General features: G+C 35.7%; 1 long non-coding RNA gene across 1 annotated transcript; it reads right to left on the bottom strand.

Moving 5' to 3' along the window:
- Positions 1-17,692: 17,692 nt before the first annotated feature.
- Positions 17,693-48,665, bottom strand: LOC129526140 (uncharacterized). The gene is made up of 3 exons (XR_010130585.1): positions 46,066-48,665; positions 20,258-20,381; positions 17,693-19,139 (listed from the first exon to the last, which is right to left on the bottom strand). It is a non-coding gene; the product is annotated as an uncharacterized lncRNA (long non-coding RNA).
- Between the last annotated feature and the right edge of the window lie 23,424 nt (positions 48,666-72,089).

Raw genomic sequence — 72,089 nt, forward strand, 5'->3', positions numbered from 1 at the left:
CAAGCTGTATTTTAATTTTAAATATTTATTTTTTAATACTCAACCTCAGTAGGGTATGATTGCCATAATGCCCCGTAGTTGGTAAAATAACGTGAGAACTAGGAAAGAAGGCTTACAATTTTTGCTCAATAATGAATGAAGCACAACAATTATTATTAAAGTAATTAAACATAAACACAAGATAGTTTCTAGTTAATATTTTTTCAGAATTTTATAATTATATAAAGTCAGAATTAGAAGCAACCTGCTGCTAAACCCTCTAGAGAAAAACTAAGGATACTATAAATGATCTCACTCTTTCTAAATATTTTTGTTTTTATATAATTTAAATATTTTGAATAAGCCTATTTTATTTCAATTTAAATTTCAACTGATCAAGAATAAAATAATGAAGGCCTGTTTACCAAAGAAGGTGAGGTAGAAATATATGACTGGTTTAGATACTTGCAGGCCGAAGTATTGCTTTCATGGATAAAATAACACAAATATTAGATCATTAAATTAAACTAACACAAAGCAAATATTTTAGTCAGTATCTTTCCTTTTAAGTAATTATCCCTTTGAAACCAAAAACCACCAAACAAAAAATAATAATTGTAAGTAATGACTAAAGACAATATGCATGAGAAGAAGGTGTGGGAATACCTTTCCATCCCTCCAGGTCTTTTCCTGCCTAATTAGGACGCACTATGCCAAGATTAATAAAATATTTAAAATCTAAGTTTTATATGCATCTCCGTTACTTAAATAAAGGAGTCAGTCTCGAAACAGCTCCACTTTATACTCAGATATTTACACAATTTATGGTATATTTCCACAAAGTATGCCTCGAAATTTTATGATTCCAAGTTTGTTTGCAACAGTTCTGTATAAAGTATATTCTGGTGAGAACTTTTAGATATACAAAAAAAAACTCCCCAAGTGGCAATTAGATATACAAAAAATATCTCCCCAAGTGGCATGCTGTTATTCTAAATAAAATAATAATTATTATCTATTCCAAAAAATGATTCTTCTCATTTATTGCTTAAAAGGTTCAAATCAGTCTGTCTAGAGCTCAAAAAGCTATGGGCTATGAGTACATTAGAAAGAAAACCATATTACTATTAGTTGAAATAATGAATATTTTATGACCAGGAAGAAATGTTCAGTGACTTGCAAAAATCAGACTTGGAAGCAGTCTCCGGTGGAGGCAAGTCAGAGCCTAAAGCCAATGAATAACACGATTAACATGATAAGCATGGATCTATCGCTTATGAGATATGAACCACAAAAGATATATAAACATAATATCAAGTACTCTACCTTCAGGGATCATTCTATAATTCATTATAAATATGATTTCATCCCATGTCCATCCTATCATGAGTGCACACAGAAGATGGTGGATCAGAAAAGCAAACAACATAATTGAGTTCTCTGCATTGAGAACTTGGTTGCTCAGAAAATGAGTCAAACAATTGAATAACTATGGGTATAGAGATAAAAATGGAACTTGAGCACCATTGATCAAAGGGTTTGAGAAGGACATTTATGTAAATCAAATTCTGTTGTTTTTCCTGTAAGTAACATGAGGTTCAGAAGACTCCTTCAGAAATAATCCTAACACTAAAATCCAAAATGTGGTAGAGAAATTAAAGCAGCAGTCAGGATTTCACTGAGGGTGACTCTTCATTTATCTTTGTTTGCTGCCAGTCCTGTCTCTGTGCCATATGTGTTCCTTAGAAAACTAGGGATAGAGTTTTCATTCTTTTTCTAAGTTTCCATTAGATTTCCTGGAGGAAGAAAAATACATTTACTTTAATGAAGAAAATTCTAGACTAGGTAACTAAATTTTATTTTCTTCTTTCAAGACACAGTAGGAAAATATGTGTTTTATTTTATTTATTATTGACACCAATGTTGTTGAAGGAATGATACCAATATCTTTATAATTGTTTTTATTAAAAATTAAGTAACAAAAAGGATAAGATTATTGTGCTTTACTTGCCCAGGTGGCCACAGCAAACATATAACATTAGCATTGAATAACACGTACATATGGCATCAAAATACAAGATACAAGTATGCCTCAGAAATATTTCAGGTTCAGTTCTGGACTACCACAATAAAGTTAACATAATAAAGTGAGTCACATTAATTTTTTTGGTTTCTCGGTGTACATAAAAGTTATGTTTATACTTACTCTAGTCTATTAAGTATGCAATAACATTTTGTATAATGGAAAATAGATACCTTAAATAAAAACATACTTTGTTGGTTAAAAAAAACCAAAACACGCTAATAAAATGAGCATATGCTGTTTGAAAAATGGCACTGATAGAGTTGCTCAATGCAGGGTTTCCATGAAACTTTAATTTGTAAAAGTAGACACTCTTCCAAGCACGATAAAATGAAGCACAATAAAACAAGGTATGCCTGTACTTAGACTAACTCATTGCCTCAGAAAATAATGTATTAAATGTAATTTGGAGAGAAGCACTTCCAGAATGGCAGAGGAAGGTTTTTCATGAACGCTCTCTCCAGTGAAACAACTACTAACTTCTGAAAATTAATAATACATTTCTGAAATTGTCCTATAAACAAACAACAAATGAAGAATATTTGTTCAATAATGAAACTTTGATGATAAAATATTCATTTGTTCTTACTAAATCTCGTAAAAACAATTAGAGTGTGTGAGTGTTGAGCCACTTCCTTCCTTCTCAGGCAGTGTGATGGAAGCTATACTTTGGGTAGGTATAAGTCTGAAGACAGGGCTTTCTGTCTCCAGCAGCTGCCAATATAATAGTTTATTTCTGGTGAAAGAAGAAAACAAGAATTTCTTATCTCCTTCCCCAGATTTGTGCTGCAGCTTTATTCCAGGCAAGCAGAGCAGGATACAGCAGAGCAGTCTGCTTTCATCTACCCAGACCCTACTCGTAGTGTGAAAGACTATACCAGCTGTGGCAGGTTGAGAATCCCAGAGATGAATCCCTATCGCAACTTGCTCATATGGCAGTTTTTCTGTGTTTGGAAGAGCAAGTCAAGTAACTGGGTTATCATCCATGTCAGTACCCTGCTTTCAGAGTATCAGCATCACTGAGACAAAGGGGCCACTGTCCATGCACCCAGTTCTGGGGCAGTACCACACTGGTTCTTCCCAAGTGGAGCATTAGGCCATAATTGCAAATAAATCTGCATTTTTTCATATAGTAATTAACTTCATTTGGAGCAGATCTTGGGAAACTCCAAGCCTAAGGACATAGTCAGAAAATGGAGATGTTGGTGGTAAGTAATTAAGAGGAGACTGACAGGTCCTTTAGAGCACCAAGAGAAATTATAGACTAGCCAGCTGTTTATCAGAGAAAATGAAAGGAAATGCAGTTAAAAAGAACCTTCCTAGCATTGGAGTAAGGCCCAAAGACTACCTCTGCAAAGGAGATTGACTTAATTGAACAGTTGTGTAACATTTTATGCACCAGGGCATTGTCAAAGACAACACAGCAATCAACTAATAATCATTAGAGAAAAATAACTGGCTGTAATACTACAAAAGTCTAACCAGGCAAAAAGTTATCCATAACGTATGGGGTATCAGGAAGGTGGTGCAACGTCTGAGGCGCAACATCATTGGCTTGATATTGCAAAGGATGGACACTGCACTGAAAGAATCTATTAAAATCATAAAGAAACAAAGAAGACATAACAAATAGTTTCTAATGAAAAATCAAGAGACATTGAAAAAGAACACAGGAAAGTGTGACTCATACACAGAAATATAAATCAAGCAACACACTATCTTTGAAGTGGTCAAAATGTTGTACTTAACAGAACAAAAGGGTTTGAAGTGCTATTCCTAATCCATTAAATAACTAAAGGCTGAAAACTTCCAAATTTCCTGAAAACTTTGATGTGTACAGTCAAGCTGCTCAAGTAACTCCAAGGGGGATATCATAAAGTGATCCACAAGGCACACTTTATAGTGAAAATATGAAAGACAAAGAGAAACAGAAAATCTTGAAAGCAGCAAATGACAAATGCCTTGTCACATACAACGAACTTTAAAGTAACAGCTGATTTCTCACAGAAACAATGGAGTCCAAAAGGCAGTGGTATGACAAATGCAAAAAGATGACAGACAAAATTCCTGTCAGAATAGAATCTTACATCTGATAACAGCAACTAAGAGTTTTCACTGCTACTGGGTATGTCATATTAAAAAATAATTATTTGAGCCCAAAGCAAGTGACACCAGATGATAATCTGAATCAACATAGAAATGCAAGTGATTCTAGATGATAATCCACATAGAATCCACATAGGTCAAAGAGTTACAGAAAAGATAGTTGTGTAGATAATTGTAGAAGACATTCTGATTGCATATTTCTTATTTTTCTTCTTAACTTATTTAAAAAGCAATTGTATATAACAATGTGCATATATTTGTATGCTAAGGCAATAACATATACAATATGTGTTTGACAACTTATATCCTAATGAAGACAAGTTAGACGAAGTTGTGTTGGTGGAAGAAAACTACACAAGTTAGTAAGAGGGAATACAAAGAAAAATATATAAACATTATATCTGTAAATGCCCACATTTAAAAGGTATCTAAAATATACAAAATAACATTCCAACTTAAGAGACTGGAAAATACAATGACAAACTAAACCTCAAGTCACCAGATATAATGAAATAATAAAGATGATAACAGGAGCAAGATGAATATTAAATGGAGATTAGGAAAAACTACTAGAGAATAGCTTTTAAAAATCAATAATTGGCTTCTTGAAAAAAATCAGCAAAATAGATAAACATAATCCAGAGAGAGAGAGAGAAATAAGACTCAAATTACTAAAATAATAAATAAAAGACATCCTTTATATTTAGGTGAGTTAATCACTACTGACTTTACCTAAAAGAAAAGAAGTATATGTGAATACTATAAGTAATTATAAAACAGAAAATTAGATGTTAATTGAAATGTATAAAAATCCATAGAAAGATGTACGTTACTAAAGCTTACTCAAGAAGAAATAGGCAATAATAACACAAATACAACAATAAAATTGAATTAATAGTTTTAATACTTTCCATATAAAAAGTCCAAACCAGGTAGTGTCGCTGCTGAATGCTACTAAACATTCAAAAAGTATTAATAACAAGTCTTCGTAAACTCATTCAAAAACTAGAAAAAAATGAGCTATTTTATAATTAATTCTGTGAGGCCAGCATTAGCCTGATAATAAAATCAAAGACATTCCAAGAAGTTAAAACTGCAGACCATGATCTCTTGTAAATATATACACAAACAGCCCTTAACAAAATACTAGCAAATCTAATCCAGCAGCATATCAAAAGAATTACATATCATGACCAAGTATGATTTATCCCAGCAATTCAAGTTTGATTTTACATACAGAAATCAATGTATCATATTGATATAATAAAGGTATTTATCAATCACATTATTATCTCACAGAAACATAATAAGCATTTGAGACTTAATACCCATTTTTAGACAAAACACTCAACTAATTTGGAATGTTCAACATCATAAAGGGCATCCATAAACAAAATCATCCATAACCTCATACTAAATGTGAAAGGCTAAAGGCTTTCCTCTAAGATAAGAAACAAGAAAAGGTTGTCCTCTTTTACCACTTGTATTTAACATTGCACTAGAGGTTTTAGCCAGAACAATTAGGCAAGTGAAAGAAATAGCAGGTATTTAGATTAGAAAGGATAAACTAAAACTAGCTTTATTTCAGATGATAAGTTTTCTTATAAAAAAATTCTAAGAAATCCAACAAAAATTTGGAACTAATATTCTCAACAAGGTTGAGTCTCCGTACTCCTTAGTTTGGCTAGGTCTGAGTTCTTGTTCCACAACCAAGAACAATAAGACACGCAGACACCGGAGAGTGAGTAAGGCAGCATAGGATTTATTAAGCAACAGAAAAGCTCTCAGCAGTGAGAGGGGACCCAAAGAGAGTTGCCAGAAGTGGGGCTGAATTCTGGGTCTTTTATGTGGCAAAGACAAGTAAGTCCTCTGTGGGTTCTATACTAAGAGGACAGGCAAAGTTCCCCCATAAGAGTGCTGCATTTGCACATGCCTGGGATTGGCTATAGCTACCCCATCTTGGTTATTACCCATGATTATGAGTACCTAAATGAAACCCACAGGGAACTAAAACCACAAAACTAATGTCATGTTAACGATATTATAATGAGGAATTATCTGGGTTAAGTTAAAGACCTTTCAGTTCATTTATTGTCCCTGCACCTAGGTTGGGACAGTCCCTTCCGAGCAAACATCCTAGCTAGAGAAAGTTCTTAGCTACATTTCTTTTCACTAACTACAAGGGTGGTGCAGGTGCGGTTCCACAGATGTATTTCCTCTCCTGAGACCCTCCCTCTCTAGCTGCCTAGCTGGCTTCTAACTGCCTCCTCTCTCAGTAGAATACACAATATACAAAAATCAATTGTATTTCCATACAAAAGCAGTAAACAATCAAAAAATAAAATTTAAAACATAATTTTATTTATAAGATAATCCAAAATAATACAATAGTGATAAATTTAGCTATAAGAGTGTAAAACACGCATTCTGAAAGCTACAAAACATTACTGAGAAAAATTAAAGAAGGCCTAAATAAATGCAAAGATATCCCTTATTCATTGATTAGAAGACTTAAGCTTAGGAGAAATCGTTGTGATTGTATGAAAACCTGAAAAATAATTGAAATAAGTATGAAGAAAGAAAGAATGGGAAGAGATAGAAAGAGCCATTAGATAGATTATCTCAATTGAGTTAAAACATTAAGTAGAACATTAACATAACTTCAAAGATAGAAGACTGAGAGAAGACTACATGTACAATTTAACAGCAAAAGCCTCAAATTGAGCTATGTATCTTAATTAACATTCTCTTGTAAACATAATGAATAAATTAGCTCTTTTTATTATAATGGAAAATTAATGAAAATTTTGCTCATCGTAACAAGGATTTGCTCTAGTGAAGAGACAGTGCTCAGTGTGGAACCTATTATTTTTCTTTTAATTTCTTCCTTGTAGTTAACTTTTTAAATCATATCTTTCAAGATACAAAGACAAAAAATTAGTTTTAAAATTAATACTTCAAAATTTTCTATTCAAATGATGATTATTATGAAAAAATATGGTGGTAAATGTTCAGGTTCTATGATTCTAACAACAAATATACTTTAACTGTATTGTCTATGATTAAAGAAACTGAATAATAATATCTTATTTTCTTTGAATCACCATAACAGATTATTATAGACTGGTGGATTCAAAGCAGTTCTGGAGTCTGGGAAGTCCAAGATCAAGGTCCTGGTAGATTTGGTGTATGGTTGAGGGCCCACTTCCTCATTGACAGCCTTCTCCTCGCTCTAACCTCACATGACAGAAGGTGCCAGGGGTCTCTCTCAAGCCTCTTTTATAAAAGTACTAATCTAATTCATGAAAGTTCTGCCGCATAACCTAACCAAAGGCTCCAGCTCCTAAAACCATTACCTTGGCGATGAAGATGAGGATTTCAATTTATGCACTTGAGGAGACTTAAACATTCAGACCACAGTAGTCAGATAAATATTTTAAAAACTCAAACATAGGTAGGTTAAAACCATTAGGTAGAACAAACCAGTTATTATATTAGTGGTTCTTTAGAATTCTCTTTTTTAGTTGTACTAGCTCACTTGACAGTGTCTTTTTATATATTAGTATTGCAACAGTGTCTGAGAAATTAAAATAGTGTAATTGTTATTTTAGTCATTCATTATCCTTGCATTTTAACATTGCTAACAAAGTGACTTTGTCTTAATTGGTCAATTAATAACCCCTTTGTATTATTAAGTAATATGTACCTACTGCAAAGGTTACAGAAAACACATATAAATAGAATTTTTAAAAGTACAAATAAATCACCCTACCTAGACTTAGTCAGTAATCATATTTTGCTTTATTTTCTTTCAGCATAATTTCTGTAGAGTCTTGCCTCATGTATTTTCCAGAACACCTGGATATATGTGTATGTCTGTGTCTGTACATTAGAAGGAAACTTTATTGCATAATTATTAATCAGTTTGATCTAAATTTAATTAGAATGTTATTGAGTCATATTTCAGCTTTTTCATACTCTTATATATTTTTCTAATAGTAAAAATCATAGCTTAAGTACACATTCCATCCCAACTCTCTTTTGTGCCAGCTTCCTAGAGTGACAGTGTGTTTGTAATTTTATACCTAACATCTACTTTAACTTTTGACAAATGTGTTTATAAAAATATTTGCTATTAAAGGCAATTATTAGACAAAGAAGATGTTAAAGGCAGTCAAACTGCAACAAAGAAGGAAAACAGATTACCACAAGGCAATCACATGAAAGAAAGTGCAGTATATTGGCTCATTCACTAAAATAAAAGATGGCTGAACCTGAACAGTACAGATTGAAAAAGTTTATTACAGAAAGGACATCACTAAACTTAATTGTTCTGAATTTATGTTTCTATTAAATCAGAAATCACTTAATAAGTATAATAGGACTTTAGCTAATAAATGAGAATGATAGTCTTCTTGATGGGATTCTGTAATTTTGTATAGTAGCAAACCTCTAAGGAAAACATTTTTTGAGTAATTAGAATTTTTCTAGGTTAAATGCTCTCAAGAGTGACAAAAGAAAGGATTCTGTTTATTAACTGGCAAGAGAGGGTGACATCTGATTGATATGTATCAGAATGGTGATCTAAACACACAGAAAAGCATACAAGTCTTCTCAAGTGATTTTTAAACAATATAATCTTACTGTATATCCCTAATGTCATATAAGGGTGAAGAAAAAAACTACAAAGAAATTCTAAAGTTTTCTCAGCAGTCTTTTATTATTGATATTTTAATTATAGTTTAATAAACACTTCATAAGTGATGTTGCATGACATGATAAGTAAATCTATTCATGTTATTAATGATCACATAAATTGGTATATGTTAAAAGGACTACAGATAATAAATTAAATAATTTCTACATACTCAATTTAATTTTAAATTGCTTTATTTATCTGTCTAATTGTCTTTGAATTTTAAAAGGTGTATTTTTTTCCAAACCTTTTTCATGGACGAGGTTTAGATGCAAAAATACCCCAATAGAAATAAATACATGTAGTTTACAGATTTTGTTTCATAGTATAATTTTCCCCTAATAAGATCTAACATTGCTAGGATAAATGGTTTATGCCAGTTCTGGGCCATAAGAGTTCCAGAAAAGCCTTTAGCACCTTGGCCTAGAGAACAAGGAAGGCTCAGATGAAAGAAGGTTTAAAAAGGATCCAGAGGCAAGCTTCTTGGTACTCAAAACACATATTTAAGCATTAGATAATTCTAATGTATTGTAAAATATTTAAAAATATAAACCAATGAGTCTATAGTAATATCCAAAAATGGGCTGATAAAGACTCATTTTAAACCATTTGATGCATCTATGACACCACATGTTTACTCAGAAGATCCATTGTTGGAGGAAATAAGCATGCATTCCGCATTTAAGAAAGATCATATTTGATGTAGGATATCACTTGCTTAAAAAAGATCGTCAGCTAATCATATAAAAGAAATGATTAGACTAGAAAGTTATGACTATAAAATTTCACACAAAATAGCCACTGGAATTAATATGGAAAAATCCAGAGAAAAACATAGTTCACATCCCTTCAATGTATGTTAGAGCAGAGATTGCTTTCTAAGTACAAAAAAAAGTCCATTTACATTAGAGACAACTTGAGCCACCATTTTAATCAAATGATCATACATTAGCATCATTAACATTGAGATTCTGATACTATGTAATATTTGAGGTGTTGCAACATAAGGTGACTTGTAACATGTATGGAGTTATTACCAAAAAATTATACCTGAATTTAATGAAATAGTTAGATGTATATTTCTCTTTATAAGAATACAGGGGGCCAGGTGTGATGGCTCACACCTGTAATTCCAGCACCTCTGGAGGCCAAGGCGGGCTGATCACCTGAGGTCAGGAGTTTGAGACCAGACTGGTCATCATAGTGAAACCCTGTTTCTACTAAAAATATAACAATTAGCCAGGTGTGGTAGCGGGTGCCTGTAGTCCCAGCTACTCGGGAGGCTGAGGCAGGAGAATTGCTTGAACCTGGGAGGCAGAGATTGCAGTGAGCCGAGATCATGCCATTGCACTCCAGCCTGGGCGACAGAGCAAGATTCAGTCTCAAAAGAAAAAAATAGGGATAAAAGAAAACAAATTAATTGAACTGAAGCAATCTATATGGTAGATTTTAATTGCTGACCTGTTTTGTCATCAATTACAAAATTAATTTTTTTATTTCAAGTGAAGCTGTCTCATTTAATAAACCCCAAAACAGTGATCTCTTCATGACTTTCTTTCATCTATTTATATTTTTATCATTATTATCTTAATTTATAATCACTCAAGATTATATGAGTTCAGAAATGGGAGGCCATAGTCTGGTATTCATCTAAAAAGAAGTAAAAGAAACGAAGAATAGAAGAAAGCAAGGAAGGAAGACAAAAAGACAAGGTGAAATCAATAAGTTTATACATCAATAAAGGTTTAGGAGAAATATGATAATTAAGATTAAGATGTAAAGAGAGAGAATGTAATTATGGTGCACGTTTTCTGTTTTCTCCTTGTACAAAACAGGCCATTGATTCAGATTTATATTCATATGTAGAAGTATTTTAATGACCATGATCATTATATAGAGTCATAAAATTGGTAAGTACTTATTTTTCAACTTAATGACAATTTAAAATACTGAGAAAAAGGAGAACATGGTAGGATTTTTTCCTTATGACTGAGAAAATCTTGTCTAAAAATCTGTTAAACTGATTTTTCTTCAAGACCTAAGAAAACAAACTAAAATATCCCTGTATTAGTTTGTTGTCACACTGTATTAAAGATAATATCCAAACTGCATAATTTATAAAGGAAAGAGGTTTAATTCACTCACAGTTCCACATGCCTGGGGAAGCCTCAGGAAACTTGCAATCATGGTGGAAAGTGGGAGGCGAAGGGGAAGCAAGGCATGTCTTATATGGCAGCAGGCAAGACAGAAGAGCACAGTGGGGAACTGCTGAGCACATTTTAAACACATCAGATCTTGTGAGTACTTGCTCCCTATCATGAGAACAGCATGGGGGAAACCACCCCCATGATCCAATCACCACCCATCAGATCTGTCAATTGACACATGGGGATTACAATTTGAGATGAGATTTGGGTAGGGACACAGAGCCAAACCATATCAATCATTATAAAATGTAATTGAATATTGCAAGTCAAATTTCTGTCTTTATAGGTAATTAATTTGTTATTATAGCACTAGGCTTTAAAATTCATAGCTATACATACACATTAACCTCCTGTTGATCTTGCCAATGATCATATTTCCTGACAGGAGGAGTAATTCTTTCCACTATAGGAAACACCCAAGCCAGGCAAGCCAAAGAGCAAAACCTAAAGTGAAAAATCACCATGACATTTTTCAATAGTAGGGTCTATTTGTGCCTGAACACAGTTCTATTTTGGGGATTTCCAGGTGATCGTAGCCAATTAAGTTATATATATATATTTTTTTCCTGCATGGAGCTGAATTTTGGTCACTAGTACTAGCAGAATCCTGACTACAAAAATCAAGCTGTACAGATTTTAGTAAAAATTTCTGGGAGAGTTCCAAAATATGGAAAGGCTAATATCAATTGGTCTGGGAGACTAACTAATTTAAAAAAAGAAGAAGAAGCATAAGAGGAAGATGAAATAGCCTGGTTATCAAAGAGTATTTTGGAGTATATGTAGGGAAGATAATGATTCAATGTAATATTTTAACTTCAATTTTGCAATATTGAGTGTGACATAACCCTATCTTCTGTAACCCTCACTGCAGTCCACAGTGGCAAAATTGATTCTGGGGAAGAAATAGTTCACCTTGAAAGAATAACTATTAATAAAAATTGTGATATATGACCTATTTTGGGAAACATGTTAGGACTGGTTGCAATACTGTTAAAAAAATTACTAAACAGAAATGGAGTCAGGGTGGTTAGAAAATGTTTCATGATTACCATTCTTATATTAAAACAAAAAAGGAAGCAGGAACAAACATATATTTAAATACCTCTGAAGGAAACTAATTGTAAAGCAGAGATATTCAGTGTTTGAAAAAGCCCATTATGATTAAACTCACAAAATGAGAACATTTGCTGTGAAGGTTAATGTACTATCTATTACTTATTCAAATGCATTTAGCCATTGTCACAGATTTTGGAATTGAGCTAGATATATCATACACAGGAGAATACTTTACTTTGAAATACCCCTACACTTCAGGAAAGATAAGGGTGAAATCCAAGGTAAGACTCCTTTTATGCTATTTGTTGTTCTGTACTAGGAGCAGGAGGAGTTTTGCATATTCATATCATTGTGTGCATGAATATTAAAAGAGACTTTTACATTGATATCTTATTTCCTCCAGCAAAGTCAAAAAGGAAAATTTGAAAATAGTTAGTATTTAGGTTCTATGTTGATCATTACCAGAGAAGGTTATTATTATCTGACATTGAACCAAGACATGCCTTTTTAACATTCTGTACCATTGTCATAGCCAGTTGAAAAGCATAAAAGAACAAAACCGTAAGGATAAACAATAAAAGAAAATAAATGCAGAAAAGGATAAAAGAACTGTTTCTTATGTTAGATTTTACTTCTAAAACATTGTCTCCTAACCTTTATTAAAGCAAATAATTAACATGAACCATATGCAGGGAGAACTCAGTAGTAGCACATGAAGTACAGTTTTATAAATCTAGTATGAAGGATATTGTACACTTAATATTTAAAGAGCTTCGCTTTTCAGTCTCAGAATATATCACTGTAGCAGAATATATTTCTTAAAAATCAGGCAACCTGGGTCTCCTTAATGTTGTTTTTTTTTATTTAAAAATTATTTTAATCATACTGAGAGAATTGCAGCTTACCTGTCTTTTACAATACCAGAAAAACAATTAGTTTCAGTAAAGCACTTTGAACAACTTTCTATTTGGAAAAATTTGTTGCACAGTCACTAAAAATGCTGATATATTGCAGCTTAGAAGGTGAAATTTATCTTAGATAGTAGTGATAAAGCAGCAGAAAATGACATTACCTTAAACTTGCTTCACTGGTTCCCATCAAAAGAGTCTTAAGGGGATTTAAGGTAACTCTCAATCTTACCATCCTTTCTAGGAGAAAATCTGTCAGAACTCTGTCGTGACTTAGATACATGTTCCCCTTCCTGAGGAAAGTTCCCTGACTGCTCAGTAATGCAAGTCCCAAGTGGAGTCATAAATCTTATTTGGACAGTAAAGTTGTAGTCTGAACCAAGAAGATTTGGAATGTGTGTTCCTTTGAGCTGGAGTATTCTATAGTTATGCACTTTATTTTATTTTGTATTATGGGAACTGTTGACACAAATGTGTTTACATATATACATATTTTATCCAAAAGAAAAAAATCTGAAAAAAGTAGGACTCCCAATATTTATAAAGAAGTGATGGGAAATTATTAGTAGTAATTACCCAACACCATTTGAAGCTCAAATTTTTAAGACAAAATGTTGATAACAAGAGACACTAAGGAAAAAATGGTTCTGTTAGAACAGGCCAGACACTTGAGGCTCATCTGAAGGGCATTGGATCTTGATCAACGGTTGTTAGAATAAGTTTCAGAAAATTTTAGTTGCCTTTAAATGACACAGGATTCTTGAACAACAACAAAAAAAAATCTTTTAGGAAGAGTTGGCCTTTGTAACTCCATTTTATTCTGTCTTGCACGAAGTATAGTGTGCATGGCACACTCAGCAGATCCCACAGAATTCCAAACCTAACCCTATTTATAATATTTCCGCACATTGAATGAGTTCAGGAATGTGTTTGTAGTGAAGAGAGATACTGGTGGTTAACAGATTTCTAGGGTATGTCGACCTAATGGAAAAGAGTGAGGCAAAATGAATACAGGTAGAGAGCTTATTTGGGCCAAGTTTGAGGACTGCAACCAGGAGCATAGATACAAGTTGCCCTGAATATAAACTCCAGTTAGCAGCAGTTAACAAATAGGTCTTTAAAGGGAAAGTTCCTAGGTTGTTTACCAGGAATTCACATCAAAATAACACAAGATGTTGATTGACTATAAATTATTCTTTGTATCACAAATTCAGAAGCATGAAGATAATGGTGAGTGAGGCAACTAGTCAAAAACAAAATGCCTTTAAACAGTTGCCCCCAGGCATGAGCGGTAGAAGGAGGGGTGAACAAATCCTCATACTCATGTCTCTCTGGGCCTGATGAATTTTCCATACTTCACATAGCTCAGACTGCTCTGAGCTATTTTTTCTTTTCTTAGTTGAATGACATAATTATCTAGCATAATTATCGTTAATGTAAAAAGAAAGATTATTTGGTCCTGCTGAATCCCTATGTGTTTCCACAGCCCAAGTTGGTGAAGGTGTAGCCATTGCATAGTGGGTTTGCCATCAGAAATTGGCTGACATGGATATTAGCACTGTATAGTGTTCAGTTACATAGGTAAAAGTTAATTGCCCTGCTGAGTTTCTAGTCTCCAGGGATTCACCAATTTTTCTGTCCAAAAATTAAATTTAAGAAACACCAAACAAATATGTACGTATATAGCACATCACAATGAGCTCAGAGACAAAATACAGAATGCAATTATCCACAACTGAGAAGTCATGTAATCTTTTAGTATTGCTGAGATATTTATCTATTGTAGCTGTTTTCTTCAAGGTTCTATGACTTTTGTCTAGTTTTCCTTTTTGTTATATATTGCAGTATTCTCTTAAGGTTAATACCTTTAACAAAATGAATTTTTAAATATTTTATTATTATAATTTATTTCCAAGCAGTATCCTTAGAAAATACTGATTAAAAACGTTTTGAAAGTGAGTTACAGTGTCATTCATGTCATATTTACCCAATCAAGAAGTCAGTAACTATATTTGAAAACCTGCAAGAACACAAATATCTGGAAACAATTATTCTCTGAGTGCTTTGAGTTTAACTAAAAAACAAAATAAAACAAAAATAAGCCCCCCCACACACACACTTTTAACATATTATCTTGCAATGAGATTTTTGTTGTCATAGAAGAAAAGGTATTGATATGGTTTGGCTCTGTGTCCTCACCCAACTCTCATGTGAAATTGTAACCCCTAAAGTTGTAGGAGAGGCCTGGTGGGAGGTGATTTGATCATGGGTGCAGACTTGTGCTTGTGATAGTAAGTTAGTTATCAAGAGATCTGGTTGTTTAACAGTGTGTAACACTTCCCTCTTCACGATCTCTCTCTCTCCTGCAAGCCATGTGCTTGCTTCCTATTCACCTTTTGTCATGATTGTAAGTTTCCTGAGGCCTCCCCAGAAGCAGAACCCTATAGAGACTGCAGAAGTATAAACTGATGCATCTTTTTCTTACAAATTACCCAGTCTCAGGTAGTTTTTTATAGCAGTTTGAGAATGAACTAACACAGAAAATTGGTACCAGAGAAATGGGGCATTGCTGTAAAGATACCTGAAAGTGTGGAAGTGACTTTGGAACTGGGTAACAGGCAGAGGTTGGAACAGTTTGAAGGGCTCAGAAGAAGACAGGAAGATGAGGGAAAGTTTGGAACTTCCTAGAGACTTGTTAAATTTTTCTGACTAAAATGTTGATAGTGATATGGACAGCAAAGTCCAGGCTGAAAAGATCTCAGATGGAGATGAGGAGCTTATTGGGAACTGGAGTAAAGGTCTCTCTTGCTATGCTTTAGCAAAGACACTCATGGCATTTTTGCCCCTGCCCTAGAGATCTGTGTGACTTTGAGCTTGAGAGAGATGATTTAGAATATCTGGTGAAAGAAATTCCTAAGCAGCAGAGCATTCAAGAGGTAGCCTGCCTGGTACTAACAGTATATGCTTACATTCGTGAGCATAAAAATTTGGAAAATTTGCAGCCTGGCCATGTGGTAGAAAAGAAAACCCATTTTGTGGTGAGGAATTCAAGCCAGCTGCAGAAATTTGCATAAGTGAGGAAGAGTCAAATCTTACTAGCCAAGACCATGGGGAAAATATCTCCAAGGCATTTTAGAGATCTTCACAGCAGGCATTCCTATTACAGGCCTGGAGGCCCAGGAGGGAAAAATGTTTTCATGAGCCAGGCCCAGTGTCCTGCTACTCTGTGCAGCCTCAGGACACAGCACCATGCATCCCAGACACTCCAGCTTCAGCTATAGCTACAAGGGCCCCAGATAAATCCCAGGCTGTTGCTTCAGAGGGTGCAAGACCCATGCCTAGGTGGCTTCCATGTAGAGTTAATCCTGAGAAGTACAGAGGGCAAGAGTTAAGGCTGAGGAGCCTCTGCTGAGATTTCAGAGGATGTATGGAAACACCTGGATGTCCAGGTATTCACCTGCTGCAGGGATGGATCCCTCATGAAGAACCCCTATTAGAGCAGTGCGGAGGGGAAATGTGGGGTTGGAGTCCTCTCACAGATTCCCCACTGGGGTACTGCCTAGTGGAGCTGTGAAAAGAGGACTACCATCCTCTAGACCCTGGAATCGTAGGTCCACTGACAGCTTGTACTGTGTACCTGGTAAAGCCACAGGTACTCAAAGCCAGCACATGAAAGCAGCCATGGGTGTTATACCTAGCAAAGCCACAGAGGCAGAGATGCCCAAGTGGGAGCCTTTGGGAGCCTACCCATTGTGTCTAAGAGGCCTGGATGTGAGACATGGAGTCAAAAGTGCTTATTTTGGAGCTTTAAGATTTAATAACTACCTTGCTGGGTTTCAGACATGCATGTGGCCTATATAGCTTTTTTGTTTTGACTGATTTCTCCCTCTTGGAATGGGTCTATTTACACAATGCCTTTACCCCTATTGCATCTTGGAAGTAACTAACTTATTTTTTATTTTACAGGCTCATAGGCAGAAGGGACTTGCCCTGTCTCAGATGAGACTTTGACTTGGACTTTTGAATTAATGTTAGAATAAGTTAAGACTTTGGGGTATTGTTAGGAAGACATAATTGTGTTTTGAAATGTGAGAAGGACATGAGATTTGGGAGGGGCCAGGGGTGAAATGATATGGTTTGGCTCTCTGTCCCCACCCAAAGCTCATGTCGAATTGTAAACCTCAATGTGGGAGGAGCAGTCTGTTGGCAGGTGATTGGATTATAGGGGCAGACTTCCCCCTTACTGTTCTTGTGATAGTGAGTCAGTTTTAAAGAGATCTGCTTGTTTAAAAGTGTGTAGCACTTCCCTCTTCATGATTTCTCTTTCCTGTCACCTACGTGAACATGTACTTTCTTCCCCTTTGCCTTCTGCCATGATTGTAAGTTTCCTGCGTCCTCCACAGAAACAGCAGCCTGTATAGCCCAGGGAACTGTGAGCTTATTAAACCTCTTTTCTTCATAAATTACCCAGTCTCAGGTAGTTCTTTATAGCAGTGCAAGAACAAATGAATACAGGTATTTTCAAAATAAACGTTAAAATATATCAGTATTGTATAGTTTAATAAGTGAATATATTATTTTTCAGCAGATAAGAGATACTTCTAAAACATTAAAGTGTCTTATAATAGATTCAATCTTTTCGTCAAGTGGTGCTAGATTAAATTATTATGAAATGAACCCTCAAATATGCAATTTACTTATTTGGATGCAGATAAGATTCAAAAGTAAAAGACATGTAACTTAATTTAAAATGCCAGTACAATAGATTGTCATCCATGAGTTTTCATAAAAGGATAATGAGGAGGCAACTCATTTTTATCAAAAGAAAGTAATTATATATTTGAGCCCTTTTCAAATCTTGGACAAAAATTTACTTATTGACATCTTGTACATAAAAGAGTGTTTAAATTTAATCTTATAACTTGATCCTTGTTTTTCTAAATTCTTAAGTGAAGGTACCCAGCCTTCATTCTCTTCCTTTGCCTTCCTATGAGGACACTGTTATCACATACTCCCAATTTTGTTTTTATAAATTCATCTTACTATGGAAAACAGTGCCTCCTTTTTCAACAGAATTGGAATCTCAGTGGAGATTTCCCTTACTGGATTCTTGTGTTTTCATCATTTGTTTACTAGGTACATCAGGGAAGGGATGTTCATGTCTGTGACTCTGCAATATGCTATTCATTAACATTCTCCTACTTGTTGGGAAGTCAGTACTTCTACGTAAGTACAATTTTTTTCTAGTAAACTATATCCATGGGTAACACATATCTCTTACAGTGTACATTTAACACCATGAAAGTGGTTTATCCTATCCTTGGACTGAGAACAATAGCATGCTATTCCTATGGTTATCTCTATCAAGGGTTCTGTCAACAGAAAATCAAACCTATGTCAAGTGCAGTTTAAAGCTTAGTGCTGTTTCATTAAGTAAAATACTACAAAGGAGAGAATGGCTTAAGGCAGTAAAAAAGGTTAGATTTGTCTTTTACTCTTTCTACAACCAACGTTATTAACTCAGCCATTTGAAGGCTACCAGATCAATCACAGTGATAATAATTCTGGGATTTTCTTCTGGCCTACAAATCTGTTGTGTTGTGCCATGAGAAACAGAAACACATGTGTTGTGCTTAGGAAGTATAGTTATTACTGATTAGGAATACTTATTTTTATATGATTTCACCCACTCATTTAATTTTGTCTACATAAATAATTTCCTTTGTGACAATAGGATAGTATAGTGGTTTGAGGCTCCCTAAAGCAGAATTTTAGATGGAGATTTATGTGTAGGTAATTTATAGACAGAGCGCTCTCTGGTGAAACTTGTGAAGACAAAGCAAGAGAAAAACCCAAGGAAATGCGTAGTTTTACCTAAAGTTAAAATCAGCCTGATTTCACAGGGAATTCAAGAGTATTAGTTACATCACAGAGTTGTCCTTCATTGAGATAAGATATTTTGCCACCTATTATCAATCGCTCATTGTCTGTGGATAGCTGAAGATAATAGGAGACATAAAACCATCTTGGCATTTCTCTCTTCCCAGGGCAATTCTCCAGAGAAAGATGCAGTGGGGGATGTTAGCAGCCAACCCTCTGAGAACCTGGGGCATGTGTAAACAGGTCTGTTAAAATAATTGGAGCACATTACCCATTTTTCCACTACACATGGAGTCCAGCATTTTATTTCATGTTTCTTTAATCTAGTGGAATCTTTATTTCTGGGACTGGCAGCAATCTGTGTAATGAAGGTCCAGAATTCAGGCACAAACACCATTACTGACACTGCTAAGCTGGCATCCACAGCGGGGATCAAACAAGAATACAATATAAGATTTTGGTCTTTGTGAAAACAACATGTGCTCATGTATATCAGTGCCCCAGCAGGAGATTTATTCTAGGGACCCAGAGCAGATGGTACAGTTGCCAATTGACCTTTATGGAACATTGTTCACTGCTTGACTTTACTAAAATAAAGAGAAAGAAAAAAAAAAAAAAAGACAGCTTTCCCAGGCTCAAGAATATATTTAATCTACCTACATATTTGTTCTGTATTCATATATGAACACCGAAATAACTTATATTTTACCTAAAATGAGACTTTATGACAATTAAATGTGGAGTAGACAATATCAGCGTTGCCAGATAAAATATAGGATTTCCCAGCTAAATTTAAATTTTAGATAAACAACAAATAATTTTTTAGTACAAGCTTTTCCATGCAATAAGTGGGACATACTTGTATTAAAAATGTATTCACTTTTATCTGAAATTCAGAATTACCTAGATGCCAGTAGTTTTATTTGTTAAAATCTAGCAATCCTAGACAATAGACCAGAGTACTTAAAACATTAAACTTACAGTGCAATGGTGCTTTACAATTTCAAACAAAGAAATATTTTAAAAAGTCATTTGTCCTATATTTCTATTATCAATATACAAATTAAAGATAAAGGTATATTTACAAAGAAATAAGAAACAAAGCATAAAAATATATTCAAGTGCTTGAACTGTTGCTCCCCTAAACTTCCTAGGAACATCAAATGTTAAACATAAACTCACTCTTACACATATGTACATGTGAACATACACACAATTTTTCATTCTCATTAAGTTTTAAAAGACTACTGTTTGGTGAAGTTACAGCATCAATTTATAAATGATATATAAAAAGAAAAATCTCAGTTCCCCTGCAGTGCCTGTTGAAAACACATCGCATTACCTTCACTGCTGAGCAGAGCGGTACTGAACTGCTAGCTGTAATATTGCTTGGAATTGGAGACATCCATCACATGAGGAACCCCACCAGTTGGAAGGAAAGGAGAGTTTCTTTATGTGTGATCTCCCTGTAGGAATGGAAGCAAGGAGTCAGTTTTTCTTGTCCACTCTTTCTTCTCCTCTTCATTTTTGTATTATTGTTCTGGAATTTATTCCACAGCAAATTATTCTCTTATCTACTCACACACACTATTAACAAGCTAAAGTGTTTGCATGAGTTTCTACTGTGCATCACCATTTTCTTTATTTTTAATAAAAAGTTTCTGAGAAAAAAGTAAGAAAACTAAGATAAAAATTATCTTTAACTATTTTAAATTAACAATACTAAAACTTCAAGCCAGTCAAATGCAGTCTGATCTCATTTTAAGAGAGAATTCTTTTGTTTTAAACAGATGTGTCTGGAAGAGCTCTACTCAATCATCCAGTTTGAGTTGTATTTCTCCAATAATTTGAATTAATCCATTATTTAAGAATTTTGAGACTAAGAGTAATAAAGTAGATATTATAAAGTTCAGTAAGCCACTCATAACCCTGGGATATCCTTACAATTTTTGCTTGTTTGTTGCTTCCTTGTTAGTTTTTTAGCTTTTGCTTTCTAGATTTCAAAGTTATACAAACAAGTTGAAGAAAAAGTAACAAACGTAATTCAAATGGTGGAAATAATAAGTTTTTTTTTTTTTTTTGAGACAGAGTCTCGCTCTGTCACCCAGGCTGGAGGGCAGTGGCGCGATCTCGGCTCACTGCAAGCTCCGCCTCCAGGGTTCATGCCATTCTCTTGCCTCAGCCTCCCGAGTAGCTGGGACTACAGGCGCCCACCACCACGCCCCAAAGTGGTGGGATTACAGGCGTGAGCCACCGCAGCCGGCCAGAAATACAATGTTATAGTAATAAAAATTATCTAAAATAGAAAATTAAAAAATATATATATTGTGCATCCTGTCTCCACAATGGGACAGTAAAACCAAAGCTCTAGTAGATAGTGGCATCATGGCATCACTGAAGCACAGTGAGAGTAGGGAGCCCTTAACAACTGTTGGAGTCATGGAGACATTTGTAATTGCCCCCACCCTAACCTGTCCCAGATGCATCACTTGGGAAAAGGCAGTCGTTAAATTAATGTTACAGACACAGATAATTCACAAAAGGCCAGATGGGTAGATTTAGGACTGTGAAAGCAGGGTATAGATAAGTCTTGATTTTAACATCAGTGACTCTCACCTCAAGGTATATCTGTTTTCCAGTGTCTTTCTTTCTTTTCTTTCTTTCTCTTTCTTTCTCTCTCTTTCTTTCTCTTTCTTTCTTTCTCTCTTTCTTCCTTCCTTCCTTCCTTCTTTCTTTCTTTCTCTTTCTTTCTTTCTTTCCTTCCCTCCCTCCCTCCCTCCTTTCTCTCTCTCTTTCTTTCTTTCTTTCTTTCTTTCTTTCTTTCTTTCTTTCTTTCTTTCTTTCTTTTCTTTTCTTTCTTTCTTTCTCTGTCCTCTTTCTCTCTCTTTCTCACATCAATAGGCATGTTCAGGCTAGGGACTGGGATACCTTACCCAAATAACATTGAGTAAAAGTAGCTGATGTTCTCAGTGGAATACCATGAGGAGCACAAATGTTATAAAATTTAAAAAGCATACAATACAAACATGAAAAAACAGGGAAAAACAGATTAAGTGGCATAGACAGAACAATAATTTCAGTAAGCATAATAAATACAATAAAGTGAAAAGACAGTGTATGATATTGGAAATGTAAGGTGGAATGAGTAGTTGTAAAGAAAATATGGTATAAATGAACTCAAACAAATTCACAAGAAAAAAACAACCCCATCAACAAGTGGGCAAAGGATATGAACAGACACTTCTCAAAAGAAGACATTTATGCAGCCAAAAGACACATGAAAAAATGCTCATCATCACTGGCCATCAGAGAAATGCAAATCAAAACCACAAGGGGATACCATCTTACACCAGTTAGAATGTGATCATTAAAAAGTCAGGAAACAACAGGTGTTGGAGAGGATGTGGAGAAATAGGAACACTTTTACACTGTTGGTGGGACTGTAAACTCGTTCAACCATTGTGGAAGTCAGTGTGGCAATTCCTCAGGGATCTAGAACTAGAAATACCATTTCACTCAGCCATCCCATTACTGGGTATATACCCAAAGGATTGTAAATCATGCTGCTATAAAGACACATGCACACGTATGTTTATTGTGGCACTATTCACAATAGCAAAGACTTAGAACCAACCCAAATGTCCAACAATGATAGACTGGATTAAGAAAATGTGGCACATATACACTGTGGAATACTATGCAGCATAAAAAAAAGATGAGTTCATGTCCTTTGCAGGGACATGGATGAAGCTGGAAACCATCATTCTCAGCAAACTATCACAAGGACAAAAAAGCAAACACTGCATGTTCTCACTCATAGGTGGGAATTGAACAATGAAAACACATGGACACAGGAAGGGGAACATCACACACCAGGGCCTGTTGTCAGGTGGGAGGAGGGGGGAGGGATAGCATTAGGAGATATACCCAATGTTAAATGACGAGTTACTGGGTGCAGCACACCAATATGGCACGTGTATACAAAGGTAACAATCCTGCACGTTGTGCACATGTACCCTAAAACTTAAAGTATAATAACAAAAAAAAAGAAAATAGAGTATATACTACCGACAATAGTTAAGTAGGAAAAACAGCAACCAAGTCACCAATATATGTTCAGTAGCAAAAGGTATTTTTATAGAGATGAAGTCACTAAGCTGGAAGTAATTCAAACCAGGCATTATCAGAAAGGTAAAGAAAGATGGTAAAATAAGGAAAAAACTTAGCAGATTTGGAATGTAGATGTCAAAATGCTTAAAGTACATATAACATGAGAAAAAGAAAGAGAATAAAATTGAATTGCAGAATAACTTGAAGGTATCAGAATGGTCTAAATATAAGTTAAAATATGAGATCTCCAAATAAAAGTAAACATAAAGTAACCAAATGGTACCAGAGAAAGAATAAGTAAATTTAAACACATCATAGATAAATTACATTGCATCATAATTAAAAAATGATATTCTATAGATTTTATAGATAATGTATATTTACAGAGCAACAAAAAGTATACTGGCATCAAATTTCTGAATAGCAATAGTTAAAGACTAAGAAGATGGCTTAATATTCCCAATGTATTGAATAAAAAGACACAGACCAAGATTTTTTACCCAATAAAATTGCCGCTCAAATGTGCTGGAAAAATAAAAAAATAATCTTAAGCATTCAAGTCTTCAGAATATGTACCACCTGAAGATCGTCTTTGAAAATACCCATACAAATATACCTGGGCCAAATACTTAATTCTTTTTTCTCAGCACCATGCTTGCTCTTTTATAGTCTCCAGTATATTGCTAGGGTTAGAGGTTAGCAAACTACATCTTCTAGACTTCCTTGCAGGTGTCTGGCTTATGGTTCACTCACACAGCTTGGTTATAAACTCATTAACAATCTTGAGTGTTTCAAAAGTTTCCCCAGCAGAGGCATCTAAGGAACTCAGTAATGTAATTTTCCTAGAGTAGCCACTGCTTCCTGCATTTACTTAGACACTTGCTCCATTTTTCTCTATCTGCACTTCCATTACATTTGTACTTAATTTCCAAATTTAAATTCATCTGTTTAAGTCACCATAATCAGTATCTGCTTTTCTGATTGGACACTGACTACAACAGTACTTCAGCAGATGTATGGAAAACAAAAAGGAATACTAAGTTCTTGTCTAAAAAAAGCAATAAAAATAATCTAAATCTTTAAATATTGAGAATAAATATTGTACAAAAATATAAAAATATTAGAGAAAGTACAGGGGAAGAACAGAAATCAATAAAAGCATTTCATTCTTATTATTGAAGGTGGCGTAAATGTAAGATAGAGATATTTAAGAAAAAGGAGGGAATAAATGCAAGTATAGGTAATATGATAGAAATAGCCACCAGAATAATAAAATATAATGTATAAAATGTAAATAAGCATAAAAATTTTGATCTATAAAGTAGAGAATGGGGAAAGAAGAAAACACTTTTTAAAGGTTGGTGAATGGAAGATACAATATTAGATAGGCAAAATGAGTTGATATAACAATTATTTTCATCCATTTAATTGAGTATACTCAAGTTTTGAAAACTCTTGTTGAACTATTTAAAATAAATCTAGATCTTACAAAAAGGAGTGTAGGGAAATAAGATAAGCAACTATAGAAGAAACAGTTTAGCCAGACAGAAAAAAGAAAGAAAAAGTCAATTATCCTCCCCCCAAAAAAACATTTATATACAAGAATTTCTTTAAAAGTTTAAAATAATGGGGTGGAAAAATATTTATTTGGCATGTATGAACCAAAGAAAGGAAATGTTATAGGTCAAACACACAAAGTATGCATGATACAGAGTGGTCGAATAATATAATCTAAAAGTTGACTGTATTTGTGACCAATATTGAGAGAGAGAACTTTAATAAATTATCTTTTGCATTTAAATGCAATGCTTCTGGATATGTAATTATTTAAATATGAGTACCTCTGCTGAGACAATTTTAGAGTATGATTAAAAATTTAAAAGAACAGGATACAGAAATACAGTTATTCTCATTTTGTGGAATGAATTAACATGGAAAAATGCCACATTCTCTCAAAGTAATTTAGAAATCCAATTCAATTTTGATTAAACATCTAATTAATTCTTAATTTAAAAATTTTACAAACAGATTTCAAAAAAAGGTTCACAATAGCTATGAAAATTGGGAATTAAAAAAAGGAACAGGGAATATTTACAAATGTTAAGATGTAAAAAAACTCAATAAAATCACACACAAAAATACGTAAACAAAAAAAAGCACAGGAAAACAGGTGATACTGAGAAAGGACTCGAAAGGTGGACAGTACAGTACAATTAATGGTTCAGCAACAGATATTTTCTGTATATAAGAACACAATGTGTGATCAGAGAAGCATTACAAATCAGAGAGGACATTATTGTTTTAAAACTGACATAAAATTTTTAAATTTTATGCCTAATACTTGGACTGTTATAAATGCATTTTTAAATAATATACAAACATATCCTCCAAGTTGATAGAAGGCCTAACTAGGAAAGACAAATTTAAAACATGATAGAAAAAAAATAGAAAATTATCTTTGTCACCTTATGGGGATTAGTTCTTTCAAAAAGAGATCTAAAAGAAACAACAACAAGGTAAAATTCTATGAATCTGAATTTGTTAAAAGTAATTTTATCTGCTTAGTGTAACATTACAGAATGAGTTTTCTTCAACTGCCTGGCTCAAGCAATGCTCCCACCTCAGCCTCCTGAGTAGCTGGCAATACAGACACCCAAAATCACACCGAGCTAGTTTTTAATTTGTTGTTGTTGTTGTTTTTGAGACAGGGTCTTGTCTCAAACTCCTGGACTCGAGCAATCCTCCTGCCTTGGCCTCCCCAAGTGCTGGGATTATAGGCACGGCCCATCATGTCTGGCCTATAGATGGAGTTAGCAAGTGTGTCCCATTCTAGAAAAGATATATGTAAAATCTAAAGGCAACTGGGCAATATAGGTACTTCTACATATTACCAAGAGTAGTTCAGAAATCCAATACCCAGAAAAAGATCTTTGATTTTATTTTTAGGTTTTTAAATTAATAAATGTATCTATATAAATCTGTACACACACACATATATAGATAGATACACACAAATGTTAACTTAGCTGCTCAACTTCATTAGCCTTCACAGAAGTGTAACTTTTAAAGTGTAACTTTAAACAGCCATAAGATCTAGTAAATATGCTTTAGAATGCCTAGATGTAAAAGTAAGATAATATCAATGTCTGTGGGGACATGGACACCATCATGCCATACTTAAGCTCATCCAATCTGAAGACCAATCTGACCATACTTAGTGAACTTTAAAATCCTTTTTTCCCTATGAGATATCACTTCTTCTAATCAGTATGTACCTCAGCAAAGCTCTCACATGAACACCAAATGTATACACTCATCTTTATTATAGTCTTATCTGTGGTAGCAGTGAGGTAGGGGCAACCCAGATATCCATCATCAAGGACTGGATAGGAGCAATATGTTGGGTGCTTATGGTGTGTGTAAAATACACACAAGTCCTGAAGTAAGCTACTGGCAGCATGAATAGATTTTGAAAACTGTGTAGAGTAAAATAGCTAAAAAATTTAATGCAAATTTTATCATTAATGTTAGAAATAATTGAATAATTAAATGCAATTTCTAACATTAATATGTATTAAAACACAGATATATATATATATTCCACAGTATTAATATTTTCAAGGATATTTAACAATGCCTGAGAAACATATTAGAGTGGCCAACTATGGGAAATTTCCCTAATGGGAGAGGTGATGGGGAGGAAGCAAAAAGTAAAAAAATAAAAATAAAAATAAATACGATGTCTTTGACAGACAGATTTTGAAAAGTATTTTTGAAATAAATTGCTTGATGAACTTAACACTGTATTAGTAATTAGCACATGATAGTTTCATTAAAATGTGCAGAAAATCTTTATATTAAGATTTAAAATGATTAATAATGAATGTATTTTTACTCAACAGCATTACTTATTGTTGAACATAAAATCTAAATCAACCAATAAAAATTGAAGAAAGTAAATTAAATTCCACTTACCAGTCTTCTGTATCTATTTAGGAAGAAACTCAGTCTCATATGTTTTAATTAATATGCACAGTACTTTGAGTGTAAGGATTTCAAATAAGCACAGAAAAATCCTAATAAAAGCATTTGCTTAAAAAGAAGCAATTCAATTTTTAACCTATCAATGTTAACTTTAGATTAAAGTATATCATGTGGTTTTATAAATAGGTTTTCTAATGGAAGTCTTACGTAATTAAATGTAAAACTCCTATTTATCAATCTAATGATCTGTTTGAACAGATACATTATTTAAAATCCCACTCTACATGCATAAAAAGGACCTAAAATGAGTACCGCATATTTAAAGAAAAACTTATTTTCTGTAGAGATAGATTTTTACTTTTATAATTTAATGGAAACAATATTAGAGTGGAAAACAAATTGCTTGGCAAGTGACAAATCTGACCTAACTACCTATGTGTCCTTAGGAAAATTTTCTGAGTTTCAGATTCCTCATCTTAACACTGAACACGTCTCCTAGCTTCCTAGCTTTTTCAGTGGCTGGATAAGAATCTAAATCTTTGTATTGAAATCTTTCTAATTTTAATACAAGAATAACTTCCAAAAAAGGCTAAATGTGCTTTAGTTTATTAATCTCTTAAAAAATAACATTTTTAAATTTGAAAATAAAATTAAAATGTTTCCATTTAGTCAGCTATGTTTTAACATATATTATTATACATAATATGCTTTTATTCATGTATTTGTTTACTGATCATGCAAGCATGCATATATCACTACTGACAATATTTGGTCTGTTCTGATTTCATTGATAACTACTCCTCTATACACATTTATATATTTAATATATACATGTCAAGCGAGGCCCTAACATTGACTCAACACCACTTATATCCTCAGCTTTATCTAAACTAGATAAGGACTGAATTTTTTTTTTTTACCAAATCTTTGCCTTGATAACACCTCCATTTCTCTGTGAAATATAAATGTCATCATATAGAGATGAAATTCTTTCTTGTTCCTGTATTCTGACATTAGTGTCCCAATCATTATGCTCCCTAAGTCTTACCTCTGACTTCACTTTTGTTATTAAATTTATATTATCAATTTACATGTCAATCTTCTCCATTTAATTGGTTAATTCATATTTTAAAAATTAACAGGGCAAATACAGTCAGTGCATGCAAAAAGCTCTGTGTCATAAAGTCCAAGCTAATTTAATTAATATCCCATCTTGAAGGTTGATTTTCCAATATAGCATGCAACTATACAAAGGAGCATTATCGAATAAAGTTGACTAAACTCATAAAGTAAGTATTCTTAATTATGCCACCTTTTAGAAATGATTTGTGTATCTTTTATGATTTTACAAAGTACTTAGAAAAGCACTGTGGAAGAAATATAAAATGATGTTAAAGTGCTTTAGTCACTACAATGTATTGTGAAAGTACACTCATTTGTCTTGGACATTTTCAATAAAATTGTATTTTCTTTGGTATCATAAAAATGTATCATAAAAACATAAGTTTTCTGGTAATGCTGAGCCATCTGTTTTGTTCGGATCTTATCATTGTTTTGCTCTGTACAACAATAATTAAGTATGTTGGCAGTAAGAGAAATAACAGTTGGATTTCTTTAGAAGATTAACAGTATGAACAGTACCGCTAAAAAAGAAATTTTCTCACAGTTTCCAAAAATATCCCACCTTTACAACTTCATAGCAGAGGAACCTGGTGAGCCGCCCACTCTCTCCTACCTACCACCAAATGGCTACAATATCTTCAGTGCAGGCAGCACTTTCCAGAGGGTTGTTTTTTTTCTTCTGGAAGAAGAATGTTTATTACTGTTACAATGCCTCTACCTTGCAACTGTCATTTTCCTCTCCTTTTCTCTAATTTCTATCTTCGCATTTAGTATCAGTCTCCCTTTTCTTCTAATTCCTTTTAATACTGGCATCTGTTTTTAGGTATGTCAAATTTGACATATACCTTGCTTTGGAATCTCAAAGGACACATTCCTGTTCTTAGAAATTTGCTTCATTGCTTACAAAGAGGATGAATTATTTGCTGTCCATCTTAAACATTTAGATGATTATCCTTCTTTTGATTACAGAAACAGTAATAGTATATAGGAAATTATACTTACAAGCCCTAGGGATTGGGATTCTCCAATAATATAATATTGTATAAGAATTTTAATTTAATTATAAGTTGTTGAGATCGACACATTTTTAAATTTTTTCGTTCATTACATCAGTGCCATTTTCAATTTTATCTCTTTAGGTCAAAAGTTGAGATGTATATACATTTGTAAATTTATTCAGTTTTAATCCAGAGTTAGGTTATATTAAAGACATCCCGGGCCGGGCGCGATGGCTCACGCCTGTAATCCCAGCACTTTGGGAGGCCCTACTGCCTGATATGGGGCATGAAGAGCACTTCCCTGGTAGGTGCTTGCTGTGCTATGATCCTCCTTAGCAGTGTTTCTTGGTCACCCTGGTTTCTCTGAATGCAGTTTGCATTTTTCAGACCCAAGAGAATTAACGGCCAATTGTTTTGGCAAGATCCCGTTTGCCAATGCCATCCGGTTACCCCCACTATCCTTCAGGGACGCAGTAGAAAAACATCAATAGTTTGTCTATGCACATTTTTTCTTTCTTTCTTTCTTTTCTTTTTTTTTTTTTCTCCCAAGGCCTGTTGTGTCACACTTGCCTGTTGCCAGAGAGGCTCCCATTTGCTCCAAGGGATAAATTAGATGATCTGGGCTGCTTTTGTTGCTGGGTTGGTGATTATAGACAATGCGGAGCCAGAGTCTTCTCTTTTTGTTGCTTGGAGTGACAGAAGACACCCTGCTGAGTTGTTCCTCCAGCTCTAGGGTGACAAAACTGTGCAACTTCCTCACACTACTCTGAAGTTGTTCTTTGGTTGCCTGTTGCATTATTTCTAAGGTTTTAGTTGTACTTAGCCAAGAGAAGCAGAGAGAAAGTAGTATATTTTATTTTAGCTGAACCAGAGTCCATATGGAATTTTTTCTATCCTAATAAGTTCCTATAGGCTTTAATAGGGCATTTTGGACACTTATTTTTAATATAAATATATTTAGTTAAGTGTATTTGATTAAGATACAAAAATAAAATATAGAAATAACATATACATATGTAACCATATAAATAGTGTGGTAGACAAAGATAAAGATACAGTCTTACAGTATGTGAGCTCAGGAAAATTTTGTTCTCAAAGCCACAAAGAAAATGTTCAGAGAAGCTCCTTCTTTTACATATTTGGAAATGCCCATGCACCAGAAAATCATACTCTGTCTGTTCCATTGTATTACATTAGAAGTTCCACACTGTGAGTAATGACAACCTCAAAACATGTTATCTTCTCTCATCCCACTTACCTCAACAACTGGAGCATGACATTTTTTAATAGCAAGAATATATTTTAATTTAGTTTAAATATCAGCACTGCATCTTTATTCTAGTAGCCTTCTGCTTGCATGAACCCATACAAAATAACTCATATTACCTATTAAATATATTTATATTGTGCATTTTTTCCTTATAAGATTGGTGAAACATCACATACAGTGACTGTGAATTATCTTAAGCATTTTTTTCTTTTAACGGATTTAAGGAATATAAGGATACTTCCAGTTTAAGGTAGAACACCGAAACACAGATTTAGTTGCTGTATCTCTGAGATCCCTCTAAATCAGGGGTTCATAACTAGAGTACATGAACTTGAATGGATACAATCTTGTATTTTATATATCTATTTACAGTAACTTTTGAGTGAAAATTATCTTTCCTTCAAGATGTGGAAGCAAAGAACTCCAGTAATGTTAGCAATATTTATAGCTTCTATTATCATTAAAAATCATAGGCAGTTTCATGTCATAATTTAGACAAGTAGGAATGCAGATAAGTAGGAATTTTGATTATATTGATCAATACTTTGAAATTATGATAGATATTAGGTATGAACTTAATATTTTTACTTAAGGCATGAGTGGAGATATATTTATTGTTATATCAAAAATAGTTTTAAAATATGTTTATAGCTTCTTTTCAATGCAACTGCTTTCTGTTGCATTTCTATATAATTTATTTCATGAATTAAGAACATTATTTTGAAAAGCCCATAGACTTTACTACCTTGCCATAAAGAGTCATGCGGCAAATGCATGTGGAATATGTACTCCAAAATGATACTTAAAATATTTTTTCAACAGTAAGCCAGGCTTGGTGACTCACTCCTATAATCACAGCACTTTGAGAGGCTGAGGCGGGCAGATCACTTGAGGTCAGAAGTTCAAGACCAGCCTGGCCAACATGGTGAAACCCCATCTCTACCAAAAATACAAATATTAGCCGGGCATGGTGGTGCATGCCTGTAGTGCCAGCTACTCGGGAGGCTGAGGCAGGATAATTGCTTGAACCTGGGAGGCAAAGGTTATAGTGAGCCAAGATCATGCCTGGGTGCACTCCGGCCTGGGTGACAGAGCAAGACCCTGTCTCAAAAACAAAAATAATAATAATAATAATAAAATATTTTTTCAACATAAATGTAAAATCAACAAAAGTGGAAGAAAAAAAGATCGAGAATACAACATTGGTAGCTGGAAAGCTGGTGGACAAGTGGTAACTTAGAAGAGGCAAGATAACTGAATACTAAACCAGCACAGTGAAATACCAAGAAAGAACTCAATTTAATGAGTTTTCTCAAAGACTCAGGAACTTGCAATGTTAGCTGCCTCTGAAAGTGGGGTAGTGAATGTGAAACTAAAACAAGGCACTTGTTAAACAATCTAAGAAAAGATTGAGCAACCCTATCTTTTCTGCCACTCTGCGGAACTAGTGACTGTCCATAGCAAACCTGGCAGAAGCCTACAGCTGTATTTTCTGAAAAATGCAAAAGAAAGGGATACTGGAATAATGCAATAAAGGCCTAAATTTAAGGCAGGCAGGAGTGAGACATTATCATACAGTAAATGAGAGAAGTAGATGAAAGTTTATATCCAGCAGTCTTCACACTGCTCCAACAGCAGGGATTCTGGATTTGAATTCACAAACAAACCCATAGGATTAAATAAGCATTGCCAAAACACTTACTTAGTGTTGAAAAAGTATACAATATAGGTAGCAACACAGCATGCTCTGTAACAGCATGGTACAATCCTTATGCCTCCCTGACATGTCTTCCGAATGTCTCCATCACACTGCACTAAAACGCACAGGAGAGAAGGCAGAGTGTGCCTTCCTTTGGATTGAAGCCATCAGCCTTAAGAGTTCCTTCAGGTTTTAGAGCTTGCTACTCGTATGCTCCCTGAAAGATACATAACAAGCTCCCATTCCTAGGTGGAGCTGCATATCTTATCCATCAATTATAGACTCTTTATTACTTACATGTTCCTTAATAAATACTATCTTTAAGCAGGCAAAACTCCTTAAATTGGTACATAACTTTAACACAATCCTCATTTATCTTGGATTTAGAATAAAGTACTTAGTCCTTGAATTAATATTGCATTGGGGTTCAACTAAGGGCTAAATTCTCAGGAATTCCTAATGTTAGGGGAAGACTAGACCAGCTACCAAAAGTTTCATTCCATATACTAAGTATTGAAACCTCTAGCCTTCATCTAAGGGACTTTTGGAAGACAGATCTACACTTTTCATGCAAAGGCTGGAAGAGTCTTCTGGAGATATCTTAAGAACACAGGGAAAAAGACTTAAAAGTACCAGCATTCTGGATTTCAAAGCATCACAGCTATATCAACCTCTAGAGAAGACAAGCTCTATTTATATGTACAAGGCTTCCAATTAACTTTTGAGTGATCAAATATAAGAAAAAGTAGAGATTTAATAGACATTTCAGATAAAGCTTCTCATGTGAAAGCTGGAAGCCAAATCGCATAGATAAAAATAAAAGCATACAAAATTTTAAAAGTTCATAAAATATATTAATATTTGCACTGAGTAAACAAAGATAGTGAGTGAAAAACAACAATAGGATGCAATAACAATAAAAGACTGTCTTGAAAATGTGGTGTTCTTGAAAATGAAGAATATGATAGATGTGCGTTTGGGTCCTTAATCCTATTTCACTCTAAGTGAAGTATTTTACAGTGTTACGCTATTTTACTCGGTTTGACCATTTTACTAATAGATAACTTTCTGTGATTTATAAGCATGACTGAGTAATTTTAGAACATTATTTCTTATATTGTGGTGAAGACTGCATATTTGTGATTTCCATACCTTTGTTTCTGCTCTCTAATCTAGCTCTTCAGAACAACAAAATAATAACAACAAAAGTCTTCAGGAGAGATCTTCAAATGCTCCATTACCCTAAATGGTCTCTTCCAAAATATACATCTGTAGTTCCATCAACTAATGTTATTTTAAGAGAACTCTTAAGCTAGTTTTTGCTTTGTTTATATATACATTTGTTTTTTTCATTTTTTTCATAATCTGATTTGTTTAGTACAGAGCACCATTGACAAAGATAGTTTTACCTTGAGGTGAACAAACTTTTTCAGTACAGGATTATATTGTAAACATTTTAGTTTTTTGCCAGTCATATGCAGTTTCTTAATATATTCTTTGTTTGTATTCTGTATAATCTTTTAAAATGTTTTATATGGCTTAAAGGCTGTACAAAAACAGGCTGCAAACCAGATTTGGCCCTCCAGCCTTTAGCTTGCCAACCCCTGGTCTCTACCAAAGGAGGCTTTCTTGATTGAGAAAGTTAATCAAAGTAATATAATTTTTAAATTATCTGTGCATTTTGAATGGGGACATTACAATGTTTGAATCACATTGACTTTACAGATAACCAAAATTTTAATATGTTTTTCAGTTTAACTGCTGTGTACGTTTTGACCTGTCTTTAACCTACTGACCTGTCAAAATGTGGATAGCTAAAATTCTTCATTTAATTTGCACTTTGTATTTTTTAGTTGAGACCAGGTATTGGCAAACTTTGTTATTATTATTATTACTATTATTATTTTTAAACAGACAGATGGTAAATGGTTTATTCCTGTCGGCATAAAGATTTCTGTTACAGACATTAAATACTATCTTCACAGTCAAAACCAGCCATGGATGGTATATAAATGAATAAATGTGACTATGTTGCAATAAAACTTTATTTATTTAAAAAATGGCTTTTCACTGTTTTTATAGTTTTAAAAGACAATTCTGTTTGGTGATTTTGTCATTAAGGAATTAAGTATTTCCCCTTGGACTGAGTAACCTGAAAAGCAAATAAAGATATTTTCTGTCAAGATGAAAATGGTAGCAGAGGCAGAATGTACTTCGTAAAATTTGATGAAATTTAAAAAAAAAATCACTCTTAAACCTGAATTCAAATAGACATGTAAAACTAAATTATTGCCATGAGATTTTTCAAATTATATCTGAGATTTTGAAGCCTCTAGGGTGTTAGGAGATGAAACCAAGGAACACTAAATGGGGAGAACTTCATTCTCTCCAACCGGAAGAGCTCTGATTTCTGCCTCTCTCAAATATTTTACCTTATTTGGAAAAATTAAAGACTTCCTGCAAAATTATGTGTTTAAACCATTTCTCTGGCCATATTACTCTAAAATGGTTTCAGATGTGTCATCATGTAAACTACCTTGATGAAACCAATATTCTGTATAAGTATTACAGCTCCTTGATAGACCTTAAAAATATATAATTATATATATATATATTCCAACAAATAGCAATTAAGTTGTAGTAAAGTTTTTTAGCTTGCATTTTAAAATAATACATTCTATTATACTATTTATAATATACCATAATATCTCTACTCACTTTATTCCCATTTGACTCCATTTAAGTGACTACCTTAGCTAATTGTAATAATAAATCCAGGTTATTACTTAGAGTAGAATAGAATTCTGGCACCTCTTCTCTCTTGGTTTCTCTATTGTCCCTGTCTTCTAGCTGGTAGTAACATGAAGTTTCATTAGTTGAAGAAGTTAATTAACCCAGCACAAGTCCTTATCAATATTATCTCTTGATAATAATTATTTTGCCTGTAAATTATTATCTAATAAGGGAGGAGAATTTTTAAAAAATCAAATATGCTTTGTTTTATAATTAGATAATTATTAAAATTAATTATATATATTGGATCAACTTTAGTACATTTTATTAATATCTTATATTATCTAAAAACTCCAGAATTACACTTAGATAGTAACCAATATTCAATTGTGGCTGCTTAAATTTAATTATTTAAAATTAAATCAAATTAAGAGTTGATTTTTGTTGTGGTTGCACTAGCCACATTTCAAGTGTCCAACTATTTTGAGACTATTAAGATGTAGAAAATTTTTATTATTACAAAAAGTTCTGTTGGAGAGTGGGGATCTAATATTTAGAGTGAAATAACCACACATTAACCACTATATGTTGTTTTAAAATTATGTTGGACTGGGCTTTGGAAAATAAAAATTTCAATCTCAATGTAATTTATTAGAGTACATCATGTTTTATTCAATTTCTCCCAGTATATCCTCACTTCATTTACAAAAATGAAAACTGATTGTTAGATGATCTTTAGTGACACTTTGAGCTATAATACATATTATTCTAGAGAACAAGTGAGTTTTCTAGAAAAAAATAATATAATTAAAATAAACATTAATTTTAAGTGATACACATATGTGTGTTGCTTGGATATGTTTGAATGTTTGAATACATTTTCTGTATTTAGAAACACATTTATCTCTTATGAAGTGCAAGACAGTGAGAAAAATAATTTAAACAATAGTTCTCAAACTCCACATATATGAAAATCACCTGAATGGCTTGTTAACATACACATTGCAGGGCCTCACCCCAGAGTTTTTGATACTGGACTATTGAGCTAGATCCCCCAATATGCTTTTCTAAGAGATTCTCACAATGACACTTTGAGAACAACTGGTATAAAAATAAGTTAGGCTCTTGCAAAAGAAAGACACAAACATAAAACCAAAATCATTAACTTAAAAAAATCTAAATAACACTGATCATATAATGTAAAAGTTATAGTTATATTTATACTTATGCATGTAAAGGACATAATGCTAAGTCATGAAGGAAGTATAAAATATACAATAGGAATTCAGACAATGGAAGATCATTTCTAAGTAAAGAAATAAGGAAAATCATATTTCATGGTGTAGGCATTGTTTGATCAAGAATTTGATAGAGTAACAATGTTTCACCTAATAAGGATGGAGGTAATGGCAGTATTCAAAAAACAAAAGTGACCAAAATTTGGGAATATGAGTACAGGGTATACAGAAAGGATTTTCTAGAAATTTGAAGACAGATGCTTGAGGCAATAACTGAAAAAATAAGAATAGCTTTTTCCCCAGTCTTCCAAGACCAGGCAAAATTTTCACACAAAGATAAAGGGTATTGAAGCAAAAATTGCTTCAAACTTAAATGGGCAAAGAAGACTTTATTCAGGCTATAGCAGTAGAGAAGACAGATTGGACTTAATACTGTTGAAATGAAGTTTTGGGGGAGTGGGAGGTAAAGCACTAGGGTGAACTTGTGGGAAAGTACTAGAGAATTTAGAGAGGTTAATCAATGGGATAGGTGAAGCACACTGAGTTATTGCTCATTTTGAAAATGGTTTTTTCTGTGATTTGGCCATCTGTGTTTACTAAGCAGTGTCCACTGGGACTGGGAGATAAGGATGCTGATATGGTTTGGCTGTGTCCCTACCCAAATCTTATCTTGAAATGTAGCTCCCACAATTCCAATGTGTTGTGGAAGGGACCCGGTGGGAAGTAATTGAATCATGGAGGTAGGTCTTCCCATGCTGTTCTTATGATAGTGAATAAGTCTCATGAGATCTGATGGTTTTATAAAGGGGAGTTTCCCTGAGCAAGCTCTCATCTTGTCTGCTGCCATGTGAGACACACATTTCAACTTGACTAAGGCATCCCCAGCCACATGAAACAGTGAGTCCATTAAACCTCTTTCTTTTGTAAATTTCTCAGTCTTTATCAGCAACTTGAAAAAAGACTAATACAGATGTTTTTCCTTAGATGTTCACATTTCAAAGAAATGGTTTCCACGTACTTGAAAAAAGCATTTTCTGGATTATCAAAGCAGCAAGAGGCTGAAAGAGAACTTGCATGCATTTGAAAAAGGCAGATAAAGAATTTAAGCTTGCAAGTTTACTAAAGTAAATCTTCTAATGAAAAGATGGATGGACTCCACAGTTAGGAAAAGGTCAGTATAAAGAAGCAGGCCAGCTAAGGGAAAACATTAAGGCCATCTTGGTCAGTGAAAAACCAACATTTTGCAATCATCTAAATCTTCTCGAGAGTATGGGCTGGAGAAGACTGGATTGAAATTGTCTTTAATTTCAATCCAATTTCAAAGTCTTAGTAGTTTCTTTGTAAAAAGTCACACAAAGAGACATCATATGAAATCAAACAGAAATGAATAAACTGTACTAAAATGTGAGGCAAAGAGTCACTGGGCATCATCTTATCTAATTTTTCATTCTTCAAATGGTAAAACTAAGTTTTTAAGGTTAAGTTTTTTACTCAAAGTCACAATTATAGTAATAGCCAAGTAAGAATCAGAATATAAGTTGTTTACAGTTACCTAGAAGAGGCAAAGGAGCCAACAAAGGTGAGTTTGTATTTGCAGTTACCCAATCATTATTTTTATGTGAGAGAGGAAAAAGTGAGAGAGAAAATGAAGAAAACAAGTAATCCCTTGCATCCAGTGATTCAAATAAGAGTAGAGAAAAAGTGAGAGAGAATTAGATCTCAGTAAACATATTTCAGAGCATTTCAGTACAAAATTCATAGCACAGTCCACTCTTTATCATCAACTCACATACTGAGTCAAAGGCTTACATTTTATTGTTTTCACTTGACCCTCAGAGCAAAACATAGCAGGATCTCCCAATTCTTCTCCTGGATATCAAATTCTGAGGCTATTAATTTTCTGATTAGATATTTTGTTTTTAATTGGCAGAACACAATATTCTTAGTGTTACTCCTGTGGGTTTTCTTTCAAATCTACATGGAAATCATAAGTCATAAAACTGTGTTTTAACCAGTGGTGTTAATTGATAAGTACTGTGAATAATCAAGTCTTAGACTATAGGAATCAGTAGCAAAGACTAAAAAATAACTGAGAAAGACTGCTCTTTATACATGCTCCAGATGATTCCTCCTGCCTATCAGGGTTCTTTCTTGTTTGGACTGAAAGTTGGTCAGTTTGTTTTAATCCACGTCCCTAAAAGTAAGACACAAAAAAAGCTGGCAAAACATCATCTGATCAAAGGCAATGTTGGGCTTAGTGTCAACAGCACGCTGATGGACTGGAGCTTCCAATCATTTCTCTGCTTACTGAAAAACAAAAATGAAACTGACTGACCTTTTCTTAGTCTTTAAAGCCTTATGAAGGCTTTTAATAATAGGACATGTTCAAAAGAGATGTCTTGCACAACAGGTGAGTGCCTTAAACACTGGGATACAGGCTTTTATGACAACAAAATTCTTTATTTTTATTTTAGTTTAAGATACAGGGATTTTTCACCTTTGAATACAATATAGCATGTGTGTTTGTGTGTGTAGTACTAGCTAAAGATGGTTTAAAGAATGTTATCATATCAACTGGGACACTTTAATCTGTAGCACTGAGACTTTTTAATCTGGAGCGCAAATTAATATGCTTCAGCTTATCTATCATAATACATAATGCCTGAAAAAAAATTGACAATGAAACATAGGTTTTAAATTTAGGAAATTCAGGAAAATCTCTTTGCTGAGCAAAAACAATTACTTAAAAACTCAGCATATCTCCAGCTTCTTAATGCAACCTAATAATTATTAATAATATTCTGAAATACATGCCAGTAAAAGATTTTAACTTTTGGAAATGTTTGAAATACATTTCTCCCAGACACATAGTTTGAATGAATTAGCCTTCCTCAGTCTCCCAACACCACTGCCTCTTCTAAGAGTGGTATGTCTATCTGTACATCTATCTGTGCAAAAATACATATATACATACACATGTACATACAGATGGAGAGTGAGAACATGTTGTGAGAGAGAATTGTCTGAAAAAATATTACATTTATTGTTCTCTATTTGAGAATGGAATATGAAGGTATCAAAAGATTTGCCTCATTAGTAATGATCATATACATGGTTAACTCAATATAAAATATGAACTGTTTTCTATCAATTCTTAGTTTAATTGAAGAGTTTCAAATAAAATCTCTTTTGTTATACCTATATCTACTTGCAAAGTTCCCATAGAAATCAAAAGCAGATTATAATACTTCAGGAGCTGGTTAAATTTCTATTATTCAGGCTCGTTATAAACATTGTCATCAGCATGAAGATAGGCTGTTTCCTTTTCTTTTTTTGTTACATTTTCTAGGCTTCAAAAAAATGTCATTTCCATGAAAATTACCCTCCTGCAACATTCATTAAACCCTTTTTACTTGGAACCGAGCTGTTTCTCAATCCTCTCAGTTATCTGTGAGAAATCTTGGAAGGGTCAAAACGGCAGAACAATGTTATTCTGTTTTAATATAAAATATGAAAAGGCAAGATATTGTTCAAAGTTGTATTTTTGTGTTGAGAATGTTACAGAGGCACACTACTGAAATAGAATATATTTCAATGTGTTAAATAGAATAATTAATGTGACCATTGGTACAAATTAATTTGTATTACAAATTCCATATAACAATTTTATTGATCTCCTCTGCAGCTGTACTTCCAACATAGAACCTATTTACATCTCATCAGCAAACACTCTAGCAAGTAATCATTGTCCCGTTCATTGTAATCTCTGCCTTTCTAATGCCAGAAAAAAATTGTGTGGATTACACACAATTACAACAATGAAAATAAAACCATAACACTTTACACAGAAAATACTCAAGTAATATTTTACCACTATATAATTTTCTTATCTAGATAAACTTTTCCCAATCATTTTTTACCTGTAAACACTTTTTACAAAAATGTATAATTTCATAAGTTGCCTGGGTATATTTAATCATTTTTATATTAATAAAACAAAAAACCTTTAAAAACATAAAAAGAACATTAGCAGCATATTATTACATATGTTGTTATAAAATTTATTTGAATATTATACTTGGCTATATTCATTACACATGAAGTCCCAGTTTGTTTTAACCCATTTGCAAGTGATATACACTGTGATTAACTTTCTTTAATTGCATGAGAAAATATATAATTTGTACATCAGTGGATATAACATATTCCATTCAGGACTACCATTTATATAATGAAATTGCGCCATCATAAATTAACTGTATTTAGGACCTAATATGTATAATACTTCAATGCTGTATTTTTAACAAATCCTCTGTGCCATTTTATAAGTTCTACAATTTTTGTTTGAAAGTTGAGACAACTGAAAATTACTCAGGTTGTCATTTGTTAGCATTTCCCTACAAATGCCTAGCACATAGTACGTGAATATAGCCTTACTTCCAAAGTGACAAAATGATAAACTGAGAAAATCATCAGTGTATTTTATCTCTTTAATATATATTAATATTTTGCTGAAAAATTACTTTTACATATTAAAATTCCATTTAGTAAGTAATTTTAAAAGTCTTATCAAATAATTGTAAGTCTTAGAACAGATAAAAATCACCTCAGGAAAATTTGAAGAAATATCAACTTTTTATGCTAATTTTTCATTTACATGTTAATATCAGTGTTCTTTTTGCTTTCTTTGTTAACCAAAGGTGCATTTATAAAAAATAAAATGCTCCTGCTGAGTCATAAACTTAGTTACTATCTCATGAGGATGTTTAGTTTCTTTTCAACTAACTGCTCATTTGTTTCTATTTTTAATTTATTTTTAATAGACAAAAATTATATATATTTCTACAACAAGCTGTTTTGAAATATATACATAGTGAAATGGCTAAATTGAGGTAATTAATAGTGTATTACCTCACATACTTACCATTTATTTGTGATGAAAACACTTAAAATCTACTCTTAGTAATTTTGAAAAGTACAATACATTGTCATTAACTATAGTCACTATATTGTACAATAGAACTTATTCTTCTCATCTAACTGAAATTTTTTATCCATTGACTAACATCTCCTCAGCACCCTCCCCCTGTTCTCCCTCTTATTTGTTTCTTGACACATGCTAAGATGCCCTTAAAGTTCCATTTTAAGAAGAATGTATTTCAATAATTATTCTATCAATCAATTAAAAATAGCATTTCCTTTTTTGTCTATATCCATTCCTTGATATGACTCTATAAAACCACTTCAAAAACTCATGAGGGATATCAAAATAAAGACAAATGTCAGAGCATCTTCCTATAGGATAGCAGAAATGTGGACAATAGAACCACATATTGGAGAGAGGTTTTAAGATGCTAACTAGAGACATCAGACACTCTTCCTCCCCAGAAAGAAGTAAAATTGTTAATAGATTATCACACATTGAATAGAACTGAACAGAATTTATCTAGGAAAGAACACTAGAGTTTAAGAGAGAAGTCACAGGAAACACCTGAGGCACAGAAGGAGAGGAAGCTAGCAGCTAGCTCAGCCAGGACCAGCTGGGATCCTGGAATGGCTCCCTATTATGGGGAAAGGGTCAGTGTGAGCCGTTAGGGGTACACAGTCTTACCTTAGACTACTGCAATCCTAACCACAGGATACCTCTTCCATCTATACAGCTCTGAGATTAGCATAGGCGGGGGCTCTACAGCGTGGTGATCTAGAGGCCTGCCAGGGCATTGCTGCAAGCAGGAAACTTGCACCACATCACATAGCAAGACATAAGCAGCTGCAGTAGGGCACTATGGCCAGAGTCCAGCTTCCACCAGACTGCATCCCCTTCTGAGAACCAACAATTCCACATCTTCACACCCTGTGAACCCCCAGTAGAATTCCCTGGCATCCACCTGGAGGGCTTCAGTGGCACAGCGGTGGCTGGACCCGATGGTGCTGTGGGGTCTCCAGCACTCTAACCCACAGGGAGTACAACTCCTCAAGGAAATGATAGTGCAGCACATCAAGGAGGCTTCTCCTGAGACAAAGGGAACCAGTGCATATGCTTGGCAGAACCCAAGAGCTCCCTGCCTGGTATAATGATACCAATGGTACCTGGTACCATTAGGGCAGGGAACCACCCTGCCCTAACTAGCAGCATGGCCTTTGTGCTCTAGCTTATGCACAGAGGTCAAGATCCCTTCCCCAACTCTCCACACTGCTGCAGCCACTGCTGCCTCTGAAAGCCAAAGCAAGCAAACCTTAAATCTGAGTCTGGGTATGTAAACAGTAACCACATCCCTATTAGCAGTATGTTCTCAGTACTTGGGCTCATGTGAAAATGGATCCCTTCCCCTTTCTGCATATCACAATAGTGCTGCTGCCACTGGGAGCCAAAGTGAGTGAGCCTGACAGCTGCCTGTCTGAGGATGCAAATAGTAACCCCATTCCCACCAACAACACAGCCTCTGTGCTTGAGTTCACACCCAGAAAGGCAGGATCCATCTGACCCCTTTGAACATGATAGCAGTCACTGACTACAGCCAGGAGACAAAGCAAACACTACCCAGAAACTGAGAAGTGCCTGTTTGGGGCTCTGAATAGCAACCCTGCCCCCTTCAAAAGCATGGCCTCTGTGCTCTAGTGCATGTCATGAGTGCAGGCTCTTCACACACACCACTGTGGACACTGCTACTGCCAGAGTTGAAAGTGTACACCCCTCAGAACCTGAGAGCTCCCTGCAGGGGACCACTGATAGCAACCCCACCCATACTCAACAGCAGGATCACCACACTCTAGCACCAGCCCTGAGGTCAGGCTCTCCACAACCAACACCACAGATTGCCTGCCCTGCCTACTACCTCCTGGAGCTCTGCATACCCTGATGCCCTGAGATCAGGCCCACCAGACCTGTCACCATTGCTTCCCCCACCCAAAGCATGAGCACCCCTCCCAGGGACCTGGGGATTACCCAACCCCTTCTACCACCTCTAGCATCTGTACCCTACTTCTGGAATCCTGAAGGTAAGCCCATATAGCCTGTCACCAATACCATCAACTACATCCACGCACATGCACAACCGAGGAACCTGGAACCTGGGGACCAGCTTGCTCAGCCCATCATACCAACAGCTAACATTAGTGAGTGCCACATGAGAGCCCCAAAATTATCCTGCCATCACTACTACCATAATCCAGGCCATATATTCAGCTTAAGGGCCTAAGGACTCACCCACCGATCTGGCTTACCACTCCCACTGCCAGCATGGAGGAAGACTGCCTGGAGTCTCAAGAATTTGCCCACCTGCACTCACTAACACTGTGCTTGCATATGCCACCTGGTGGCCCAAGGTCAGTAATGCTTGGTTTACCACTACCTGCCATGAGTGGGCCCTGAGGGCAGACCTACGTAGTATCTCCTGTTCCCAGCACATTTTTTTCATGCGCGTCCCTGTGAAGAGACCACCAAACAGGCTTTGTGTGAGCAATAAAGCTTTTAATCACCTGGGTGCAGGTGGGCTGAGTCCGAAAAGAGAGTCAGCAAAGGGAGATAGGGGTGGGGCCATTTTATAGGATTTGGGTAGGTAAAGGAAAATTACAGTCAAAGGGGGGTTGTTCTCTGGCGGGCAGGAGTGGGGGTTGCAAGGTGCTCAGTGGGGGTGCTTTTTGAGCCAGGATGAGCCAGGAAAAGGACTTTCACAAGGTAATGTCATCACTTAAGGCAAGGACCAGCCATTTACACTTCTTTTGTGGTGGAATGTCATCAGTTAAGGTGGGGCAGGGCATTTTCACTTCTTTTGTGATTCTTCAGTTACTTCAGGCCACTTGGGCGTATATGTGCAAGTCACAGGGGATGCGATGGCTTGGCTCGGGCTCAGAGGCCTGACATTCCTGCCTTCTTATATTAATAAGAAAAATAAAACAAAATAGTGTTGAAGTGTTGGGGCGGTGAAAATTTTTGGGGGGTGGTATGGAGAGAGAATGGGCGATGTTTCTCAGGGCTGCTTCAAGCGGGATTAGGGGCAGCCTGGGAACCTAGAGTGGGAGAGATTAAGCTGAAGGGCGGTCTTATGGTAAGGGGTGATATTGTGGGGATGTTAGAAGAAACATTTGTCATATAGAATGATTGGTGATTGCTTAGATACGGTTTTGGATGAATTGAGAAACTAAATGGAATAACAGAAGGAGAAAAACAGGTATAAAAGGTCTAAGAATTGGGACGACTCAGGATATCTGATTAGAGAGTGCCTAAGGAGATTCAGCATAGTCCTGCCAGCAAAGATTATTTATTTACTTCAAGAGTTAAGAGTGGCAGTTTGGGGATAGCACCAGGAGATATCAGCTGTGATGGCTTGGAAAAACAGTGTAAACCGGCAGTGTAAACAAGAGCAGGGCATGTATGAGTAGTTGAGAACGGTGAATAGGAGTATGACTAGACAGAAGATAGTAGGGATGAAAAGTTTTTTTTTTGTTTTTTTTTTTGGTGGGGCACAGTCTAAGTTGGTCTGGTGTCTGGAATGAGACTGGGGCCTAATAAAAAGGAGCGTCTATACAGGAGCTTAGATGAGCCTGGTGGAACCGCCATCAATAAATAAGCGTGATCAGGGTGAGGAACAGGAAAGAAGGAAATTTGGGGAAATGGGGTGAATGTCAGGTGGATCAGAGAGATACAGTCATGGGGGTCAGGTGTGGTATCAGGAATAATGTGGGAGGCCGGATTGAAGTCTGGGCCAGGAACAATGGTAATTGTGGGAGACTCAACAAAGAGTGAGTATAGCTGAAGGAGCCGGGAAGCAGAAAGTATATGCGTCAGGTATGAGGAAGAAAATAGATTTTGGAAGTTATGAGAACTGTAGAGAGTGAGTTGAGCATAGTTTGTGATTTTGAGGGCCTCTAAAAGTATTAAAGCAGCCGCAGCCGCTGCACGCAGACATGAGGGCTAGGCTAAAACAGTAAGGTCAGGTTGTTTGGACAGAAAGGCTACAGGGTGTTGTCCTGGCTCTTGTGTAAGAATTCTGACTCCGCTAACCATGCCTAGGAAGGAAAGGAGTTGTTGTTTTGTAGAAGGTGATTGGGTTTGAGAGATCAGTCGGACATGATTGGCAGGGAGAGCACGTGTGTTTTTATGAGAATTATGCCGAGATAGGTAACAGATGAGGAAGGAATTTGGGCTTGATTGAAGTAATAGGGGCTGTCTGTGAAACTTTGCAGCAGTACAGCCTAGGTAATTTGCTGAGCTTGATGGTGTCAGGGTCAGTCCAAGTGACAGCAAAGAGAGGCTGGGATGCGGGGTGCAGGGGAATAGTGAAAAAAGCATCTTTAAGATCAAGCAGGGAATAGTGAGTTGTGGAGGGAGGTATTGAGGACAAAAGAGTGTACGGGTTGAGCACCACAGGGTGGATAGGCAAAACAATTTTGTTGATAAGGTGCAGGTCCTGAACTAACTTGTAAGGCTTGTCTGGTTTTAGGACAGGTAAAATGGGGGAATTGTAAGGAGAGTTTATAGGCTTTAAAAGGCTATGCTGTTCCAGGCAAGTGATAACCCGCTTTAATCTTTTTAAAGTGTGCTGTGGATGGGATATTGGCGTTGAGTGGGGTAAGGGTGATTAGGTTTTAATGAGATGGTAAGGGGTGCATGATCGGTCCCCAAGGAGGGAGTAGAGGTATCTTATACTTGTGGGTTAAGGTGGGGGGTTACAAGAGGAGGACGCAAAGGAGGCTTTGGATTGGGAAGAAGGGCGGCAATGAGATATAGCTGTAGTCCAGGAATAGTCAGGGAAGCAGATAATTTAGTTAAAGTGTCTCAGCCTAATAAGGGAACTGGGCAGGTGGGGATAACTAAAAAGGAGTGCTTAAAAGAGTATTGTCTAAGTTGGCACCAGAGTTGGGGAGTTTTAAGAGGTTTAGAAACCTGGCCGTCAATACCCACAACAGTTATGGAGGCAAGGGAAACAGGCCCTTGAAAAGAAGGTAATGTGGAGTGGGTAGCCTCCATATTGATTAAGAAGGGGACGGGCTTACCTTCCACTTTGAGAGTTACCAGAAGCTCAGCGTCCGTGACGGTCTAGGGGGCTTCCGAGGTTATCCAGCAGCGTCAGTCTTCAGCCGCTAAGCCGAGAAGATCTGGGAAGAAGTCAGTCAGAGAGCCTTGGGCCAGAGTTCCAGGGGCTCTGGGAGTGGCTGCCAGGTGAGTTGAACAGTCCAATTTTCAGTGGGGTCCCACACAGATGGGATGAGGCTTAGGAGGAATCCCGGGCTGCGGGCTTTCCTTGGCCCAGTGGCCAGATTTCCGGCACGTGTAGCAAGCTCCTGGGGGAGGAGGTTCTGGAGGAACACCTGGCTGCTGCTGTTCAGGTGTTTGGAAATTCTTGTGTGCTGGAGATGTGGCTGGGGTTTGTCTCACAGTGGAGGCAAGGAATTGCAACTATTTTCTATTATTATACACCTTGAAGGTGAGGTTAATTAAATCCTGTTGTGGGGTTTGAGGGCTGGAATTTAATTTTTGGAGTTTTATTTAATGTCGGGAGCAGATTGGGTAATAAAATGTATTTTGAGAATAAGACGGCCTTTTGATGTTTTAGGGTCTAGGGCTGTAAAGCCTCTCAGGGTTGCTGCCAAACAAGTCATGAACTGGGCTGGATTTTTATATTTGATGAAAAAGAGCCTAAACGCTATCTGATTTGGGATAAAGAAAAAGGAGCATTAACCTTGACTATGCCTTTCGCTCCAGCCACTTTTTTAAGAGTAAATTGCTGGGCAGGAGGGGGAGGGCTAGTCACGGAATGAAACTGTAAGCCGGACCAGGTGTGAGGAGGGGAGGTGATAAAAAGATTATAGGGTGGAGGAGCAGAGGCTGAGGAAGAATTGGGACCTAGCTCGGCCTGGCGAGGAGCAGCCTGGGGAGGAAGGGAGAGGTCAGATGGGTCTGTAGAAAAGGAAGATTAGAAAGACTCAGCGACCCTTGGGGTTGGTACTGAGGGGACAGGTGGGAGGGAAAGAAGGAAGATTTGGGACGAGTTGCACTGGGCACAGAGACTAGGAAGGGACTGATGTGTAAAAGAATGCCTGGACGTCAGGCACCTCAGACCGTTTGCCTATTTTAGGACAAGAATTATTTAGATCTTGCAGGATGGAAAAATTCAAAGTGCCATTTTCTGGCTATTTGGAACTAGTGTCGAGTTTGTACTGGGGTCAAGCAGCATTGCAGAAGAAAATAAGGCATTTAGGTTTTAGGTCAGGTGTGAGTTGAAGAGGTTTTAAATTTTTGAGAACACAGGCCAAGGGAGTAGAAGGAGGAATGGAGGGTGGAAGGTTGCCTATAGTGAAGGAAGCAAGCCTAGAGAAAAGAGAGAGTCGAGAAATGGAGGGAAGGGGTTAGGGGGTTCTTACCTTCCAGAAAAGTGGGAAAAGAGGTTGGGGCACAGAGATAAGAGGTTGGGGCATAGAAATAAGGGATGGGGCATGGAAATAAGGGGTTGGGGCATGGAAATAAGGGGTTGGGGCATGGAAATAAGGGGTCGGGGCATGGAAATAAGGGATTGGAGCACAGAAATATGAGGTTGGGGTACTTGCCCCTCCTCTAGAAAAGCGGGACTTGCCACTAAGAGTGAAGGAGAAGGGGTTGAGGGGTACTTACCCCTCCCCCAGAAAAGTGGGACTTGCCGCTAAGGGTAAAGGAGAAGGGGTTGAGGGGTACTTGCCCCTCCCCCATAAAAGCAGAGAAGGGGTAGAGACAAGGAGAGAAGGGGTTGGGGTACTTGCCCCTTTCACAGAAAAGCAGGACTTGTCGCTAAGGGTGAAGGACCATGGCAGGCGTCCCTGCGTAGTCTGACACCTTTGAAACGTGGATGAATAATCAGAGAGGTGTCCTTGCAATGATTAAACACCAAGGGAAGTCTGCCTTCCCAGTCTGTGACCGGCACCAGTGTTTTGGGTCCATGGATAAAACATGTCTCCTTTGTCTCTCCCAGAAAATGAAAGGAATTGAAATTAAGAGAAGGGAGAGATTGAAGAGTGGAAAGGAGAAAGTGGTTGAGGGACAGTGAGAGAGGTTGGAGAAGAAAGTAAGGAGAGGCCGCTTACCTGATTTAAAATTGGTGAGATGTTCCTTGGGCTGGTCAGTCTGAGGACCTGAGGTCATAGGTGGATCTTTCTCACGGAGCAAAGAACAGGAGGACAGGGGATTGATCTCCCAAGGGAGGTCCCCCGATCTGAGTCACGGCACCAAATTTCACGCACGTCCATGTGAAGAGACCACCAAACAGGCTTTGTGTGAGCAATAAAGCTTTTAATCACCTGGGTGCAGGTGGGCTGAGTCCGAAAAGAGAGTCAGCAAAGGGAGATAGGGGCGGGGCCGTTTTATAGGATTTGGGTAGGTAAACGAAAATTACAGTCAAAGGGGGGTTGTTCTCTGGCGGGCAGGAGTGGGGGTTGCAAGGTGCTCAGTGGGGGTGCTTTTTGAGCCAGGATGAGCCAGGAAAAGGACTTTCACAAGGTAATGTCATCACTTAAGGCAAGGACCAGCCATTTACACTTCTTTTGTGGTGGAATGTCATCAGTTAAGGTGGGGCAGGGCATATTCACTTCTTTTGTGATTCTTCAGTTACTTCAGGCCATCTGGGCGTATAAGTACAAGTCACAGGGGATGCGATGGCTTGGCTTGGGCTCAGAGGCCTGACAATTTTCACCATAGCTTCCACTAAAAAATGTAGCCAACCACTGCGGAGATTACTGATACCACTATGCTGTTCACAGCCAAAAATCACAGACTATACTGCTGCATGCATCCAGAGTCAAAGCTAAAGCACCTTTCCCAGTCATTACCATAGACACATCTTCAGGAAGAAATTCTCCTCTACAAAAGTCAATTCAAGAAGTGACTGTTACGTCAGATGTGCAGATATTTTGCTTATCTTCATAACATGAGGTGGTTTTAGAACACGGAGCAAGGCACTCACTGTACTTAGGGTTTCTTCCCTCCCGCAGAAACAAAGATATAGGAATACTATTTTCTATGAAGATTGCATTTCAAAAGAATGGCTCCACGGTCCTTGATAAAGACATTCTTGGCTATAAAACTGGCAAGAGGCTTTCAGAAAGATTTACATATATCTCAAAGGGCACAGGAAAAATTTACAATTACAAGCTTTCTAAAGTAAAAACTGTAAGCAAAGAGAGGTTAGAAGCCTAGATGCATGAAAAACAAAAAACAAAAAAAAAAAAACAAGTTAAAGTTTGTTCAAGCTGAGGGGAATGGTAAGGTTGCTTTGGCCATTAAGCAAAAAGTCTAATGAGAATAACAAAAGCTTTCAGCAATAATTTTGTTTGAAGAAGGAGCGGGTAACATTTTAGTCAGTACATGTTTAAAACTTATTTCATATTTATGAAATAAAGAATCGTTCATGCCAAAAAGATTTATACATAAAAAGCTCAAAATCAAAGTTGGTTGCATACAATCTAATGTTGTTAAAATAGTCAAAGACATCCTAGCATACCTTCAGTAAATCATATTATCTTTCTACTTCAACATAGTAGAGGGCACGGAGATGAAACTAGCTCTGTTTATTAGGTTTTCAAAAGCCATTGATATGACACTATGGAAGAGTCTATTACCTTCTTGTCTACAATAAAAATTATGATTGTGACTGAAGAACATTTTTGACACTACACATGTATTAAGATGTGGTATGAAAATAAGAAGCACTTGTATAAGTACATTTGGATTCTTACAATAAGCCTTATTCTATCATTAATTTTTACAAGAATGGCTTAAACCTTGAGATGTGGAAGATAATACTATTACACTGCTTATATTTATTTTATTTATATGATAATACTTCTGAGTTGAGAAAGGAAGGAGGGAGGGAGGAAGGAAGAAAGGAAGGAAGGAAGGGAGGGAGGGAGGGAAAGAAAAAGCCTTGCAGAGTGTTTAAGAACTCTTGTATAAAAATATTCATTAGAAGGCCAGGTGTGGTGGTTCATGCCTGTAATCCTAGCACTTTGGGAGGCTGAGGTGGGCAGATCACGAGGTCAGGAGTTTGAGACCAGCCTGGCCCATATGGTGAAACTATGTCTCTGCTAAACGTACAAAAATTAGCCAGGTGTGGTGGCACACACCTGTATTCCCAGCTACTCAGGAGGCAGAAGAATCGCTTGAACCCAGGAGGCAGAGGTTGCAGTGAGCTGAGATCACGCTACTGCACTCCAGCCTGGCCGACAGAGTGAGATTCCATATAAAAAAAACAAAAAATTATTCATTAGAGAAAGACTTGTTTTACCAAAGTTTTCATTCATTACATCAGGCTTTTTTTGGCAGAATAATGATTTTGATAGCTACTAAATTAACAGTTATTTAAAAAATTATTATCCTATCTATAAAACCAAGACGATGTAGAGGGCTTCTTTTTTATTTTTATCTACAAATCAGCAGTCACTTGAGGTTAATTAAAATTGATTTATATGCAAAAAACCTCCAATAAAGACAAGTGGGTTTTTTTGGTTGTTTTTTGTTTTGCTCTCAAGTAGGAATGAGAACATGCATATTTGTCTTTCTGCGCCTGACCTATTTTGCTTAATATAAGTCCTCCAGTCTGATCCATGTTTCTGTGAATGACAGGATTTTATTCTTTTTTTATGTTTGAATTGTATTCCAGTGTGTATATATACCACCTTTTTAAAAGAAATGTGTCATCGTTTGATGGACATTTAGGTTGTTACCATATCTTAGGTATTATAAATAGTTCTACAATATATTGGGAGTGCGGGAATTGTCAGAGATGTTTGAACCAGAGCAACTCCATCATGAATAGGAGCTGGGTAAAATGAGGCTGAGACCTCCTGGGCTGCATTCCCAGGAGGTTAGGCATTCTAAGTCACAGGAAGAGCAAGGAGGTTGGCACAAGGTACACGTCATAAGGACCTTGCTGATAAAACAGGTTGCAGTAAAGAAGCCAGCTAAAACCCCAAAACCAAGATGGCAATGAGAGTGACCCCTGGTTGTCCTCACTGCTCATTATATGCTAATTGTAATTCATTAGCATGCTAAAAGACACTCCCACCAGGGCCATGACAGTGTAAAAATGCCATGGCAATATAAGAAAGTTACCATATATGGTCTACAAAGGGGAGAAACCCTCAATCAAGTTGACACTCAGTATTAACCATCACAAGTCCATCCTTTGTCAACTTGAATCCATACACATCTCCTGAGATCATACATAATCTTCAAATAAAGACAATAATAAGGTAGTAGTTACATCTAACATAATACAACTATCCTTTGTACAACCGGAAACACATTAATCCCCAACCCAAATACTATTACATAAAGTTAACAATACGTAAATGCTGATGTGAAGTAAATAAATCTTATGTCACATGATAAAGGAAAAAGGAAATAAAATGAAGATATTTTCTTAGTGCAATTGTATACATGCACAAACATGTTTTTAACAAAAGAAAGAGGAAATACTCATGACAATTACTGTACTTATTTCTGCAGCTGGTCACATTGCCTTAGATGGTAAGGATGACTACCTTCTTCTACATATTCTGTATTCCCTTTGCCTTCAGCAAGCACCTCAGCAGGTCGTGGTTTTTTCCCTGGTGGAGTGATCCAAATCTTCATTACTGAAGGGTCTGGGCCATTTGTAGTCTGGCCTGGATTAGGCTGTTGCAGTTTCCCCTTGAACTTAATCACAGGGCTTGTTAATACTAAGAGATGACCTAATGGATCTCCTATATCCGTATGCTTCCTTACGTCCGTTGTGGAGTGATAGACTGATTTCATCTTGATAGTCTGGGTCAATCAGCCTTGTCCACACTATAACTCTCTCCTTAGACTATTGACTAAAAGTAGGAGCAGCCCAAAGTGTCCAGGTGGCAATCTTAACACCAGTCTAATGGAATCATTGTTGTGTCTCCTGGTGGCAGCGTTTCTCCCTCTGGAACTAAGACCTCTAGGCCAGCAGAACATAAAGTCTTCGTAACAGGGGGCAAAAATTTTGTTATTGTATCACTAGGGGTGATTATCAGTGGTGCCCTTCCACCCCTTCATTCCTGGACCCGTGAATCCTGGCTATGGGAGAAACAGTACCATGTATGGGACGATGATTCAGAGCATACATGGCCTTCTGGGGAACTTTGCCCCAGGCCTGCAAAGTATCGTCACCTAGTTGCCATTGTAATTGTGACTTCAAAAGGCCATTACGCCATTCTATCATTCCAGCTGCTTTAGGATGATGGGGAACATGGTAAGACCAGTGAATTCCATGAGCATAAGCCCACTGCCACATTTTTTAGCTGTAAAGTGAGTGCCTTGGTTAGAGGCAATGCTGTGTGGAGTACCACGATGGTGGATAAGGCATTCTGTGAGTCCATGAGTGGCAGTATTGGCAGAAGCATTGCATTCAGGATAGGCAAACCCATATACAGAGAAAGTGTCTATTCCAGTGAGGACAAATCTCTGTCCTTTCCATGATGGAAGAGATCCAATATAATCGACCTGCTAGCTGGCTACCCACCCTGAGGAATGGTGCCACATCAAGGGCTCAGTGTTGGTCTCTGCTGCTGTCAAATTGGGCACTCAGCAGTGGCCATAGCCAGGTCAGCCTTGGTAAGTACAAGTCCATGTTGCTGAGTTCATGCAAAACCTCCATCACTGCCACCATGGCCACTTTGTTCATGGGCCCATCGGGCAATGACAGGGATGGCTTGGGAAAGAGGCTGAGTGGTGTCCACAGAACAGGTCATCCTATCCACTTGATTAGTAAACTCCTCTGCTGAGGTCACCCATTGATGAGCACTTACATGGAATACATATATCTTCACAGTTTTTGACCACTCAGAAAGGTCCATCCACTTATCTCTTCCCCAAATTTCTTTGTCACCAATTTTCCAATCCTGCATTTTCCAAGTCCTTGACCATCCAGCTAAACCATTGGCTACAGCCCATGAATCAGTATATAATCGCACATCTCTCCATTTCTCCTTCCATGAAAAGTACACAACCTGAAGTTCTTCCTATGGGGAAGATGTCCCTTCAGCGCTGTCCTTCAGGCATGTCCTAGAAAGGGGCTGCAGTGCTGCAGCTGTCCACTTTCGGGTGGTACCTACATAACATGCAGAACCGTATGTGAACCAGGCCCAAGTCTTCTCTTCCTCTGTCATCTGTTAATAGGGAACTCTCCATAAGGCCATCAATGCTGGCTGGGGGAGAGAAGGAGGATGGCAGGAATAGAGACTATGGGCATTTGAACCACTTCCTCATGTAACTTACCTGTACCTTCAGGACCTGCTCAAGGCTGATCATGTATACATCACTTCCATTCGATGACAGAATGCCACTGTGCACAACCCACTTTATGGCTGGATAGGTCAGAAAGCACCCAGTTCATGATAGGCAGTTAGGTTACATGGTGACTTGTTGACCCATAGTCAAACGTTCAGTTTACACCAAAGCCCAGTAACATGCCAAGAGCTGTCTTTCAAAAGGAGAGTACTTATCTGCAGGAGATGGCAGGGCTTTGCTACAAAATCCTGGAGGCCTCTGCTGTAATTTACCTATAGGTGCCTGCCAAAGGCTCCAAACAGCATCCCTATCTGCCATTGACACCTCAAGCACCATTGGATCTGCTGTATCATATGGCCCAAGTGGCAGAGCAGCTTGCACAGCAGCCTAAGTCTGTTACAGAACCTTCTCCTGTTCTGGACCCCACTCAAAACTGGCAGCCTTTTGGGTCACTTGATAAATGGGCTGGAGTAACACGCCCAAATGAGGAATGTGTTGCTTCCAAAATCTAAATAAGCCCAGTAGGCATTGTGCCTCTTTCTTGGTTGTAGTAGGGGCCAAATGCAGCAACTTATCCTTTACCTTAGAATAAATATCTTGACAGATCCCGCACCACTGGACCATTGGAAATTTTACTGAGGTAGAAGTTCCCTGAATTTTAGTCTGATTTATTTCCCATCCTGTGGCATGCATATATCACACCAATAAGCCCAATGTATTTCCTAGTTCTTGCTCACTGCATCCAGTCAGCATAATGTCATCAATGTATTGGACCATTACATTGGTTCATTACCTTGGTGTGATAATCTTGGGGAAGTGAAAAGTGATCAAGCTCTCTCTTACTAAGCTTATGACACAAAGTCAGAGAGTTGATGTACCCCTGAGGTAGGACAGTAACGGTATACTTCTGACCTTTCCAGCTGAACACAAATTACTTCTGGTAGGCCTTGTGGACAGAAATGGAGAAAAAGGCATTTGCCTAGTCAATATCAGATACCAGGAGATTTGTTGATTTGCTCAAACAATAAAACTATCTGGTACAGCAGATACAACTGGAGTCACCACTTGGTTAAGCTTACAATAATCTGCTGTTATTATCCAAGATCCATCTGTCTTCGGCACAAGCCAAATGGGGTAGTTGAATGGGGATATGGTGGGAATCACCACCCCTTCATCTTTCAAGTCCTTGATGGTGGCACTAATCTCTGCAATCCCTCCAGGGATGTGGTATTGTTTTTGATTTACTTTTGATTTTCTATGTAGAGGCAGATGTAATGGCTTCTATTTGACCTTTCCCCCAATAATAGCCCTTACCCTACCAGTTAGGGAGCCAATGTGGGGGTTCTGCTAGCTGCTAAGTATGTCTCTGCCAATTATGCATTTTGGCCCTGGGGAAATGACCATAGAATGAGTACAGCGACCCACTGTAAGTCAGACCTGAGCTAAAATTCCATTAATTACCTGACCTCCATAAGCCCCTACTTCAACTGGAGGACCACAATGACGTTTTGTGTCCCCTGGAATCAATGTCAGCTCAGATCCAGTGTCCAGTAGTCCCTGAAACGTCTGATCATTTCCCTTTCCCCAGTGCACAGTTACTCTGATAAAAGGCTGGAGGTTTCCTTGGGGAAGGATAGGAGAAAGATTCACTGCATAAATTATCAGTAGTGTAGTGGGGTCCTTCTTCAAGGTGAGCCGGCTTCCCCTTCACTTAAGGGGTTCCGGGTTTGTAAAATGGCTCAAGTCTGGAAATTTATTGACTGGCCATGATTTTTTTTAATAATTCAAATTAGTCTTTTGTACATTTGACCTAGAAGTTTTCTGCTTATATAAATTAAATAGGAATGCAGTAGGCTTCCTATCAATTTCACTTCTAGGAACACTTTGATTAATTAGGTAATGCCAGAGCACTACACGACTCAGACTATTCTGATTGCCATTTGCCTCTGCTGTCTATTACTGTAGCTACGACCACCTTGCTTTTGATGGTTGAGTGATGCCACTTGGCCCCTGCCACCTCGGGATCCAATTATTCCCATTGTATTTAAATTTTGTAGTTGAGTGACTGTGGTTTCCACTATTAGATCTGACGTACAGAAAAGAGCAATTACAGGGTCCTTCAAAGATGCAGATGCTGCCCTCATAAATCTATTTTGCAAGGCATTGATCAAGGGTATATCCTCTGGACCCTTTCAGCTGGGACTAGTAGGTCTTAAGTGACTAATTCACTCCAGCATGCCAATTTCCCTAAGCCTTTAGATCCCTTCTTCTACATTAAACCAAGGGAGATCAGGCATTTCCAACTCATTCACAGTGGGCTGTCTTTTCATCCTTATTTCAGCTAACCAAGCAAATAAACTTTTAGAACCTTTTTTTAACTCCCTGAGCTGCAAGATTAAATGCAGAGTCTCTACCTAGTGCACACAAATTAATAAATTCCTAACCCAACTTTATGTTCCTTCCACAATTATCCCGCACCCTTAATATTCATTCCCATGCCTATTCTCCAGATTTCTGCTTATATAAATTAGAAAACTCAAGCAGTTATTTTTGAGTGTTGCACACCTTCTCTTGGGTCACACTCTCAACCTCACCTCTAGGAGCCCGCCAGGATTTTAATCTAGTTATAGGTCTAGAAGCAAACAGGGGTTTTCGGGGTGGCTCCTGAGGAGGATTAACATTATCTTGCCTGGCAACTGCCTCAGGTGAGGGCGTTACTGTTGCCTTACTGCAGGGTTTATCTCTTCAGACAAAGGTAGAAAGGCTGATGGCAGCATGGGTCAGGGAGGGAATGTTCCCATTACTGGGGATGGGGAAGCTGTTTCTTCTGGTGAAAAATGTCCATCAGAGTTTTCAAACTCAGTGTCCCCAGCTTCATCAGGGTCCTCCCACACATCCCTATTCCAAATTGCAGGGTCCCATTCTTTTCCAATCAATATCCTCACTTTAAGAGTAGACACCTGACATGGCTGTGGATGCACCTTTCATTGTAGGTCAGCCACTCATATGATAAGAGCTTGCGTCTGTTTTTCAACAGTTTCAGCTCTTTCTCTACAAGCGATAAGATTCTCACTCAGGGCAATCTTAGCAGATTTGAGGCTCCGTGTCTGCTTTTGAAGCTGGGAGTTAGAATCTCTGAGTTTATTATTTCTTTCATCACTTTGTCCACTGAACTTAGGAGCAACTAACCAGCTTCATTATGTTCCTTGGTTCTCCGCATATCATCAAGGTATTATGTATAGATTCACTAAACTTGCTTTTATAAGCAGTGAATCAGGAGTAAACAGGGGAGTTTATTAAGTATTAACTCATACAATCACAAGGTCCCACAATAGGCTGTCTGCAAGCTGAGGTGCAAGTAGAGCCAGTCCGAGTCCCAAAACTGAAAAACTTGGAGTCCAGTGTTCAAGGCAGGAAGCACCCAGTACAGGAGAAAGATGTAGGCTGGGAGGCTAGGTCAGTTTAATCCTTTCATGTTTTTCTGCCTGCTTTATATTCTAACCTTGCTGGCAACTGATTAGATGGTGCCCACCAAGATTTAGGGTGGGTCTGCCTTTCCCTGCAAATTAACTGACTCAAATGTTGATCTCGTTTGGCAACACCCTCACAGACACACCCAGGATCGATACTTTGCATCGTTCAATCCAATCAAGTTGACACTCAGTATTAACCATCACACCACATCAGTTATAGCATTTCTTCTCTTAAAAGTGTATAAAGTTTGTTTTTGTTCCATATTATCACAAACACTGGTGTTACCAATTTTCATTTTTGTCATTAATAATCTGTATTAAGTTTGATATTAGATACCATTTAAAATTGTGCCTATGTATTTTCTCTTTTGAAATGCCAATATTTTGCTGATAATTTCTTTTGATTAGTTTGTTTTCTTTCTTATTAATTTGTAGAGTTAGTTTATATACACTGAATTTTTTTTTCATTTGTTGATTTTAAGAGTGGAAAATATTTTTTCTAATTGTGTTTAACAATAATTTTGATAAGCAAAAATTCTCAATTTTTATAAAGTCAAAAGCAATCATTTTCTTAATAATTTTTACATTTTGTTTTAATATATACATATTTTTACTCTAAGTTTATGAAGATAGTAATCATTCCTATTCTCTAAAGCTTGATAGGTTGTCTTTTAAATCTCTGCATTTATTCTCTTTGGAATTAAATACGGTATATTGTAGAAAAAAAGATCCCAACTTTCTTGTTTATTTCCTACCCAAATATCCTAGTATTGTGCATGAGAATGTCTGTTCTTTCCTTGTTAATTTGCAAACCTCATTTAAATATTGTCCCTAGAAGTATGTAGTCTTGTTTCTGAGTTCTTTATTTGATTCCTTCAGTTTCTTTCTCTACTCTGGCAGTACCTAGGAGTCCTAAACACTATAGCTTCATAGGTCCTGACATGTGGTGGAGAAAATCCTTTAAAAGTTTTCTTCAAGAGTATTGTGCCTAGTCTTAGTCTTTCTAATTTCCAAATATACTTATAACCAGCTTATGTTCCATTTTAAAAAATATTATTATTTTAAAATTTGTTTGAACACATGGAATCATTTGGGGAAGAAACTATGTCTTTATACTATGAAGTATTTTAATCTGTAAACATACTCAACACTTTTCTAATAAAAATCCATCTATGTTATAACTTTCTTCTTCATGTCTTACATGCTTTTGTTAGATTTATCACCTGGTGCTTAATAATTTAAATTTCTTTTAAAAATATATTGTTTATCTTTTTCTTTTTCTTTTCTTTTTCTTTTTTTTTTCTTTTTGAGATGGAGTCTCACTCTGTCACTCAGCTGGAGCGCAGTGGCAAAATCTTGGCTCACGGCAACGTCCGTCTCCCAGGTTCAAGCAATTCTCCTGCCTCACCTCTCAAGTAGCTGGGATTACAGGTGTGAGCCACTATGTCCAGCTAATCGTTACATTTTTAGTAGAGATGGGGTTTTACCATGTTGCCCAAGTTGATCTCGAACTCCTGACTTCAAATGATCTGCCTGCTTCGGCTTCCCAAATTGCTGAGAATACATTCAATATATTGTTTAAAAATAAATTTTACTTTCTACTTTTTAGAATTAGAAAGTGACAGTTGTTTGTAGATAAAAATATAACATTTTTTTACGTTGTCTTTGTATCCTCTAGCTATTTGCCAAACTTCTTAATTCTTGTATGTTTTCTAGCTCCCATTCTGTGTGTGTGTTATCTGTTCACTCTGCTGATTGTTTCCTTTGCTGTGCAAATATTTTTAGCTTGATGTGATCCCATTTGTCTATTTTTGCTTTGGTTGCAGGCTATCTGCTATTTATTGCTGTTAAATTTCTTTTTCAGAGAGGGCTTTTATTTTCCCATGTCAAATGTATGAGGTACCATTTTAAACTAAATAAACTGAAGAGTCTTTGACAGACTGGTGATAAATATATCACAAATATATTAAATATGCAGCTTAATATTGTATCCTTCGTTGAATGTATCAGTGAAATATTAGACATTGTCCTGTTTTATTCCCCCTTAATTTTTTGAAATGTCTGAATTGTCAGAGATTTCTTACACAATACCTTAGTTGATAAATGAAAAAAGTAAATATTATCGTCACTGATATCTCAATAAACAGCAGACATTATGTTACTTCTTTTATTCGTAATCTTTGTTTCAGAATATTTTTGTTAATAAGTTTAATATCAATGACTCAAACTCATATTTATTCATATTTTATAATCTCTGTGGTTGATTTTAGTTCATATTAAAGGTTACAATATTGAAAAGACTAATTAAATTACCTACAAATGATTAAATGATGAAAGATAAAAACAGAGACAAATTATTTACTTTAGTACATATAGGATATACTTCCTACACACAAAAATCAAATAATTAACTGTTTATTAAAAAATCCAAGCAGAAAAAGTTCATCTGACAAATGAACAATGGATGAGTTAGAATAAATGAAACTATTTTAGCCACAGATATTTAAGAACGTTCAAAACAGCTAAATAAATCATTTTTAATCTGTAGTATATCAATCCTCATTGTAAAATATGGAAAGCTCAGGCTAAAATTAACTTCAATGTTTATTCAAACACATATATAAAGCATACTATTATGGATTTATGTAAATAAAATAAATATACCACATAAAAAAAAGTAAGAGAGAAAAAAACCCACATGAAAGGATTGATTCATTCATTTATTTTCTGAGAATTGAAGTTTCATCAATACAGCAAAGTAACAGAAATGAGGAAATTTAAAATCTGGGATGTTACAAGGAAAAGGTCTGAATAACCGCAATCTTTTGGAATCAGTAAACCAGAAAGGGTAAGCTTTTGGGAAAATAGCCTTAATATGAGCATCCCTCAAGCATTACTTTAACTTATAGTATAATGCTTTTTACTTACATTTTCTACATTATTGTGACTTTTTGGAAAACATGAATTCAAAGAATCATAGGTCAAATTATGCATTTAAAAATAATTTAATATATGCTAAAATTATGTATGTTTGATATATAGTGTGCTTAAATTATTGATAAGCCACTGTAAGAAATTTGGTGCTCCCAAATACCAGCAAGTGGCTACCTTGCCCAAGAGATAAGCACTTTCTGTTGCCTAAAGTTTTAAACATTTCGGAAAGTACTAGCCAGACCATAAATGTTTGATGAAAAAACAATAAAAATAGTTAAATTGTAAAACTAATGAAGTATCCTGTGCAACTTTAGGTATAACCAATTAGAATAGGGCTGAAGCAACTGTAAATCAAAAACATGAGGTTTATCCAAAGCACTCAGGCTTCCAAATAGGATATAAGAGTCAACCATCTGAATCTCTCTCTGTGCACTGAACTGACCTGGGGACTGTCACATGAACGATGCAGTGGCTACATCTTTTTGTGCAGACTTTGGGAAAATGATAGAACACATGTCCCATAAATGCATCAGCTGGGACCCATAAGTGCATCAGCTGGGAATGAATGGTGGTCTAGGCATGGAGAAGAAACTTTCTACCCGCTTTCCCCTCTTCATTACTCACAGTTGCCACTTAGCTTGCTGATGGAAAACAAATGATAGCCATTGAAAGTGAGTTGTGTTGTGCCTTACTATTTCAACAACATGAAACCAGGTCGTTGTTTTGACCCTGAAGCATAATGCCTCAGAATAAAATATTTATACCAGAAAAATAGTTCAAATTTCAAAATATAAGTAAATGTGTCCAATATAATTTATAATTTAAGAATCCACCAATGTGATTCAAACCTTATAAAATCAATCAAGCACCATTCCAGAAATTCTGAAAATCAATTAAAATTCTAAAATTTTGAAAGATGAATTACACAATTATATTAATTCTAACTAATTTTAAAAATAAAAATGTATTATATATTTTAAAAAGAAAAAGATAGAAAAATTAACTTTTTTCTTTGGAAAGAGATGAATATGTGATAAAACAATGGTATGTAGGGATTTCAGAAAAGGATCCCAGAGTTCCCCTACCTTTTTGGAGCTACGTGCATTCAAGGTCATTGACTAATGAATTTCATACAAAATATGCATCCTTCTAAGTAAACCAGCTGAGAACGATATTACTGCATTCAAGTTTTTATAATCATTCTATAATTAAAGTCCCAATGTATGTTCAAATGAGCACATCTCAACTTTGTTTTAACCTATGATCCATTTTGGTAAACATCAAACTCTTATGTTCTCCATTAATGTCATTTGAGTTTCAAAATAAATTAGGTATTGTCACCAAGAGCATGTCAAATCAATGATAATATTAGTAAAAAATATTATAATGTGAAAAATAAGATCATTCTGTGCTTAAGGTCTACTTGTTTGGTACAAGGTTCACTGTCCTAGGAAGTGGAGAAGTTTAAATACAATATAGGTCACTTTCGATGTCAAGTCTGTTTTACTATTTAGTTTCCAAGTTAAAATTTTATCATAAAATTTGTTTGACTTTTTACTTCTACACTGATTAACAAAAGATATTAGTCCTGAGATTCACTTTTGTTATTCTGTCCTTGGAAGTTGCTCCTCTTTCTTTGTCTATGAAAAAATCAAAGTACTCATAAATGGTTCCCTCTGTTGTTTCAAGACAGTATCAGTACTCTGCACTAATACACTATATCTGTTCTTATATACTAATTAGGTACAGCCATAATAAATAGATTAAAGAACAAGTTTTATTTAATTATAAGAGAGAAGGCTTCTCAGACATACACACAAAAAGTGTGTCTAGCAATAATATATTTTGCATGATATGCCAAATAAGCTGATGAGATTTAACCTTACAGAGGCTTTAGAATTTAAAACAAAAGAATGTTTAAAAAAAAAAATGAAGGAAGGAAAGCAGAAAGGAAGAAAGGAAGCTCATCTTTTTATAAAAATAATTTATGTGTCAAAGAATGCCCAAACCTGAGCTGCAAAAGTTAGAGAAATGAAAATCAAGTTTGTCTTTTTGGAGTCTTTTTTAAAATCATTGTTCAAATTTGTTCTTAATACTTACTGTAAATTTACCAAAACAACAATGAATTTTCCAGGAGACTTCATTAAAGGAACAAAACAAACAGTAAAATTTTACACAAAGAGGCAACTTTGTGTGCTAATAAGGGTATAATATTTGAGAAAATAAAAATGCTTCAAACATAGCATTTATATAAGAAACTGCTATTGATATCACAATGGTAATTATTTTAGATCACTATATGGTGACAAAATAGTGACTGCCTTTTCCCTGTAACTCCATACCCCAATTCAACATTTCCATATCTACCAAGGTTAAATGTGCACGAGTTCCTACATTTTTGCAGTTCACCAGAGACAGGAAACACAGATGTAAGCAGATGTAAAGGACACTGAAGCTGTGTGCATACGCTCTGGGGAAAACCTGGCTCATATACATTCATGGGGTTTGATTTTATTTTGTTTTTAAAATGCTTGATTATATTTAGGGCTTAAACTGAAGGAAATGGGCCTGCTTTTATACCTAAGGGCGTTGATACATCTTACAATATTCTTTTGCTCAAAAGTAAGAAAATACTTCACTCAACTTTGTAGCTAGGATCATGCTATTACCCATTAGCAACAGAACATGAAGTAATATTTAGCATATCTTCAACCACAGCATGGAGATGTGCTAACATTGGGGTCCTCTCTAGATGTAAATGTATTTAAATAAAATCATAAAGTGTTAGTAAATAAATATTTTAATTATCCCAGTAACTTTATAAAATAATCCATTGTCTCTCTGTATCTGGAGAGGTCTTGGTGAGGATAATATAAGATTGGAATCAGGAACCAGGAGGGAAAGCCTCATTGAAACACACTGGCGTATGATTTCAGGTATACCATTTAATTTTTAAATATTCATTCTCATCTATCAAATAAAGGGGTTGGTGCTTAACTTATAGGCATATTTTGAGAAGTAAGTGGAAAAGACATGTGAAACTCCTTCATACACTGATGAGTTCACATTTATTTTTTTAGGGCAAATTAATCCCCCTAGAACATTTCCAATAGTAAAATTTCAACTGAGTATCACTTCTGGTATTTTTCAGTTATATTCATTAAATAACTTTTCAAAAGTTTAAATATCTGTTCTCACCTACACTATTATTTCTCTTACATAGCTTATATAAGTTAATAGTACCACAATCTACTTTTCAAAAATTTCCATCATTAAAAAGAATATCTTCCACTATCTTACCTGCCTATTCTTCTTTTAGCTTCTGACTCTAGTCATAGGGAATTTTTTCCATCCTTTATATTTATATTATTTCCAATGTCTTTAATTTCATTCATACTCTCCTACCTGTGCATCACTCTAGTACTTTCAATTACTTTGCAAAATATTGTCTTAGCATATCCATATTCTAATTATCTCTTTATGTGTTTGTTTCTTTACATAGATGTTAGTTCTCAACAGTGTAAAGAATATGGCTCATTAAGTTTTGCATCTCCAGTGTTTAAAACATTGCTTGAAACACAGTAGTTATTCGATAAATATATGTTGAACTAAAGTACTTAAGGCTATTTTTGACACATGTCAAAATTAAAAATTAAATGTCTGGTTTATGAAAATGAAGAAAAGTTCAATTTTGAGTTCTTCTTTAGTTTAACCTAATATTTAAATTAAAATACATTTCAAAAAGTCGAAATATTTCTCGTGTAACAATATGTTTGGAATACATAGAAAGGACAGAAAAGAAATGAAATGAATATACCTTGGGCAAAATAATAAATGCCTTTTCAGATTTCAAAGTTACCATTTATTTTCCAAATTCTTATGATGCACCCATGTGCCTACAAAATCTAACTGCAATACTTATAACAGGTAGATGGTTATGTACAAATTGCAACCTAGCTGAATTATTTATTAATCAGTGACAAAGGTTTTAGCAGCTCTGTGGTATGTTGTTTTTATTTTACTGAACAAGATAAATTAATAAAATAATCAGAGTAGAATTAATTTATGGTAACCACATAATATGTTAAATACTATGTTGTATTGGTTAAATGTCACTTAGTGTGAACTTTATTGTATTGGATAATTTAATTTCTTAAATTAACTTTTCTTCAAACACTATCTTATTACTTTGTGATTTCCCCTAGGATCCAACATGAGAAAGAAAATCTATTTCTTAAATTTATAAGCACAGAATTAAAACATATTTAATGAGTTGATAAACACGTCTGACATGGATCTCTTACACAATTAAACTTCAATAAAGTTTTGTAACTGATATTTGATACTTAGGTTTTCAATTTTCATTTGCCTAATTTAAACATACATGATAGCCTTTCTCACAACAATTTAAATTGTGTTTTGAAAATATTTTTTTCATCTAAATTTTATTTTGGAATGAAAAGACAAGAAAGAAGGCATGTCTGTTTAGATACATACTATATATGTATATATATATCTCTCTCTTATAAGTTCTTATTACTAATCTTAAATACATTTAAGAAGAATGATAAAACACATATTTGTGTATTGATGGTGGTCTTATTTCTATTTCTACTAGCAAGAAAAAATATAACTGAATTGAATATCCTACAAGACTTAATGATATTAAAGAAAATATATGATAGAATATATTACAATAAAAATATATAATGAATATGTAAAGGGGAAAACAAAATTTCTGTAGTGCTGTAAATCAGAACATTTAAATGTTTGGACTAAGCAGATATTGAGAAAGCAGAAGGCTATTAGGAAATGTATTAGCAATAAGACATAATTAATCTCTTTTCTCTTAGAGACTCTCATTTTATCTATCTTTTTCTATATCTACATAGATATATGAGAGAAAAAAAGAGAGAGAGAGAGAGACAGAGAGAGAGGGGGGGGGATAGATACAACCATTCACCTTGCTAGTTATCCAAAAGGTCAAAATGAATAAAAGTGGTAGACAAATTTGGAAATTATGATCAATTATGTTACTAGTTACTGTTGCTCTTAGTTCTGTGCTATAGCTTTCTCGTTCAAAATAAGTGACTGAGATTTGGCTGGACTGAAAAAATTTAGAAAGCAATATTACCTGAAATAAATTGTGTGTAAAGTTTAACACAAGAATTATTCTTAGCAAAACAAAAATCATGACAAATTTTAATATACTGTACACACAAAGTCACAGTACTTTGTATCATTTAATTTTCTAAAAGTAAGGCATAATTTTTAGGTATATTCCAATATCACAAATTGGCAAGAAATCCAGCATTATTACAGTCAATTCCTTAATTTAAATAAAGTCATCTTTCTCAAATACAGATTTTCTTGAAACATCAGATTGTGTAACCAATATACACATGAAATTGATAATATTTTATAAAATTTGCTTTAGCTCATTCTTATAGAAAAAGTATACTTATTTTGTTTGTAAATAGCTGTACTCCATGAAACAAAGTATAAGACATATTGCATACATGTACATAATTTTCTGGAAATGTATTAAGGATAAAATGAGTTTTTTTTCAAATTTTATTGATTAATGCCAAGTGTTAAATACTTGCAATGTATACTATTCTGAGATACTTATAGGTCTGAATAAAAGAAATCTAATGAAGTATTAAAATTGAAGCATTGTAAATCCAAACAATACACAGTTGCATGCTATAATCTAAGTTTTAAAATTACTAAGTAGTATACACACATTGTTTCTTTGTTAAAATCAGAAATTTGAATATATGAAAATGAATTTGCAGAGAGAAGTTTGATGAATACAACAAATGTCTTAAGGGAATTAAAAAGTGAAAATCTCAACCAGTACTTTATAATGTCCTTAAGTCTTCTATTATAGAAATGCCATTTTTAATGATTGTAACTGTTACTTCTATTACAATTATTATGTATTTATTTATTTTGAGACAGAGTCTTGCTATGTGGCCCAGGCTGGAGTGCAGTGGCACGATCTCAGCTAGGTTAACATCCTAGGTTCAATTGATTCTTGTGCCCCAGCCTCCGGAGTAGTTGGGATTACAGGTGCAAACCACCACGCCCAGCTAATTTTTGTATTTTTAGTAGAGATAGGGTTTCACCACAATGGCCAGTCTCGTCTCAAACTCTCGACCTCAAGTGATCCATCAAACTTAGCCTTCCAAAGTAGGATTACAGGGGTGAGCCACCGCACTGGGCCCGCAATTATTATTTAATGTGAGATTTAAATAAGTGTTTAGAAAAATATACATGTGAAATTTGATAATTGTTTAAGTCATTTTTTTAGAATCCTTGAAGGTGTTTAAATACTGTTTATTCAACATTTAGAAATTATAATAATATAGAAGAAATGGCTTATTGTACTGTACAACCTAATATATTTATTCTACTTAAAAGGAAGATTCTTAATACTTCTTTCTGATATCTACATATACCATGGATAAAAGTCTATAAGTATGATAGATACTTACGTATTTTTTTCTACCACAGTCAATGAGAAATGTTAAATTCACATTTGACACTTGCTTACATGGGTTTGCATCAGCAATAGGGGTAAAATCTCCTTTAATCACACTTACAACTACATTTTTATCTTTCTCACTCAAGAAGGTATATGTAAAATCAAATGAATAAGACCAACTTAGTGATAGGGAAAATCCTATCTCCTAATTTGTTTTTATACAATACACTTTGCTATTTTATCTTGTTTTAAAAGTGAGCCCATATGGTATAAGCCATAATTGATTGAGACATCTTAATGGGTGATGCTTGATTGTCTTAATACAGAGTGTGTGCAACAGATCTGATACAGTAGACAGAATTGTTGCGCATTATGGCATGGGTGACTTTTTCCCTCCATCTCTCTCACTTAAAACGAAGGATATTTAAAAGAGAAATGTCTTCTCAAGTTTAAATGTTGAATTTGTGTCTAAGTTATTATAATTATTATCCATACTATTATTATTAATATTGTGATTTCATAATAATTTATTAAGTTTTTTTGTTTGTTTGTTTTGTTTTGTTTTTTTGAGATATAGTCTCTCTCTGTCGCCCAGGCTGGAGTGCAGTGGCGCGATCTTGGCTCACTGCAAGCTCCACCCCCCGGGTTCACGCCATTCTCCTGCCTCAGCCTTCCGAGTAGCTGAGACTACAGGCGCCTGCCACCACGTCCAGCTAATTTTTTGTATTTTTAGCAGAGACTGGGTTTCACCGTGTTAGCCAGGATGGTCTCGATCTCCGGACTTTGTGATCCCCCAGCTTCGGCCTCCCAAAGTGCTGGGATTACAGGCGTAAGCCACTGCGCCCTGCCGTTTTATTAAGTTTTAATATTTATTAGGTATTATTTTATGCTCAAGACACCGTTCTAAAAAGTTTATAAATGATTGTTATTTAATCACCATAGTAATGCTAAATGTTATATAATTTGCTCAAAACTACTTAAACACTGGCAGAGCCAAGATTCAAACCTAGGCAGTTTCACTCAATAACTACTGTTTTCAACCACAAAACACTATCAAATAATAAGCAGTTATTATGTATTGCATGATATAGATTCTTACGAATGTATAAAGTCATTTAAGGGAGTCCATAAAAAAATTTAATACTTATTGAACTCTTATCAAATGTGTCAATTAGTGTGTTATTTGATCCTTACACTAGCTCTAAAAACCACCTTCTATAATTAGGCTAATCTTTACAGATATGAAAATAATTAAAAAATAGAGATGTTACAAAAGTTGACCAAAGTGTTAGGAACTTGCCTAAGATAAAAAAGCTAGTAAAAGGCAAACTTGCCTTTGAACCCTGGCCTATAATTCCAGAATACATGCTCATATTCATTGTTAGTGTGACATATAACCAAGAGAGCTGACATGGCACAAATGGTGCCTTTTAAGTTCATAACAATTTGAGGTAACATTGTGTTTATTATCATGAGGAAGCATAAGATTAGGTATGCATATGCATATAGGATCAGCAATACATTTCTTATTTTGAATTAATGTTAATGAATTGATAGGTAATTCAGATTCTCTATATGTTGATAATTGTACTTATTTATGTAATGCAAAGCACTAAAGTCAGAGTAGAACTGCACACTTTGTTGGAACCAGTATATGAATGTTACTGGGTAATTCACAGCAGGACTAGCAGCTGGTTGTTTTGCCTCCACTTTTTTAAGATCTGTTCATTTCTTTCAAAGATATGCTGTTGCTCCTAATCAAACATTTCCTCAAACATCACTCACAATATGGGTTTCTCTAAATAAACATGAGTCTCTCATTGCTTAGTATTATATAAAATATATATTTTAAAAATAACTAATTTACACAGGTTCTAACTATGTACATCTCTCATGTCATTTTAATCAGTTTTATGGTTTGCTATCATAGATGATGTTATTAACTATTATCTTAAGAGTATAATCATAATTTTCCTCAAATAATTTCAGGGAAATTACTCCCAATCTATATCCTATTTACAATGTGTGTGTGTCATATAATTTTAAAAAGTATACATGTATTTTTTGCAAAGAACTAAAAGAATTAAAACATGAACATTGCCTCTGTATGAGAGCTATGCCATTTGACATCTCTTTCTTCATTTTTCTTTCCAATCGGAAAAAAAGTGTTTAAACTTCAAGGAAAAGGAAGCTTCTACTTGCATGATGGTATCTTTCTATTTAAAGATACTTAGTTATTTTCACCCAGAGCTTTCACGGCATTTTCACACTATCTCATCAGCTAGTCAATAAAGAATTATGCGCAGAGCTATAATTCTTTTTTTTTAACTTTTGCATGTTTTTTTCTAAATTGAGCCATGATTCACACTTTTGTAATATAGGCCTTGATTTATAAACTCAAACCCAGATGTTTGATATTTCTCCATATAGTTTTGTTAAGCATTGCATCTGTTTTACACTTCAGATCAGGAGTATAGACTCCATGGAAACTTAGATAAGTCATATCTTCAATGATCTTTTTAACATTTCTCATATGGAATGAGAAAATTATTCTGTTTCATATGTTGCTTAACCAAAATATGAAAAGCTTTAATATTTTGATAAAGTACTTTTCATAATGGCTATGCTAATTGTAATCTGTGGAAGTTTGGTGAAGTAACATACATATTTTTAAAGAATTACTCTTCCCTGGCCGGGCGCGGTGGCTCACGCCTGTAATCCCAGCACTTCGGCCGACCGAGGCGGGCAGATCAAGAGGTCAGGAGATGGAGACCATCCTGGATAACACGGTGAAACCCCATCTCCACTAAAAAAATACAAAAAATTTAGCCGGGCGTGGTGGCGGTCGCCTGTAGTCCCAGCTACTCAGGAGGCTGAGGCAGGAGAATGGCGTGAACCCGGGAGGCAGAGCTTGCAGTGAGCCGAGATCACGCCACCGCACTCCAGCCTGGGCGACAGAGCGAGACTCCATCTCAAAAAAAAAAAAAAAAAAAAAAAGTCCAAAGAATTACTCTTCCCTTAATGAACTGAAAAATTTAGCTAGTTAGATCTCTAATATTTTTAATTTTATAATTTTGAATAAATGTACACACTATACTCACATCTCAAAAAGCTACGAAAAGAAAATCAACCAAACAAAAACCATAAAGGAAAAAAAGTAAAATAAAAGACACTAGTGAAAAAGCAACAAAATGCAATAGAGAAAATGACAATGCTAATATGTTTATCAAATTGATAAATTATAAAATCTGATCAAAAAAAAGAATCCAAATAATCACCACCAAAATGAATGGGAAAAAATAAATTTATCCGTTTTTTTTTGCCAATAATTTGTCTGTATAGAGTAATTCCTCAGAAACGCTAAATCTTATGGAAAAGGAATAGGAAATCTGACACGATGTATTTTATAAAAATGAATTCATTATTTAATAAACAATTAGAAAATTCCAGGTCCAAAGGGTTTCTAATAGATATCTTCTATATTTTTAAAAAGAAATAACATCAATCTTACAATTTTTTTTTCAGATTTTAGCAAGTAACTAATTTTATGTAACCAACATAACGTTTGCATCAGAAGTTGACAAGCATAATACAGAACTAAAAAAAATCCTTATGAATATCTCTCATGAACATGAATGCAAAACTTCTTAATTACATTTTAATAAATCAAGCAAAGAACTTAGAGCTACCATTCAAACCAGCAATCCCATTACTGGGCCTATACCTAAAGGAAAATAAATTATCTAACCAAAAAGACACATCCATTCGTTACGTTAATTGCTGTGCTATTTACAATAGCAAAGACATAAAATCAACACAGGTGCCTATCATTCTTAGATTGGATAAAAGAAATGTAGTACATATACACCATGGAATACTATGCAGTCATAAAAAGTAAAATCATGTATTTTGCAGCAATATGGTTGGAGCTGGAAGCCATAATCCTAAGCAAACTAATGCAGGAACAGAAAACCAAATACCACATGTTCTCAGTTATAAGTAGGAGTTAATGATAGAGGTAAGAGACAGACAAATTCCTAGGCAGACAGGGGCGGGTACCCGGTGAAACCTGGCATTCAAACCAAAGGACAATTTAGAGCCTGAAAACCAAGCTGCTGGTTCCTGATAGAGTCCACAACCAGAGTGAGAACTTCTATTCCTGTTTGCCCACTCTTTCCCAATTGGCTCTTTCTGAATAACATTTTTTAACCAATAGAATGTTACCTTTCCCAAGGCTAGCTACAGCCCAAGCCTCCTCATTCCAAACCTACAAAAACCCCAGACTCAGCCTCACAGGCGGCTACCCACTTTGGGGTCTGCTCTCACACAGACAGCTACCCACTTTGGGTCCCCTCTTATTGTTGAGAGCTTTTCTGTTGCTTAATAAAATTTTTCTCTCCCTTGCTCACTCTCCAGTGTCCACATAGCTCCTTTCTTCTTGGTTGTGGACAAGTACTCGGAACCGCTGAACGGCAGGAGCAAAAAAGGGCTGTAACATACTCCTGTCTGGCTTCTCAAGCTGTGGACAGCATGAATGAAAAGCGCTGTGACACACTCCCATTTGCCGGACTATGGGAGTGAAGAGGGTCCAGACCTCGGGACTCCCCGAGCCAGAGTTATAACACGCCCCTATTCGCCAAGCCGTGGGCGGTGGAAATGAGAGCGAGGGAGCTGTGGCATTCCCTGGTGGCTCAGACCTCAGGACTCCCCGAGGAAAAGCTGTTAACACCCCTTGGGGCTCCGCAGTTGCTGGCATCTCTGTTTTCGGGTGCCACTGTTTCCCCTCCTCTAGACGCCAGTGCACAATGCAAAAACCTCCTGAGGTATGCCTGGCTCAGCCACGGCCAGCTATGGAATCCCCCTGCACGCGCGGGATCCAGGCTGGTAGCGCAGCTGAGTGCAGCCTGCCAGACCGAGCAGACGGAGCAAGCCCAGGGGTTACCAGCCAGGCCCTGGGCAGAGGTAATGGCAGCTGCAGGAATTTCTGGCTGGTGAAGCGGTACCAAAAGAATCTTGTGTCATTAACATTGAGCATATATAGACATAAATATGGAAACAGTAGACACTGTGGACTACTAAAGGGTGAAGTGCGGTGGGGGGCGTTAAACTATCTATCAGGTAGTTTACTACCTGAGTGAAAGATCCATACTCCAAACCTCAGCATCATACAGTATTACTATGTAACAAATCTGCACATGTACTCCCTATATCTAGAATAAAATTTGAAATTAAAAAGTATATAAAATAATACATGATGATAAAAAGGCTTATTCCATAAATAAATGGTGATTTATTATTTTAAAATTTGTTGTATAATTTACAACATTAAAAGAGAAAAGAAGAAACATCATATGATCAACAAGACAGAAAAACTTGATGAACATGTCACCACCTTTTATTGGTTGAGGAAGACATAGCGATACAAGGAACTTACATTACCTGATAAAGTGTGCAAAGAACATTGAGGTATTGACAACACTGTTCCTGAGACCAAGGATGGTCACTATTAATGCTTCCATTTTATGATAACAGAGATCCTAGAGATTGCAATAAAGCAACGTAATAAAAGGTAAAATGAAAAATAATAATAATAATAATTAAGGCAATTTTGTTTTTATTTTTCTAGAAATACTTGTCATTTGAAATTCCACATATCCATTTACCCCATACATTTCTTCAAAGCTATTCACCATTTTTCAGGCATATCATAATGGCTATTTCAAAGATATTAATAAAATAGTTTAACTTTATTTAGTTTCTTAAGCATATCCACAAGTAGCATAAAAATTTATTGAACTTCTTTGAGCTATGCTTTTTTCTTTATTAGTTAAGTGTTCTTGACAAAGCTGGAATTATCAGT

This window comes from Gorilla gorilla, chromosome 14 (genome assembly GCF_029281585.2).
Source record: "Gorilla gorilla gorilla isolate KB3781 chromosome 14, NHGRI_mGorGor1-v2.1_pri, whole genome shotgun sequence".
In the NCBI taxonomy this organism is placed as follows: domain Eukaryota; kingdom Metazoa; phylum Chordata; class Mammalia; order Primates; family Hominidae; genus Gorilla; species Gorilla gorilla.